The sequence below is a fragment of the Peromyscus leucopus genome, chromosome 19 (assembly GCF_004664715.2).
Source record: "Peromyscus leucopus breed LL Stock chromosome 19, UCI_PerLeu_2.1, whole genome shotgun sequence".
In the NCBI taxonomy this organism is placed as follows: domain Eukaryota; kingdom Metazoa; phylum Chordata; class Mammalia; order Rodentia; family Cricetidae; genus Peromyscus; species Peromyscus leucopus.
The window spans coordinates 10,527,385-10,599,473 of NC_051079.1; the positions used below are offsets into that span (position 1 = coordinate 10,527,385).

At 44.7% G+C, this 72,089-nt stretch overlaps 1 protein-coding gene across 1 annotated transcript; it reads left to right on the plus strand.

Moving 5' to 3' along the window:
• Positions 1–1,657: 1,657 nt before the first annotated feature.
• On the plus strand, positions 1,658–48,510 carry Dsg2 (desmoglein 2). Its single transcript, XM_028886544.2, has 15 exons — positions 1,658–1,931; positions 18,790–18,825; positions 20,536–20,670; positions 24,763–24,924; positions 25,054–25,198; positions 26,339–26,505; positions 28,675–28,812; positions 28,905–29,090; positions 31,789–32,054; positions 35,228–35,370; positions 35,656–35,883; positions 38,020–38,247; positions 40,538–40,659; positions 43,022–43,366; positions 45,827–48,510. Exons 1-15 carry the CDS (start codon positions 1,884–1,886, stop codon positions 46,847–46,849), a joined length of 3,372 nt encoding a protein of 1,123 aa, XP_028742377.1. The 5' UTR covers positions 1,658–1,883; the 3' UTR covers positions 46,850–48,510.
• The last annotated feature ends 23,579 nt before the right edge of the window (positions 48,511–72,089 follow it).

A 72,089-nucleotide genomic window follows, 5' to 3' on the forward strand; every position in this document is an offset into this window, starting at 1 on the left:
AGCTGAAGATGTAGATATGATTATCCGATTCTCAGAAAGTCCCTTCAGCTGAGCCCCACGCTTAGAATTTGCAAAGTGATGACATCATGTGGTGCAAGTAAGGACTGACACTTCTCCAGTCCTAGGATGGACGTCTTATGGAGGGAATGCTGCCCGCAGCTTACTTTGACAGCCCCCAAAGACTGTTGAATAATTCAGCAGAAATAAACTCTGTATTAGCTAGTTCTTACCCTGGAAGCTACAATTATCTTCATTAGGAAACAGCTCCTGCAGGCTTGCTAATGAAGCGTAAAAGAAACGCATCTACAGGGCTCAGAGGCAAGAGCCCTCTTAAGCAGAGCTGAGAGAAAGCTTCCTGGGAAGGTTTGCAAGCCCATTTTGGAAAGTCCTGCTGCCTTCAATTAGGAGTTCCAGCACTGTGAAGAATGGGAATTACCGAGGGTTCTGCTGGCACCCACACCCACTTCAAGAGGAAGGAGCAGAAACTAAAAGTCCATCTTCTCTACATTTGAAATTGAAGGACAAAGAGCAAGGGATTCTCAGAGAAAAGAGGGAGCCACTTGTGACTGCAGAAGTAACTCCGCTAGTTGAGCTAATTTTAGTGACAAACTGGCCTTGCCAGTTTCCTATCAGCCCTCCATGCATAAAGGGTCTTCCACTACTGTCCTATCAACCAGAAATAAACAGAGATGTCCATAAGCCGTGAAAAGTAAAACTTGCAAAGCCCCCCCTTAGCTAATGATTACGGCAAACACCTTTCTTTAAATGCTATACTGTGTTAATTCAAAATATATTTGTGCAGGTAAATAATGTAAATATATTCAAATACACTAAAATTTACCTGAATGTTTTCCATAATACTTTACTTCTTACGTGCAACAGGGGATTTTTCCAACCTGTGCTGACTCCAATGTCTGGATGCCCATATTCAGTTTTCTGTTTGCAAGAGTTCACTTAGCCAGGCCTGGTAGCACAGCTCTAATCACAGAGCTAGACAGCCAGGGTGAGGCAGGAGGATCTCAAGTCTGAGGTTAGCCTGGGTTGCTAAGTGAGACCGAGTCTAAAAATAATGGTAATTATAATAACAACAGAATACAATTTAACGTTTTACTCACTCTTGCAATAATACCGTTTTGATTTTTCACAGCTATCAGAGTCCTTAAGCGCTGGCCACTGCAGAAAGATTATTCATAAAGATTTTCTGATTTTATTCCTACAGCAGCCCAGCCCAATGTATTGGACGTTACCGACCGAGTTCAGCAGGGCAAAGGCCTGTCTGTCTCTTTTGCCCTGCTGTGTGAGCCTTCCACTGTCTCCACGCAGAGCCAGAAAAGTTGCAAACCTGCCGGCAAGGGCGGCAGAGAAGAGGTGAGAGGCCTTTACTGGGACACTACCTAAGCCTGGCTCCCAACAGCAGGCCCCATACCGCGTGGCCCGCGTGGCCCCTGGTCGCCACCCGCGCTCATTCCCGCATCGCCAGCCCTTTTCCACAGCAGCCCTGCGATCCTGGGTTCCCCGAGTCCCGCTCCTTAGATCCTCTGTCCTGGGGTCTGGACGGGCTGGTAACTAGGTTCTCTACTCTGATCCGGGAGGAGGAGGGGATCGGGAAGGAGACACGACGGGGCGGGGCCAGCCACCCAAGGTCCCCAGGAGGGGACGTCACGGCCCCAGGTGCGGAGGGCGGGAACTGGCTCGCACCTCCCCGCGGAGCGCATTCCCCACCTCCAGGCTGCGGGCGGGCCCCCGGCTACCCTTTCTGACCCGGCCACACCTGGAACCGCACCCGGGGCAGGGCTGAGGCGCAGAGGGGCGGCCACAGGAGGGACCTGGCCAGGAGGATCCGCCGGCGAGGCCCGGAGGCGAGGGCGCGGCGGAGCGAGGCGATGGCGCGGAGCCCGGCCGGCCGGTGCGCCCTGCTGCTGCTGGCGGTGGTAAGTGCAGTGACCCCCCGCGCCCCAGCCGGGAACACCCCCGGTGTCCCCCGCGGTGGGACAGCGCTGGGCCCGACCTGCGACGAGCCAGGTGGCCAGAATTCACGCTCGATCACTCTCCCTTTGGCCGTCACACTCAGGCCCCAGTGACCTTTCCTAACTGTGATCTGTGGGTACGGTGAGCCCAGGGACATGGAAATCCCTTCTTGGGGGCACCCGACTTTGTTTGGAGCCTTCTGGACTAGGAAACATGGAGGCGGTGGGAAGTCCCACGCGCACCCTTTTGCAAGTTCGCTAAAGTTCCCGCAGTTTCCCAGTTCTCGCCGCTCCTGCTGATAACGTCAGTGAACCGGGAAACCAGGAAAGACCTGAGTTCCTAGAGTGAAAAATAGCAACTAAAAATGCCTTCTTTAAAAGTGTTGTTTACAGAGCTTAAAGTTTTATTGTTACAGGTGCTTTGGTCACTGGCCTGAACAGTTAGTACTTTCCCGGGATTAAACATATCTAATAGTTTTTGTAATTTAGAGGAAAATTGAAGCCACCATCATCAAATTGGGTTTTCAGAAATGGCCTTTTTAAAGACAAGGGCTCTCCGCCCTAGAGGCAAGGTTCAGACCCAAGGTGTATGGTTATGTTTGGTTTCTATGCTCAACTTGGATTTTAAATGGCTGTGGTCGTTCGTTCGTTTGTTAGCTAACAAAATTGCATATCATTTAGGAATGTCTGTGACTTTCAGAGATTTGCCAACTGGGTTTTAATCAAGTGTGGGATCATATCGAGGAGACTTCACAGATAGGTTGAGAGAGATTAGGTATACAAAATCATACCTCGTTTTCTTACATCATTTTTGTAATTTTAAGAGCAAGTATTTTCATCCTGTTGGAAATTCTTGCCTCTGAACAATGAATTTAGAGTAGTGGTGGAGGGAAGGGAGGAAGGGGGTTGTAGTAGTTAGTTAGTTAGTTAGTTAGTTAGTTAGTTAGTTAGTTAGAGACAGAGAGACAGAGAGAGAGAGATCCTGGAATGATGATAAGGGTGCAGAAAACAATAGTTTGGTTTGTTTGTCTTTTAAGGCAGACCAGAGAAAAGATGAGTAAATTCAATCCAAAGATTTCGATGAACTAACTTTCCATAGACAGCTTGGTAACGAGAAACTGCAGGCTGTAGGTACAGTCTGTTTTCATGCTGTTTGGTTTTGCTTTGCCTATGTTGTTGAGGTCATTTTTCATCAAATTTTTCTATGACATAATGTTGGGCTTTGTTTTTGGCCCAAGGAGTGACTTTATCCCTCACCTTGCTGCTTCCTAGCTAAGGGGAATTCCAAGCCAGCAGTTCCGGGCTCACCTGGAATGTTCAGTACAAATTCTCTCCCTATAAAGAAAAGAAAGTCTATGCAATGTCCACATGGTATAGCAAACAACCAGTTCATAGGCTTGCAAAGGAACGGGTAAGCTTAGACTTTCCATTTTAGCATTCTACATATTTTTACTTTATTAGACAGTGATGGGCTACTCCTTTGGAAAGAACAGAATTTTCCGACTAGTCTGTGTATTTCTAGAGTCGTTTTGTGCTATGAATCTGAAGGGTTGTGGTGACCTATGAAGAACAGTAGACAAACAAACAAAAAAGAACAGAAGGCATTTCGGCATTCTGTTCTCAGTTTATGTGAGGTTGTGGGAAGCAGAAGCTGTGGATCCTTCAAAGGAAGGAACGTAAGTTGTAGCCAGTTTGGTCAGTTCAGCTGCACACAACAGCATTTACTCTGGCCTGTTCCAGAAAAAAAAAAAAAAAAAAAGGACTAGAGAGAGCTCAGCTGGTGAAATGTTTACCCTTCAAGTAGGAGGTCCTGAGTTCAGTTCCCACAACCCATGTAAGAAATGCCTAGTGCAGAGGTGTACCCTTATAATCCCAGGCCTGAGGAGGCAGAGACAGGCAGACTCCCTGAGGCTTGATGGCTGGCTGGCCTAGCCTGCTTGGCAAGTTCCAGGTTTAGTGAAAGACCCTGTCTCCAAAGACAAAGTGGATGGCTCCTAAGGAATGACCCATGAGGTTAACCCCACACCTACACAAGTATATACATACACACACACACACACACACACACACACACACACACACACACACACACAACACATGTACGCACACGCACAGGCACCCACATAAAAAGGGATTTATTTCAGAACATTATAGTTTGAGTCCACCTGGGAAAAAGGATTGAAGAAACCTGCATTCATTTGAGCTGTTGGAATTTCAAAGTCACAGACCCAGCCACTAGTGAGCTGCTGCCTCACCTGTGAGCAGGGGCCAGAGCCACAGGGTCACTTCCACAGTCTAGAGAACACTGTGAGTGGAATGCGTAAGGAGATATTTGTCTGTGTCTTGCCTCCGGCCACCCGTGGATCTAGAGACTAGACAGCAAAGGATGAATAAGACTGCCACAAAACCCCACCTCATCCACACGTGTGCACCAGGGAAGCAGCAGACATGCAGCCTCCCTCAAGAGTACAGGTGGAGCGTCCTCGCCTAAAGTGCTCCGAGACCCTAGGCTTTCTGAGCATGGTGGAGCGCAAAAGGTTTGGGATTTCAGAGCATTTCAGACTGGGTTTTTGTATTGGAGATGCTTTGTCAAAAAAGTCTGCACATATATTGGCTTTGTTAAAAAAAAAAAAACTGAAATCTGATACATCTCTGGTCCCAAGCATTTCAGTCAGGCCCAGCTCAGAGTGGCTGAACCCACATGTTGAGCACTGAGCCTACCGAGGAGCCTTTAGTAGGCTTTGGCTTGCTCCTTCAGTAGCACACCACAAAGTAACTGTTGATTGTCACCCACATTTAGACCAACTCTGTCAAAATGACAGAGAGTTTCCTGAATAAAACCCAAGAGGCTTCCTCTTCAAGTGTTCGTCTGGGATCCCTCCATCATAAAGTTCTCCACAGATGGAATTCAGGTGGTGTCTAGAAATTGGGAACTTATTATGTACATATTCCCAAATTCGGGGACTTATGTACAAATGTACTCTTAAATGTGGGGACCCATGTACACCTGTATTCCCAAATGCAGGGACTTATGTGCACGTGTATTCCCACTATTCTCTAGCTGAGATTTCTCATTTGTCTAAGTTGTGACGAGGTGACCACATTAGCAGAACTCGTGGCGTTTTCACAGTATGGTTCCACATTTTAATGTATTAGTTATTTCAAAATACCATTTATTTTAAATATCACTAATAAACCCTAGCAGACTCTTTAAACTCATGTTTCAGTACCAAAGTATGTAAAATTACTATCACTTTTTTAAGTTTATAAATTCTAAATTAATTTTAATATACTTGGGCTTATAATGCAATATGTTGTACACATTTTAAAGCCATTCTAAAAGGGCAGACAGCTGTGGTTTCAGTAGGTGCCTCAGTTTTGCCTTAAGTGAGTTTGTGTTTTAAAAGTCAAACTCCATGTTATAGGTTCAAACCCAGCCTGTGTTCTGTGAGCTGATGTATTTAATAGCGTATTTGTTCACCAGGCATATAAGAAAGTACTGAAGCCGGGCGGTGGTGGCGCACGCCTTTAATCCCAGCACTTGGGAGGCAGAGGCAGGCAGATCTCTGTGAGTTTGAGGCCAGCCTGGGCTACCAAGTGAGTTCCAGGAGAGGCGCAAAGCTACACAGAGAAACCCTGTCTCAAAAAACCAAAAAAAAAAAAAAAGAAAGAAAGTACTGAAACTGGGTGGCCTAAAACAACAGGTGTTTACTGTGTCCCAGTTCTGGAGCTGGGAGACCCAGGATCAAGGTCGGCAGGGCCCTGTTCCCTGCGTCCCATCATGCCTCTTTCCAGCACTTGACAGCTGGCAGCCTGTCTTTGACACTCCATCACTCTGGTCCACCCATCCTCTCGTGGCAGTTTCTCTTTGTCACCTCTTGCTGTCTGAGGTCCCCCTCTGTGTGTCTGTGTCCAGGTTTTGAGAGAACACCAGTTGTCTTGAGTGAGGTCCAGCCTCAGGGGCTCAGCTCGGGGAAATCTGCATAGACCCTTGTTTCGAAATCGTTAGCATTTCAACATCTTCTTTTAGGGGATACAGTTTAACAAGTGGGCTCCACAAATTGCCAGCAATTAGATAATTATGCTTACACTATGCAACTAAATTGCACAGATTTGAGAATAAAGTACAAACTGCATAATGAACGTTGACTCTCACAAGGATGATCAGATACTCGTGAATTTCGAAAAGCACATCTCATGTGTTTCGGTTTCTAAAAATTAGTAAATGGGGAAACGCCAACAGTTTTTTTTTTTTTAATTATAAATTTAAGTCAAAATACTTTACCTGAAAAATGAGGCTATACCCGTCTAAATTCTCCCTTATGGTGAGGGATTCTTAAGCTGAACTCAAGTCTCTAAGGCTGGGGTCCAGAAAGATGTATTTACAGAAACCCCAGCTGATCCTAGTGTAAGAGAGAATTACTGTCTACATTACCAGTGCCCACACGGGGAACTGTTACACATTCGAGCCGGGTATGGTGGTACACATCCATAATCCCAGCACTTAAGAGGCCAAGGCAATAGAGTCATGAGTTCCAGGCTACCCTGGGCTACATTTTAAGTTCCAAACCATCCTAAACCAGTTCCAAACTACACAACTAAACTAGACCCTGTCTTAAAAAAAAAAGTCAGATGTAGATTGATTTTTTTCTTCAAAAATAGGTGTGTGTGTGTGTGTGTGTGTGTGTGTGCGTGTGTGAAAATGTATACCACACTGGAAGTCAGAGGACATCTTCAAGCCTTCTCTCCTTCTGCCATGTGTGGCGGGATCAAACTCAGAACCTTGGGCTTGTGTCAAACACCTGCTCCACCGCTGGACCATCATACTGGCCCCTGAGTTGACATTTTTTTTAAAAGGTCAAATTCTGTTAAAGATTAGCCCTTAGATATTTATTTATTTTGTGTGTGAGTGCTGTGTCTTCATGTATGTAAGCACACTACATGCTTACAGTGCTCACAGAGGCCAGAGCAGGGCTTCTCGTCCTCTGGGTCTGGAATTACAGACAGTTGTGAGGTACCACACTGTGCGCTGAGAGCCAAATCCGGGTCTTCCTTCCGCAAGAGCAGCAAGTGTTCTTAGCCACGGAGCCATTTCTCCAGCCCCCCCCCCGCCCCCAAATTAGAAGCCTCAGTTGAAAGCACAAATGAGCTATAGATGTAGGTAAGCCTCCTGTTAACCCAGCTTTTTCTCCACGGGTGCCACAAAGCTCAGCTGCTTTGGAGCACGTTTTAACCATATGTCTATGATGAGAGGCGTCTTCCCTGATCAGTTCATCCTAACATTTCCAAAGTATAGTTTGTACAACATTAAAACTATTTACTTCAAAACCCATTGGGCTTTTTTTATAGGTAAAGTTTGATAATTAGTATACAACTTGGGGTGCCAGGATGTATATCCCACTGTAATGGTAAGATGAGAAATGCCTGTAAGAAAAGCTATGTATAACCACTTGGTGCTAGGCAATGTGCTAGACACAAGAAGTCTATAGCAAACACAGGTCCTGCCCACATGATGCTCACAGTCTCATAAACGGCACAGTGAAATGACTTAATTTCCCACTGGATACAGATAAGAACATAGATTAACACAGGACAGAAGGAGCAACCAGCCCAGCCCTGGCTGTCCCAACCTAGATAGGAGAATAGTTATAAATTGATGAGATGGCAGAAAAAGGGAGAACATTGTAGGTTAAGAGGACTATGCACAGGCTCAAAGGCCTGTTCTGTGGAGGAGCTAGAAGAGTCCATGTTGCCTTAACATAGACTGTGAGGCTGAAGGATGTATAGGATATACGTAGGGTGGCCCCCAAGCTAACAGAAGAGATCGGAAAGACTCCTTGCTAATAGGTATTCTGGGGAGGCATGTTACTTAGCTTTATAGTACTGTGAGCACATGCCAACAGAGGCAACCTAAAGAAGGAATGATTTATTGTGGCTCTTCGCTCCAGAAAGTTCTGTCCATAACCACATCTTTCTGAGCAAACAGGATGACAGGACGGTCAGTGGGTGCCTCACGGGAAGACATCATGTGGGGCTAGAAGCTGGGGAGGGAGTAGCAGCAGCTGAGTGGATACAGCCCCGGGATCATACGAGAAAGAAGGTTGGGAAGCCAGCTGTGGCCAGGCTGGATATCACTGACCTGGACACCCCACTGCTGTTCCCTAATCAGTTTCCTCAGCATCAGCACCGTAGCTTAACATGGCCCCAATGTGTCTGAAAATCTAAGCCTTCCAGACACTCACCCTTAAGCCTTACTCCTCCTCTGCCTCCTTCCCATGCTGTCCCCATGCCAAGGGCATCCCCAAGGATGAGCCTCCACCCACCTGTCTCATTTCCATTATCCTAGGCTGCCCCTCTTTCCGTTTCTCCTGGGCTTATTCCTTGCATCTTCAAACTGTCTCCTGCCTGTGTGTTATACTTTAGAACAGAACCTTCAGAAGCACAGCAGCAAACTCCTCATTCGAAGCTGGAGGTGACTCATTCCTCACCATCAGCAAAGGTCCTTCACACTTTGTCTGATTTTCAGCCTGCCAGCGTCATATGGTGGGTGCTAGATGCCAGACACAGTGCTTACTGTGCACGAGTTCGAATCTCTGTCCTTGGATCTGTCTTCTGTCTACACAGACCCATTCTGCACCCTCTCCAAAGCCACGTCCGTTGCCACCTCCTCCCTCCCAGCAGGAAGTACCTTCTGCCTCTGTAGGTCCCACAGAACCCTGTTTGCAGATGGTTTTCACACAGTTAAGACTGTCTCCCTCTGTGGTGTGCACTTTCCCCCAGCTTTTAGTTCCAGTTAGCCATGGTCTATCATGCTAGAAAACTTTTAGATGAAGAGTTCAAGGTATAAACAATGTGTAAAATTGAAATACCTTTCATTGTTGTACATCATTGTGATCATTATTATAGCTGCTGTTCATCTCTTACTGTGCCTAACCTATAACTTTCTGACCATATGATTATGTCAGAAATAATCTCATAGCCACAGAGGTCAGGATTACCTGGGGTCTCAGGCATCCATGGCGCCTGTGACCTGTCCCTCTTGGGAGGAACAATGACTTCCTTTTTTCTCTCCTAACTAAACTGAGAGTCATTAGAGTGGCATCCTTGTTGCGTATGCCTAGAAACTCAGTAAATTCCTTGGACACAGAAATGGTCCTTCAAAATGAGTTCATTTCTTCCTGTGCTTGAGAAGCTAGCAAAGCAATCGGAATTTCCCTAAAGAATTTTCAAATAAAATTGGAGATTATTATGTTAAGCAAAATAGGCCAACTTCAGACGAAATTGCATGTTTCCTCTCACACATGGAATTGCTATTTAAATGATATTTATGTGGAACAATAAAAGTTTTCTGGGTTTATTTTTGGTGCTGTTTGTTTTTAAAAGAAAGCTAGCTGGGCGATGGTGGCTCACGCCTTTAATCCCAGCACTCAGGAGGCAGAGGCAGGTGGATATCTGTGAGTCCGAGGCCAGCCTGGGCTACAGAGTGAGTTCCAGGAAAGGCACAAAGCTACACAGAGAAACCCTGTCTTGAAAAAACCAAAAGCCAAAAACAACAACAACAAAAAGAGGGCTAGAAGAGGGAACGAAGAGGCATAAGCAAAGCAGGAAGGGAATCAAGAGAGTTTTGGGGTATGTGTCCTAGAGCAGACTCTAGGGCTGTTTGGAGGGAAGAGGAGGACAAACAAGGGGCCGGGACCATGGGGGGAGAAGGTAGACCAGAGTACAGTCATGTACATATTATAAAATGCCACCTGAGACCCATTACTCTGCATAATAACAGGGGAAGGGAGGCATAAATACTGAGTGCCCAGATAGATTGAATAGGAAATGCTGGACACCCACACACTTCACACTCATGAATTGTGCAGGTGCAAAACAGTCTTCTGGGTGCACTCACACTCTCCCGTGATCGCGAAGCTTACGGTGGGGAAGAGGAGTGTGGACAAGAGAGTGTGATAGTTGTACAGCTGTGTAGCATTCCCCATGTGCCAGGGCACGGAATTGCAAGATAATGTAAAGGAAAATTTACCTAATTGCATGGCTAGAATCTTGCAAACATGTTTGTGCAGCTCTCCAAGCCCTTCCATATCGCCAGTCCGCTGTTCTGGAGACCATTGTTGGGTCAGTTTCCAGGGGCTCCTGGAGTCGACCTTCCTGGCAGACCAGTGCCATCTAGTGGTGGGAAGAAGGCTGCAGTCTTAAACCTCGGTGATGAGGAAGATCCGTTTCCCTCGTTTTATTTTTATTTTAGTGTGTAGCTGTACATTTTCTCTGGTCCACCCAGCTCCCACAGCCGCTCGGACCAAAATAAACACATACTGGCTTATATTATTTTTAAACTATGGCCATGGCAGGCTTCTTGCTAGCTAGCTTTTATATCTTAAATTAACCCATTTCTATAAATCTATACTTTGCCACGTGGCTCGTGGCTGACTGGTATCTTTACATCTTGCTTCTCCTGGCGGCAGCTAGCAGCATCTCCTCTGCTCTCTTTTCTTCTCCTGTCTCTACAGGTGGAAAGTACCACCTAATCTTATTCTGCCTCACCATTGGCCAAACAGCTTTATCTATCAACCAATCAGAGCAATACATTTTCACAGCATACAGAATAACATCACCCATTATTAGTGTCATTTTCAGAAATAACTGTACTGCAACTTAAAAAAGAAGAAGAAAATAGAAACAGCCCAGAGTTTTCACTTGTCCAATAAAGCGGAGCACACTACACACTTTACCTTCTGTTTTGTCTGATTCCAAAGGCATTTGCGGCTGTTAGAGAAACGTGACAATAAAAATGATAATTTGTTTTTAATGATAAATGTCCAGGATTGGTGAAACTTGCTAATGTGAAAGAGAGATAGAAACCAGAGGGAAAATACCTTTTAAATCAGCCTTGGGAATGGAGAGATGGCTCAGCAGTTGAGAGTGTAGACTGCTCTTGAATGGGATCCTGTTAGGTCCTCACCACCACAGGACAGCTCACAACTGTCTATGACTCCAGCTTGAGTGGATCTGACACCTTCTGGTCTCCAGGGGCACCAGCACACCACACACACACACACAAACACACACACACACACACACACACACACACACACACACTTCTAAAGCTATGGCACATGATTAGCACTTAAAAGGTGAAGTCTTGTATAATTCACAGTGCTTGAATTTCATCATTTAGAAATCATGCCTGCACACAGCTCTCTTCATCAAAGGGTTCATTATCTGGTTTATAAATTGCCCAGGCTCAGGCTTTTGCTCTTTCCCTGGCTAGCCTGTGATTTTTAAGCAGTGGTTTTGGAAACTGGCCTTCAAGGCAGTGAAGCACCAGTGTTACCTGGAAAGTGAATAGAAATGCACGTTCCTGGGCCACACCCAGACCTATTGAACAGGAAGTCTAGGGTGGGGCCAGGCAGTCTTCATTGTAATTCTGATGCCACCCAAGTGTGAAAAACACTGTTCACACAGCTGTGTGGTGAAAAGTGAGAGTAGAAAGATTAAACATTATAAAAGCCTAACTTTGTTAGCCACTGTGATGTGTCTTAGAGAATAACCTAAGGATGCTAGTACAATCCCACAATGAATGAAAATGTATTTTTGACTTTTTTGAGGTTTCTGTTGGTTTGTCTAGGAACTGGCCATTGATGACACAGAACTTAACTGCATATAAAAATTCCTTACAGGATAGGATAGGGCAGGTTGGGTGTAGCGCAGTATGGCTCAATTCATGTTTCAAAATTCTGAGTCAGTAAAATGGCACCAAGCAGATGCCTTCCTGTTGGAGCCAACTTCAATGGGTGAGTCACAGTCGTTACATTGAGATAGCCTCGTATCTGAAGAGCAGGCAGGAGATTGTGACAATCATACACTTTGCTAGTCACCTGTTAAATATTCATCAGGTCCGAATGCAGAGCTCATAAATTAGAAAGTAGAGTTCAGAGTCCTCCTTCCTTTGCTATTGAGGATTTTTCAAAATTAGCAACTGAGAAGACCACAGTGTACACTTAAACTGACTATTGAGGGCCATGTACGTGTCTGGGTCATTTACAAGTTGACGTTTTAAATTGGATTATTTATTCATTTACTTAATTCATTTATTTACTGACTGACTTACTGAGATAGGGTCTTGCTGTATATCCTTGGCTAGCCTGAAACTCACTGTATATACTAGGCTAGCCTCAGACTCACAGAGATCTATCCACCTGCCTTAGCTTCCAGAGTGCTGGAGTGAAAGGCGTGTGTCTCTGTGCCTAATGGGATTTTTATTTATTTATTATGATTATTATTACCAGGAGCACACATGCAATAGCACACATGTGGAAATCAATACAACTTTATGGGATGAGTTCTCTCCTTCTACCTTTCCATGGGTTCCAGATATCGAATCTATATCAGCTGGCTTGCACAGCAAATGCCTTTACCCACTGAGCCATCAAAGTTGAGATTCTTTTAACTAGGTTGTAATATTTACCTATAAAGTAAGAACTACAAAGACTAACCCCATTCCATAAAAAAATTACTTAAGAACAAAAGATGGCAGCCAGGCAGTGGTAGCGCACGCCTTTAATCCCAGAACTCAGGAGTCAGAGGCAGGCCAATCTCTGTGAGTTCAAGGCCAACCTGGTCTACAGAGCAAGACCCAGGAAAGGCACCAAAACTACATAGAGAAACCCTGTCTTGAAAAACAAACAAACAAACAAAAGAACAAAGGATGGCATGTTAAATTCCATTATAAATCTGGTCCACATCAGACTTATCAGAGAAGTGCTTCAAAATCATGACACCATGATGACATCAAGTCCCAACCTCTGCCAGCCATGTAAGAGCCTATGGCCACACAAGCCCTGCCAAAACCTTCTTCAGAGCTATCCAAGGGTCACATCTCCAGCTCTGCTAATACAAACATGAAATCAGGACATGTGACCAGAAGAAATAAACAAGTGGCATCCAGTGCCTTCATTTTATCTCATCCTCTTTACTTGTTTCATCCAAAGTTGAACTCATTTTATGAACGGATTTGAGCAGAGCCAAGGATCCTCAGTCTAATGCCTTCTATATAGCCCAAGGGAGAAACAAAGAATTTTGGAACATTCTTCATGGTTAGACAGGTGGGTGAGAATGTTCTAAAATGGTCTTGGAAGTTAATAGGAGTTACTTTTCTCATTGTTATGACAAAATACACACACACACACACACACACACACACACACACACACACACTGTGTAGAAGGATGGAAGGGTTTACTCTAACTCACAGTTGGAGATCACAGCCCATCACAGTGGGGAAGTCCTGCTGGCAGGAATAGAGTGTGAGTCCTCTGGTGTCCGGAGCGTGAGTCCACTGGCCACATTGCAGGCAGAGGGGTGAATGCTGATGCTCACTTCCATTCTCCTGCTATTCAGTCTGGGACCCCAGCATATGAAATGCAGCCATTCAAAGGAAAGTAGATTATCCCATCCTAATTACCCAGTCTAGAAACTCAGACATTCCCAGAGGATCATCTTTAGATCCTGTCAAGCTGATGACATTAACCAATGCAGAGAGGGTCTGGAATTAAAGAACAATCAGCCATGCTGGGCCAACCCTGTGTAGAACCCAAAACTCTGCCACTGAGCACCGTTTGCCTTCTAAAGCATCTCTGCTAGCATGGAAATAACACACCACCACTGGGTCTTAAAATTGAAACATTTGCCTGCAAACCGTATGATGTCATTGTTTTTCTCTGTTGAGTAGTATTCCATTGTGTATATGTGCCACAATTTATTTATCCATTCTTCAGTTGAAGGGCATCTAGGTTGTTTCCAGGTTTTGGCTATTACAAACAATGCTGATATGAACATAGCTGAGCAAGTGCTCTTGTGGTATGATTGAGCATTTCTTGGGTATATGCCCAGGAGTGGTATAGCTGGATCTTGGGGGAGATTGACTCCCAATTTTCTAAGAAAGTGCCATATTGATTTCCAAAGTGGTTGTACAAGCTTGCATTCCCACCAGCTGTGGAGGAGAGTTCCCCTAGTTCCACATCCTCTCCAGCATAAAGTGTCTTCAGTGTTTTTGATCTTAGCCACTCTGACAGGCGTAAGGTGGTATCTCAGAGTTGTTTTGATTTGCATTTCCCTGATGATTAGGGATGTTGAGCAATTCCTTAAATGTCTTTCAGCCATTTGAGTTTCCTCTGTTGAAAATTCTCTGTTTAGTTCTAAAGCCCATTTCTCAATTGGACTGTTGGTCGTTTTGACGTCTAATTTCTTGAGTTCCTTATATATTCTGGATATCAGTCCTCTGTCAGATGTGGGGTTGGTGAAGATCTTTTCCCATTCTGTAGGCTGTCGCTTTGCCTTGTTGACTGTATCCTTTGCTCTACAAAAGCTTCTCAGTTTCAAGAGGTCCCATTGATTGATTGTTTGTCTCAGTGTCTGCGAAAGATACCCCCCCACACACTGCAAAAGACTGCTGGCAATGGTCGAGAGACGGCAGGAACTGACCTACTCTGGTGATGGGATGGCCAGACACCCTGATAGTTGTACCATAAACCCCATCCAAGGACTGAGGAATCTGGATGCAGACATCCACGGCTGGGCCCCTGGTGGAGCACTGGGAGTCTAATTAGTGAGAAAGAAGAGGGTTTATATGAGCGAGAATTGTTGAAGCCAAGGTTGGATAAAGCACAGGGACAAATAACCAAATGAATGGAAGCACAGGATCTTGAACCAAAGGCTGAGGGGCCCCCAACTGGATCAGGCCCCTGAATGGGTGAGACAGTCATTTGGCTTGATCTGTTTGGGAGGCAGCTGTGTGTTGGTGCTGGGTCCTGGGCTCGCTGCATGAGTTGGCTGTTTGAATCCTGGACTTATGCAGGGACGCTTGGCTCGGTCTGGGAGGGGGGGACTGGACCTGCCTGGACTGAGTCTACCAGGTCGATCCCGGTCCTCGGGGGAGACCTTGATCTGGAGGAGGTGGGAATGGGGGTGGGCTGGGGGGGGGAGGGGGCGAGGGGGAGAGCAGGGGAATCTGTGGCTATTATGTTGAACTGAATGGTGTTGTAAAATAAAATTTAAAAAAAATTGAAACAGAATTTGAAATGACTTCCTGTAGCTCTGTATTCAGTAGAAGATACTAGTTTGAGATATTGAAGTTCGATGGTCACCTCACCGTAGAATTGTAGGCCCACAGGAGGAGGTTCAAGGTCACCTGGTGTAGAGCAAAATTTCAGAGAACTTGTCGGCCAGGAGGATCTGTCAGCCAGCCACACCCAGTCCTCCGGAGTGCCCTGATGGCATTCATCAAAATAACCTCAGAGCAGGAAGCTTTTTCTAAAGTTGCTGGCCTTGAGAACAAAACGTACACTGGCAACATTTTTCAGGGCTCTTTGGCCTTCCTCACTACTGAAGTTTTTGTTTGGGCTGGTTGGTTTTGGTTATTGCCTGTTGTCAGGAAGGCCAAGTTTTACGTGAGGCACAAGATCCAACAGTAGAAACATTTAAACTTTTATGGAGTGAGGAAGCTTTTGAAGGATTTTTCTGGTTCATCTAAAAACATTAGTTGGCTGAGTACATAGAAGCCTACTTTTCCCATCCAGGCATTGCATGTGACATTTCTCTGTCATCAAGTTCCTCATAAGAAAAAAAAGTGAGTCATGGCGGCCCTCCCCTGAGATGCCTGTTCCCATACTTGAGTAAGTCTTCTGTTGCCTGCTAATCTGTATTTCTAAGCAAACACCTAGGAAACAGGTTTCAATAAGTCACTAAAGATACTCATGAGATGCATTTACTTTTTACTAGAGGGTAATAAATCACTTCCTTTTAACAAAGTAAAATATATGCTATTTGGTTAGAATAATAATATGAAAGTAAAACATAATTACACCTTTTTGCTGGAGCCAATAAGATTTTAGACAAGACAGAGAATGGGAAACTGAGGAGATGAGTACTTGTTGCTCTTGCAGAGAACCTGAGTTCAGTTTCCAGCACTACCTGTAACTCCTACTCCGAGGGACTCGAACACTTTCTTCTGGCCTCCAGGCACCACACACACACACACACACACACACACACACACACACACACACACACACACACACACCAAATAAATAAATAAATATATAAACAAACAAATAAATACCTGAACATTTTTAAGAATGAAAATGGTAATTAGTCCATGCAGCCATCAAAGAGAAAGCAGATAATTGGCTGAGGCTGCTGTATTAGTTACTTTTCTATGCAAAGACATCAAGACCAAGGCAACTTAGAGAAAAAAATTCTCCTGGGACTCATAGGCTAGAATCCATGATGGCAGAGTGGAGGCAGGTGTCGGGTGACTATAACAACAGCTCATAGCTTATATCTCAAACCTCAGAGAGCTAACTCAAATTGGCACGTGCCTTTTGGAACCCCAAAGCCTGTCCCCCAGCAACATACTTCCCCCACCAAAGCCACACCTCCTAATCTACCCCAACAGCCACCAACCAGAGACCAAGGGCTCGAATGCCGGACACTTACGGCAGACATCTCACCATAGTTCCTACCTGCCCAGAGGCTCACCTTAGAGCTGCACGTCAGTCTGAATTTCTTATAGATGGGGCAAGAGGGCAAAAAGAGGGTTAAGTGTCCCCTCAAAGAGCAGACGCCCCGGGAAGCCTTGACGGGAATATGAAGGCCGTCGAGAGCATACATTTTCAGAGAAAGCCTTGACTCCCACTTTGTGTGGATTCCATGGATCTGTGTTTGCACAGGGAAAGGCAAACATGTCTGCGGAAATTCAAGCTGAAGACGCGTTACAGTAACTCACACATAAAAGGGAAGTGGAGAAGTAAAGCCGATTGATGCAGACTATTTCCAGTTTAGAGTTAGAAGGATTCAAAGCAGAAGAGTTCAGTGTTAGCAGAAGCAAACTAAGAAAGACCCAGATAAGTTTGGCTAGAAAGTGCAAACAGAATGAACATGTTTAATCAGCCTTAGAAAATGGTGGACGGTCAGCCAGATGACCAAGATTCTTGAGACAATGAATGGAAAAGCTAGAGTTGAAACCAAAGTGTACACTTGGTGGTTAAATGTGGCAAGTCCTCAGGACATCTCTCACCTGGGGCAAGAGGAGGGGACGGTTTATTATGAAGATATAATCTCAGGTAACACGTGACCTCACTGTGTAGCAGTGAGTCTGTCCGGAAGTCAGTGTGACTCGCGGGTTTTGGGGTTTGAGATGCCGGTCAATGGTGGGGATACGGTGAGGGAGGACAAAGCCACATGGCTGTCATAGGTGGTCTGACTGGAGCACACTTTTGCGGGTGGAAACAATGCTGATGGATGGGCTTCCTAACAGCAGGTGTCAGGCTGAGCCACCCTGAGCAAATGAAAGTGAGATCACTTCCGTGGAGAAACGAAGGATTGGCCGTTAAAGGTCTGTGCCGGCATAAGCTCCTCTCGCTGTGTGGCCAGCGCAGAGAGAGAAGCCAGAACCGTAACAATGGGTGACCAGAGTTGGAGAGAATGTGAGGCATGAATAACAGAGGACTGAGGAAACAAGTCTCCCTGGCTGTCATTGGTGACATCGTGGGGACGGCTGGCAATGGCCAGCAGGTCTCCAGTGATAAAAATGTTTTCATTCTGTACTGTCTGAACAGTAAGTAGCTACTGTGGCTATTGTGACCACCGAGCAACTAAATCTCTGACTCCAAACGTTTTCATCCTTATGTAAATGTGAGAGGCAGTGCTAGTCTAGATAAAGCTCAGGAGAAAATATGAGACCCGAAGAAGACTGACGGACTGCAAAGGAATTGCACCAAAAATCAGAAGTACGAAGGGGTTAGGGAGCAGGTTGAGACTAAGCCTGGCTGGACTTAAAACAGTTCTGTGTTGTGGTGACATCCAGATGGTAACAGTGCCTGTGAGTGAAGGGAGCTGAAGGTGAGCTAGAGGTCAGATTGCAGGGGGCAGTGTGTGTGAGTGCATGTGCAGCCGGGGGATGATGGGGATTCCCCGGGAGACTCACCACTTACCCACAGCCCTGAAGAAAGGTACCCAGGCCCCAGCATGAGATAAAAGCTACCGGGTGAGGAGAAAACAGTCAGAAGGTCTGAGGCTTCAGGAAGCGAATAATTTTGTTTGTAATTTGTGTTTATTTGTTTATTGTGCATGTGAGTATAGAGGACAACTTTTGGGAGTGAGCTCTCACCTCGCTGAGGGGGTTTCTCTTACTGTTTCTACCGTGACAGACTGGCACCCAGCTTCTGGTGATCCTCCTGCCTCTGTAGGGTGCTGGCCTTACAGGTGTGCACCACTGCAGACTTGGCCGTCAGGCTTGCACAGCTCATGCCTTTACCCCTGAGCCACATCCCCAGACCTGTTTTGTTCATTAAAATACTAGTTATTCTCAGGACCAGCAAGAGGGTCCAACAGGTAAAGGCACTTGCTGCCAAGCCTGAGGACTGAGATCAATCCCCAGAACCTACGTGTGGAAAGACAGAGCTTCTTAGGTTGTTCTCTGATCTCAACATACACCCTGTGACACATGCATGCCTTCCCATATATACATATATGTATATAAATAATACATATGTACATACACATACTATATATATAGTATATGTGTGTATTTATAATATATGTGGTATATATATATATATATATATACTATATAGTGTATACATGCATGTGTGTGCACGCGTGTTCTCTGAAGCAGACTTTGTGGACCAAGGAAAGGTAGATTCAACCCTCTGAATCTGGTTTTTGGCAGAAAAGGGGGAACACTATAATTTGTTTCTTTTCCCAGAGGATGACAATGATAATTACTCTTATTTTTAATAGCTATAATTTTATTTTACAGGTCTGCTTGGACTTTGGAAATGGACTTCACTTAGAGGTAAGGAACTAAGGGGAATTAATCCCATTTTGGGGACCCAGGGCCTTAGTTTTCTGGCAAGCAGTTTGGCTCTGCTTTTCTAGATTGGAAATCTACACTGCCTTAGACTTGGACCTTCTCATTCAAACAAGCACAGAGGAACCCACATCAAAGAATGCTCAGTTCCACATTTTATTAAAAAAAAAAAAAAAAAAAAAAAAAAAAAAGACCTCTCCAGGCATGGAAGAACATTGCCAGGCATGGAAGAGCACATGTCTTTGGTCCTAGCACTCATGAGGCAGAGGCAGGTGGGAGGCAGGTGGGTCTCTGTTGGTGACCAGCCTGCTCTACATAGTGAGATGAAAACCCTTTACCCATGGCTGTGAACTGTGAGGCCATGGAGATCATGGGAGGTTTTCCTTGAGACATTAATAAGGAATGAGTAAAGATTAGGATTTCTGCAGTTTTATGTTGTAAGTTTTAATGTTCTCATCTGTTTCTTTAGACAGAGAGAAAGTGAGCATGAAGTTGTGTGAGAAGGATATGGGAGGAGGGGAGGGAAACATGACCGAAATATAATTGCATGAGAATTTTTTATTGAAAAATGTTTTAAGTCATAATTCACATTTTATTAAAAATTTTATAATAAAAATAAAGAAAAATGAGAGGCAGTGTAAACATTTTAAAATAAAACACATGATTATTTAGAGCAACAAAATGGGTAGAACGAAGAGATAAACCTGGTGCGGAATTATTCTGTACTAAGTCAACTACACTGAAATTTTCCTTGGATAAAAAATCCCTACAGGCCAACAAGATGGCCCAGCAGGTAAACTCACCTGCTGTCAAGCCTGAGGACCTGAGTTCGATCCCCAAGAACATGGAGGAAGGAGAGAACTGACTCCTGCAAGTTGTCCTCTGACCTCCACGAGGCACACATGTGCGCGCACACACACACACACACACACACACACACACGCACGCACGCACGCACGCACGCACGCACGCACACACACACACACACACACACTTACACACTAAATAAGTAAATACTTAGAACTATATAAAATCTCCCTATAAAACCTAACTGAAAATATGTAAAATAATTTTCCCATGTCGAGTTTTAAAACACAAGAAAAGGGCAAACTTAATGACTCACCAGTTGGTAGGGGTGGGAAGCCGGAGCTAAACCAGAGCCTAGGCTAGCCTCAGATTTAGAACCCCGCCTCTGCTTCTCAAGTGCTGGATTACAGCATGTCTGACCTTGCCTGCTGGGGTCAAATTTCTATCAACCATTTCTGAAGAGAAAGTCCTAAAACACAAAGTCATGTATTTTCAACCCAAAAGTCATCACAGAAAGTGGAACTCAGTTGTCAGCCAGAAAGAAAGGAAGCCCTTGGCATAGTATCACTTCTAATCGTAAGGGGCCAGCTCGTTTGTTGGTCTTTTGTGGAGCTCGCTTTGGAAACCTTCTCTTACTATGGAAAGCAGACCCTGCCACTTTACCAGCTGGGAGGCCTCTCTCCTGTGCCTACAGAGTTTGCTAGAATTTTCTCTATGGAAGTGAAGCTTGTTAAAAAAATACAAGACGTATCTTAAGTTTTGCACGATTTTGTTTTTAATCGATTAGGATTACTTTAATGAATACATTAAACTATGCACTGTTTTTAAGTTTAGTGAATTGCAGAATGTCCGTGGGGATGTAGTGATTGAAGGTAACCTTGTTAACAGGTTTTCAGCGCAAGAAGAGGAGACAAACTGCTCCCTAAGCACACCCACTTGGTGCGGCAAAAGCGTGCCTGGATCACCGCCCCTGTGGCTCTGCGCGAGGGAGAGGACCTTTCCAGAAAGAACCCAATTGCCAAGGTACCAGCTACAGAGCAATATGTAGCTGTGTGTGTGTGTGTGTGTGTGTGTGTGTGTGTGTGTGCTGGTGGTGGTGTGTGTGTGTGTGCTGGTGGTGTGTGTGTGTGTGTATGGTGGTGGTGGTGTGTGTGTGTGTGTGTGTGTGTGTGTGTATGGTGGTGGTGGTGTGTGTGTGTGTGTGTGTGTGTGCTGGTGGTGTGTGTGTGTGTGTGCTGGTGGTGTGTGTGTGTGTGTGTGGTGGTGTGGTGATGGTGTGTGTGTGTGTGTGTGTGGTGGTGTGTGTGTGGTGGTGGTGGTGTGTGTGTGTGTGGTGGTGGTGTGTGTATGGTGGTGGTGGTGTGTGTATGTGTGTGTGTGTGTGTGGGTGGTGGTGTGTGTGTGTGTGTGTGTGTGTGTGTGTGTGTGTGTGCTGGTGGTGTGTGTGTGTGTGTGGTGGTGGTGTGTGTGTGTGCTGGTGGTGTGTGTGTGTGTGTGCTGGTGGTGTGTGTGTGTGTGTGTGGTGGTGGTGTGTGTGTGTGTGTGTGTGGTGGGGGTGGGGGGGGTGGTGGTGGTGGTGGTGATGGTGTGTGTGTGTGTGTGTGTGTGTGTGTATGTGTGTGTGTGTGGTGGTGATGGTGTGTGTGTGTGTATGTGTGTGTGTGTGGTGGTGGTGGTGGTGGTGATATGTGGGGCAGGGAGTTAAGGCTGTGGTGTATGAAAATTACTCTGTCCACTTTCCAATATAAGGAAAATTAGGTACTGTACTTACCGGGTATGTTTGAAAGTGACCAGAACTTGCCTTGCAGACAATGCAACATCAATAACACTCAAATACATAATCTGAGGATTTGATTCAGCCACAACTCAGGGAATCTGGCGTTGGGTCAGCCTTAGTCTAATACACAACCTCACAATATTCATAAAAGGATAATATCATGAAAAAACAGCAGCTGCCAGGAACTGAGGTCTGAGAGGGAGAATGACTGTGACATGTGTCCTTCTTGGCTTGGGACAGCCCTGCATGCCTGTTTTCTGCAGTGATTGACAGCTGCCCTTTTCCACAAAAGGAATCCAATTTTCAGATAAAGTTCATGGCAGTCCCAGCCTGGGGCACTCTAATCCCAAAGTTAAGTTAGCTGTACAAACCTGAACACGCAACCCCTCTGGCTAGTCTCCTTAAAGCTGTTCTTGTTCTGCCCACTTCTGAGACTGGCACTGTCACTCTAGTTCTTTTTTTTCCACTGTTTTTATTTACTACTTTACATTGGTTGTGTGGGGAAGCTCCACAGCCATCTAAGGTCAGAGGACGACTTCTGAGAGTCTGTCCTCTCCGCCTGCCGTGTGTTCCAGGCACTGAACGCAGGTCATCAGACTTGACAGCTGCGCCTTTACCCACAAGCCGTCTTGCTGAAGCTCCTCTGTATTTAATAGTTTTCCACATTTGGGAGTGTTTGTTATTTCACTCCCTGCTACCCTCCGGCTCCCCTTCCCTTCTCTTTCCTCCTACATTGTCCCCGGTGACCTATACCATTAGAAGATGACACCATCTTTTCCAGCAACCGTGAACAGCCCTGCCTCCTCAGGAGGGGTGGGACTCACGGGTCCCCGCTCCTAGCCGCGATGGGAAGTTGGAGGCCCCCTACCTAGGTTGCAGGTTGAAAATCTAGCTGTTACTATCAGTTTTGCCCCCACATTGCGACACAAACTTTTCTTCGGTCCCACCGCTAAAGTCCCTGTCACCTCCACCTCCCGCCTGGTCTCCCTGATTTCACTCTTGCCAGAGCCTCACCCACCTGACATCCACTCTCTGGAATTAGCAAGAGCAAACTTCTGAAGACAAACCCAAGCATGTCCACCCTATTACTGAGGCCCTGAAATCAGCTAAGGGAAGGGCAGAGAGGAAGAATGCCCCTACACGGTCAGTGGGAGCTCATGTGATTGTTGGCCTTGGCCTCTCTCCATCCTGGATTTCTATCCCCTCCTTCACTGCATCTACTGAACCTGCCACAGTTCACTCCAGCCTTCCACCCTCGGCCCTTGCTGGTGTCTCTTCCCGGAGTCTGTTCCCCACAGGGATTTTTGGCACATGACTTCATCACGTCCCTGTTGAAATGTCTCCTTCTCTCCACCTCACTCTTTTTCTCTGTCCTCAGATCCTGTCTGAGTCTGGCGTACAGCATATTTGTGCTAGACGTTGGTCAGGCGCTGCTTGCTTGTTACCCGCATCATTAGCACAGAGGCTCCATGCGAGCCTCAGTCCTTAGGGCTGTCAGTCCTGCCTGTGCTCTGGCCTGAGCAGTGGGTGTCCCATGAACATCGGCATAAATGTTATGCTCGCCTGCATCCAAGCTTGATCTTCAACTCTCCAATCTTATACGAAAAGGGCTTCCAAAAGAGGAGTTCAGTTATAGACTCAAAGACAATAGTTTCCTTTTTCTAGCATCCTGCTGTATTTATTTTTATTTATTTTTTAAACATTGCTTTTGACTTTTAATTTTATTGTGTACGTGTGTTTTCACATACACAGTATGTGTCAGATCCCCTGAAACTGGAGCTACAGACAGTTGTGAGCTATGACGTGGGTGCTGGGAACCCAACCCAGGTCCTCTGCAAGAGCAGCCAGAGTGCTGTTTACCATTGAACCATCTCTCCAGCCCCACCGCACTGGTTTATAAAAGCCTTCTAAAATCTAGACTTCCACTGTCTTTCACTGGCCTCACAAAGCGGCATGTGTACCACAGGCAACTGAGTGTTTTGTTTGGACTTTGCTCAGCTTTGGTTTTGTTTCTGATTTTTGTATCTCAGTCATTCATACTGTCTGTCAATAGGTTTCCATAACACTGACTCTTGAGTCCAACTGGTGTTCTCTGTTCTTATTCATTTTAATTATACAAGTTGCTAAAAGGAAAATTTTCACAAAAACCGAAGGGCTGGTTTCACATGCTGCTCTTGCCGAGGGCCTGAGTTTGGTTCCCAGCACCTCGTGAGGCTCACAAGCACCCATAACTACAGCTCCAGGAGATGTGGCGCCTCCCTCTGGCCTCTGCAGGCCTCGACCGTCACATGCACAAACTCTTCCATCCCCATCTCACTACATACATGTACATAATTAAAAATAAAATACATCTTTCAAAATACTTTACACAGAAGGCAAAATACCTCAGGAAATTATCCACACTTTCCAAACTCCCCACCTAAAATCAGTACTCACGACAGGCCCACTCCAGCATATGTTGGAAAACTGTGGGAAGAATGTGTCATTAATCCTAAGCTTTGAGTACAGAGAGCTGGTCGGGCAGGTAGAGATTTATGTCTTCAGTGATATGTGACGACAAACTACAGAAATTGAGAAGCCTGGGGGAGGGACACAGGGAAACACAGCTAATGAAAACATAGGTAGGAATAAGATCGCTTATGGAGAAAAACGAGGACAACCGCAGGGCACCCAGCAGGTTAGAAACAGTATTGATTTGCCAAAGTATTTATTCCAAGCAGAAAAAGTGCTTAAGTGTATTCACCCCTGTCTGGGAAGATGCTCTATTCATACCTTTCAGGCAAGTGGATGGATTTATGAAAGTAGTTTTTGATTCTGGAGTTCTTACTGTATGTAGCAAATTTAAAGCATCCTCCCCCTGAGTTGGGTATGGTGGCACATGCCTAGAATCTCAGTTCTTAGGAGATAAATGCAGGAGGATCAGGAGTTCAAGGTCATCTTCGGCTGCATATCAAGTTGGAGGCTAGCCTGGACTATCTCATTAAGCCTACTTCCGGTGAGTGTAGCTCAGTAAGAGCTCTCTGTAAGCATGCATAAGTCACTGGTTTCTACCCTAGTACACCAAAGAAAAAAGAAAAAAAATCTACTGCCCCTCCAAGATGTACCCCAGCTATAACTCAACTCCACAATAGTCACAAAAGGTGAGCACTGTCCTACTCTCCATTTCACAGAGAGAACTGAACCCAGGGAGGCCGAGCAAATGACCAGTGTCACTACGTGTCCCAGGCCACCTGCCTCCTGTCTATATCATGACACCTTGAAAAGGACATTGTCATTAAACTGTTTTATAAATTATAAAGGTTTTAACTTGAGACATTCCTCTTTTCTTTTTATGTTAGATACATTCTGACCTTGCGGAAGAACAGGGAATAAAAATCACCTATAAATACACTGGGAAGGGAATTACACAGCCACCCTTTGGTATATTCGTCTTTGATAAAAACACAGGAGACCTGAACATTACCAGCATTCTTGACCGGGAAGAAACGCCATATTTTCTGGTAAGAAGGAACAATTTTACCTTTATTTGTAGTTCTTCTTTGATTACAGTTATGACTTGTTTTGTGTTTATGCTATAGCAATTGATTTAGTTTAGCTTAAAATCTGTCATTGTTCCTGTCACAACTCAGCTGACTGGCTATGCACTGGACTCTAGAGGAAACAACCTGGAGAAACCCTTAGAACTACGCATTAAAGTTCTCGACATCAACGACAACGAACCAGTGTTCGCGCAGGATGTCTTTGCTGGGTCTGTTGAAGAATTGAGTGCTGCACGTAAGAACGTACTGCTTTTTTAATTCTACGTGTTTGCGTCTGTGTGCTTGTCTGTATGTGCACCACCTGTGGGCAGGAGTCTGTGGAGGCCAGGAGGGGGTGGGTGCCAGATCCCCTGGAACTGGAGTCAAGGCAGTTGTAAACTACCTGATGTGGATGCCAGGAACTGAACCTGAGTTCTCTCCAAGAGCAGCCAGTGCTGTTAACCACTAAGCCATCTCTCCAGGCCTAGACCCAAATATATTTCCTTTTTATTGTGGGGGGTGGGGGCGGGTATGTACAACCAAGGTCATTTGTCCTCCATATATAAAAACACAAAATTCTATCTTTTAATAAAACTTGAGTATTACTCATAGGAAGAATGATAATAAACCCCTCACTCCAGGTTCAGACCTCTTTTATTACTGTAAATTTAAAGGGCCTTAAGGATCTTGGTCTTTTAGAAAAAAATGATAGATTAGATTGACACAACAGATAAGGTCTCCATAGCAACTCTTCAAGCCTGCCCTGTAAGGGGAAGTTGGCTGCAGACACTGTGTAAATTGGACAGGGTTGTGTTCTAGTAAAATTTTATGAGCAAAAACAAGCAGCCACCTGACTTTGGGCTACTGTGGGGTGTCTGTCGTTGGTCTGTGGTTTGTATTATTTTCACTATAAGGTCTGCTGATGACATTGTTCAATGCACTGCTCTCCCTAAGACCCAAAGGAGAGATTTCTCTTTAATAGTTGTATTAATCCTAATCTATTTGCATCTGAATAAGCATCCAGGGTCACGAGTAGTTCTCAGTCTTGGCTATTAGATTAAGTGTGTGGCCCTCATGCAGCAATTTTTCAAAACTTTCCTAGTATTCTGTGTGTAGACATACATGCCTGTGCACAAGTTCCATGGCACATGTGTGGAGTGAGAGAACAGCCTGTGAGGGTCAGTTCTCTCCTTCCATCATGTGACCCCAAGGGTTGATCTCAGTTCGTCAGGCTTGGCAACAAATGCCTTCAGCCCTGAGACATCTCTCTGTCCCCATCCAATTAAATTTCCGATAGTGATATAGTGTAATTCTGATAAGAACCCAGATCCTTATAGGGAACGGCTGAAAGAATTTGCAAGTACCCTTACCTCAACACCTTTATTCCTAATGCCAGATACACTTGTGATGAAAATCGTCGCCACAGATGCAGATGAGCCCAATACCCTGAATTCTAAAATCTCCTACAGAATTGTCTCTCAGGAGCCTGCAAATAGTCCCATGTTCTACCTAAATAAAGACACAGGGGAGATTTATACAAGCAGTTTTACTTTGGACAGAGAGGTAAGTTAATGTTATATGCCACCTTCTTTTTTTTACACTCTCTCCTTTTTAGTTTCTCCACTCTGTTTGGTTTTCTAATTTTTATTTTTTCTGCATTCCTCACTCATGGAATAACTCTAAGAATTATCATGTAGGGATGTGCTGCCCAATATGGTAGTTAGTAGTCACGTGTGGCTGTTGAGCTCTTGGAATGTGACCAGTCCAGATTGAGGTGTGTGGTATTCATATTGAAATGGGTAAAATAAGCACCAGATCGGGAAAACTTAGCATGAAGGCTAAAAAATTTTACCATGTGACTCAGACATTGAGCACAGCTGCACTCCCAGCCCTCAGAAGAAAGAGGCAGAAAAGCTCCACAAGTTCAAAGCCAGCCTGTTCTACATAGGGAACTCCAAGTTATCCTGAGCCACATTGTGAAACTCAGATTCTCAGACAGTGCCTGGCATGATAGCACAGGCCTTTAATCCCAGCCCTCAGGAGGCAAAGGCTAGTGGATCTCGGTGAGTTTGAGGCCACCTGGTTTCCATAAGAGAATTCCAAGCCAGCCGGGGCTGCATAGTGAGACTTGGTGTCAAAACAAAAAGCGAAATTAAAAAGCTCATAATGGAGAAAATTCTTTCTTTGAATCTCAAAAGAAATTTTGAGAATTTGAGTAGTTTCCTGGAAAGATTATTCTCTCAAATATTTTTATTTTTTTTATTTCTAGTTCAAAAAAAGTTTTAGCTTTGTGTATATGAGTGTCTTGCTTGCATATGTATGTCTGTGCACCCCATGTATGCCTGGTGCCTGTGGAGTTCAGAAGAGGGCATCAGATCCCTGGAACAGGAGTTATGAGACAGCTGAGAGCCAGTACATGGATGCTGGGAACCAAATCTGGGTCCTCTGAGTAAGCTTCCAGTACTCTTAACCACTGAGCCATCTCTCCAACCCCTAATTCTAATTTTTCAATCAAAGAGGAGATAGATAATCTTTAAGTGCCACATGCACAAAGATTTTAGTAACATAGGAAAGTGTTAGCAGTCCCGAGGACACTGCAATGTTACCAGATGTAAATCTTAGGCAGATGTTTGAGAATCAACTACTCAAATGGGAAGGACCTTGGCCAGCATTCCTATTGAGATCTCTGAAATCAGAGAATGTGACCAATGACTCCTAACTTCTGCTGACGCACTTTCACATGAAACTGGAGTGAGGGAGTGTTCCTCCAAGTACACTGCTATCCCTGTAGTGTGGACATGGAGCTGATAATCACAGCTGCCACTTATCGGGCAGTTACCAGGTTACCTTGTGTAATCCACACTGAAACCCTGAGGCCAATCCAGCTCTTACACATAAGGAAACTGAGGCTCCAAAGGAGTAAGTGTGTGTCCAGCCAAGCAGGCAGCTAGCTTCAGAGACGCAGCTCTCTCTCCTCCGTCCACTGAGTGGTTCTGTCCCACACGGGACCCTCCCACACTGAAATGGCGGCTGAGCCCCTTGAGCCCCGACACGCTGGCTGGAGCCATAGACGCAAGACCGCATGTAAGGAAAGGGTTCACGTTCTCCATTGTTTTGTTTTGTGCTGTGCAGTAGTTTTTATGTTTTCTCTTGTAGCTGAGGATGGCCAGGAGCTTCTGGTCCTCCTGCTTTCACCTCCAGAAAAGGGTACACTGTTGTTTGGCTTTGGTTTGGGATTTTCTTTAGGTGCTTTGGCGTGACTTTTGACATCTCAGGGCATCTGTTGGACAGGTTTCCTAGGAGTCCTCCTCCCTGCAGGAATCTGGACCAAGCCTCTCAAGTTTTACCTCCCCTGGCCAAGTCTTCCTGACTTAGCATTTAACTTGGGATGAAAAAGTACAGGAGCAAAACAAAGTGCCCACTTCAGTCCCACGCCACCTCCAGGGCAGAACAGTCCACCTTTGTTTGGAAAAACCATCTCCTAAGACTGTTCCCAGTGACACAGTTAAGGATTATCAAAAACTCCTCTAGGGTTTTCTGCCCTTCTGTAAAAGCTCTGATTGCATGTAAACAGCACCTCCACACCAATAATAGCAGGCCACGGAGGTTACTTGTGAATGAAACAGGCCGTCGTCCATTTCCTAAGGGTGGAGTGAACCAAACCCAGAAAGGCAGCTTCTAGAGATATTAATTTCTACCTCAGATGGATCGTCTTCATTTTTTTTTCTGCAGGAGTACAGCAGCTATTCCTTGACGGTAGAAGCTAGAGATGCTGATGGGCAGATAACTGATAAACCGATACAGCAAGCTCAAGTGCAGATTCGGATCTTGGATGTCAATGACAACATACCTGTGGTGGAAAATAAAATGGTAACTTGTTTTTAGAGTAGGTGTACTATTTCTTGAGTCCCAACTGAAATGTTTTACTGCATTACTAAAAACTGTGTGTTTATGCTTTGCAGTATGAAGGGGTGGTGGAGGAAAACCAAGCCAACGTGGAAGTCATGCGTATCAAAGTCACCGATGCAGATGAAGTAGGCTCGGATAACTGGTTAGCAAATTTCACGTTTGCATCAGGAAATGAAGGAGGTTATTTCCACATTGAGACTGACACGCAGACTAATGAAGGGATCGTGACCCTCGTCAAGGTAAGCTGTGAGTGTTTGCCACCAGGGCAGGACTGTGGCTGTCGGAGAGACTAACATATTGTGAGCTCCATACTCTCACGACTGCTTTACCAGAACGTCAACTGGTACCAGCCTTGCTCAGAATCATGGCACACTTCCAGGAAGCTTGCTACCCAGTGTGAGCTTGATGGGCCAGTGCTCCGTAACTTGCCTCTTGAACCCAAATCTATAGTGATTTTACTTGTAAGTATTGTAAGAGCTGCATTTTGGAACACAGTGACCTGCTTTCCAGTGCCTCCTGTGAAGGAAAAAGTGAATTAAGTAGTCTTAGCGAGCTACTAAAGGTACAGCATGTGTGAGGTGCTAGGTTTAATCCCCAGTGCCAAACAAATTAAAACTTAATGGGATGTGGTGACTTGTACCTATAATCTCAGCACTTAGAGAGAGGACTGTTGAAAGTTCAAGACCAACCTAGACTTCATTGTAAGTTCTAGGCCAGCCTGAGTTGCAAAGCAAGACCCTGTCTTAAATAATAATAATAATAACAATAATAACCAAGGTGCAGTGGTGGAGCACATCTTTAATCCTAGCACTCAGGAGGCAGAGGCAGAGGCAGGCAGATCTCTGTAACTTCAAAGCCCGCCTGGTCTACATAGCACATCCCAGGACAGATGTAACACACAGCAAATGCACAGGGAAAGGAGCCAAGGTCATCCAGTCACTAGGGACGCGTCCACACCTGCAGCTGCTACACAAACACTGCCGGAGGGAAGAGCAATGAAAGGGGAGTCCAGGTGACCTCGGGAGGGTGGTCTTTTTTCTTTTCCTGATGATTGTATTATTTGTGTGTGTGTGTGTGTGTGTGTGTGTACACATATGTCAACACAGGAAAAAGAAATGGCTGCATAAGAATTCTCAGAACAAATCAATTTTATGTAAAAACTGTAAGTTGCTCAAAAGCTAGTAACAGAATGACTAAGTGAGTTAAGCACAGCTTAATCCCAATATTTGTCTTTAAAATGGAAAGTGCGAGCGCACGCTGTGTACATAGTGATCGCGCAAACTACACAATGGGTGTTGTAAACAGCACATTTGACAAAGAGCTTTTCGAAGGAAGGCTGATCTTCCTTGGACTCAGCAGCCAAGAGCTAAGATACTCACTGGCCTTCTGCTGCAAGGGGAGGGAGAGGGCTCTTATTTAAATGTACTCCCTGGGCTTTCTCTTTATACCAGGGAAGATCGGATTCCTTATCATGTTAAGGTGCAATGTAAATCCATCTCAGAATCCAGGCGGTGGTGGCGCATGCCTCTAACCCAGCACTCGGGAGGCAGAGGCAGGCAGATCTCTGTGAGTTTGAGGACAGCCTGGTCTACAGAGCGAGTTCCAGGACAGCCAGGGCTACACAGTAACCCTGTCTTGAAAAAGAAAAAGGAAAAAAACTAAACCTACCTTAGGAACAGAGTAGACAATACCACTGTCTTAGTTAGGGTCCTGATGAAACACCACAACCAAGAGCTAATTGGGGAGGCTGGAGGCAGGAGCTGATGCAGAAGCCATGGAGGGGTACTGCCTACTGTCCTGCTCAGCCTGCTTTCTTATAGAACCCAGGACCACCAGCCCAGGGATGTCCCAACCCACAGTGGGCTGAGCCCTCCCCCATAATCGCTAATTTTAAAAAGGCCCTAGAGGTTTGCCTACAGCCCCATCTTTTTGAGGCACTTTCTGAATTGAGACAACATCCTCTCAGATGACTTCCACTTGTGTCAAGTTGACATAAACTATCCAGCCCAGCCACCACATCCCCATTTATGAAAAACAGATCCATGGAACATATGTTACAGACCATTAATTTTTATTAAATGCCCATTAATTTCATTGCAAAGAACCACTTTTGCTATTTTTTTAAATAGAAATATATGTTTCTGAAAGTAATTATAACCGTTACAAAAACTTGCTATATTAGCCGTGGTGGATCAGGCCACTTAAGACAGCACCTAAGGAGGAGAGGCAGAAAGACAGGGACATGTTCAAGGCCAGCTTGGCCTGCAGAGTGAGTTCCAGGCCAAGGAAGAGCTATATTTTTTTTACCCCAAAATACTAATAATTGTAAGGGCCAGAGGTGGTAGATGACTTCAAAGAAAGTGTTTCTTTGCACATGTGACCTCACAGAGACCGTGGCAGCATATACAAGACCTGGACATGCTCAAGTCAGACAAATTCCCAGCACGGAGGGGAAAATGTCGGTACCAACCCTCACTGCGGAGCACGCGATGGCTGCTAGAAGGAGTCAGTTTTCTGTAACGGTGTGACGTCTGCTGTACTGACACACTCCAGGGCAGGCCTCATGCCCAAGAGCAACTGAACGGCACAAACCAGAGTCCATGGGGGTGGGGGAGAGAGAGAGAGAGAACAGAGTTCAGTGAGAAGGAAAGTGGACGTGGATCTGGGAGGGGTTGTGAGGTGGGCATGAAGCTGATCAAAATTCATTGCATAAAATTCTCAAAGAATAAAAAAAAGAAGAAGAACAGTAATAATGAAACCTCCTAAACACTCCACGTTTGTGGATTTCCAGATTAGCAGGATTTGCCGCTGGCTGCTGTGGTGTAGAATGGACCGCTCAGTGCGGCTCCCGTGGGTGTTGTTATTGGAGTCCAGGTGTCTCTGTGCGTGTGCTCCTGTGCTCTGGTTCCTCTGCAGTAACTGGCTTTGTCTCTCTAGGAAGTCGACTATGAGAAAATGAAGAGTCTCAACCTCAGCATCCTTGTCACTAATAAAGCAGCTTTCCACAAGTCTGTTAGGAACAAGTTCAAGGCTACGCCCATCCCCATCACTGTCAAGGTCAAGAACGTGGTTGAAGGCATTCATTTCAAGAGCAGTGTTGTCTCCGTCCGAGCTAGTGAGGCGATGGATAGATCCAGCCTCAGCCGGTCGATTGGAAAATTTCAGGTTTTTGATGAAGACACTGGACAAGCAGCTAAAGTAAAGTAAGATACGGTTATGGGTGTATTTCTAGGTTTTAATTACCTTACATGCCTGTTTTTTAAAAATGTCGGTATTCGAAACTCATTACGACGTCTAAGCAGCTCATTCCTTCATGCCCCAGAATTACAGTTTGCCAAAGGCCCGTGAAGTCAGTTCTCTCCAAACTGAGCCTGTAGTTAGAGGAAGGAGGGATTTCCATCCTTCCCTCAGCCTCTGTGTGGAGGTGGAGGCTGGCTAGTCACCTCCATGACAGCTCTACTAGAGAAGACTAAGAGAGCATGTCAGAAAATAACTCTAAAATTCTTTTATTTCCCAGCATACTAGTGGGTGAGGAAGTAGCCGATAAGATTAACCACATAATAAAGATGCCAGCACACGATTATAACCCAGTACTGTGAAGGCTGAGGCAGGGGGATTCTGAGATCCTGGCCAACCTGAGCTCCACAGGGAGACCCTGTCTCAAATGGGCGAATGATGAGAGAATCTTGCCACAAATTCTGCTTTACACACACATTTTTTAATAGTTCTACACATTCCTGGAAGAGGGGATTTAGCTCAGTGGTAGAGTGCTTGCCTAGCAAATGCAAGGCCCTGTGTTAGGTAGGTCTTCAGCTTGGGGGTTGGCGGGTTAGGGAATAGTTTCACACATTTCAATATGGGAGAAGTCATTTTATGTACAAATAAATTTTGAGAATTAATCTTTATTTAAGCCACTTTATTTAGTTCCAGGAGGTGTGAGCTTTTCTGTGTACCACATGAATGTGTATGTGTGCATGAGCCCACGGAGATCAGAGGAGCGTGCCGGATTCCCTGGACTTAGAGTTATAGGCAGTTGTGAGCCACTCTATGGGTGCTGGGAACGGAAGCCAGGTCCTCTCCAAGATGGCTAAGCACTCTTGACCACTGAGCCGTCTTCCCAGTGAACTTGGGTGTGTGTGGGTCCCAGTGGTCATTACTAAAACACATTTGTTAGGAACTGAGTGGATGTTGTCACTGTGCTAAAAGGACTTCATTGTGTCTAGTCTCTATAGTGTCAGTTTACACTGGCGCACTTTAGGGTTATCAACGCGCATCTCTCTCTTAGCTCGAGGGTCACTCCATGGGAAGACCCTTCTACAAAGCTGCTGTTCATGAAGTTATGTGGGTTGACTTTAAGCTGCTCAGACACACAGCTCTGGGGACCTTCTGCTCAATGCCAAAGATGCTCTGGTGCCCATCTGCCTTATGCCTGTGTTCCTGGGTGCTGACACCCCATAAAACATCTACAAATAGGGCCAGCTGTGGTAGGAAGGCTCCCCAACTGTCTGTTTATATTTCCTGAGTCTCCATTAATGGAATCTATCGGCCATAGAGTAGATAACTTCCTCAAATCAATACTAATAAGCACCTTCCACTAAATGTCTTTGTGACCATCTTTTATTTGCCCTTCTGCAGGAGTCTACTTTTAACCTCCATGACTCTATCTCCTGACAGGGCAACCCCGAACTGAGTCCCTAGAACAGGAAATCCTGTGCCATTTCTCTCTGCATTCGATGAGAACCTTGTGTGTTCTAATACCCACCTGTTGAAAATGGCTTCCTGACAATTTTTTTAAATTTTGCTAGTTTTATCAGGGCCTGTGACTATTACAAAAATGATGTGTGTTCTTTGAAGAATGATAAGATATGCTTCTGTCTCAAAAGAGTCTTACTTCCTTCTTTAGCATGTAATTATAGATCCTTAGAATGGGAGTGACCTTGACCATCAACTCACGTCCGTGAGTTTTCCTAAGTTCTGGGAGGCACAGCTAAGTTAAATCATTTAATCCATTAGTAGTTGCTGCTTTTGAAGTCTTCATAAGGATGGTAAGATCTGGAGAGGTGGCTCAGCTTTTAAATGTACCTGCAGCTTTTGTAGAGGACCCAGTTCGGTTCTGAGAAGCTCAGGTGGCTCACAGTCACCTGCAACTCCAGCTCTGGGTGTAACTGACACCCTCTTCTGGCCTCTGAGGACACCTGCATGCACATGCTCATAGCCACACGCAGATAAGCGCACTTAAACATCATTTAATATTAAATACAATTTAATAAGGACAGCAAAAGAATCACGTCTTTAATTTTTGTCATAGTGTGGTATTAAACTGATTATTCATTCAGTAAGTTATGGATATTTGAGATAACATGTGAGCTGCTATTCTGACCAAATGTTGAGCCCCACAATAGGTCAGTAGCAAAGCTCTTTAAATGACATCACATAACATATTCTCTTGTGACGTGTGGATTAGATTACCTTATTATGTAATGGCTATGAAAATGGAAAAATGGGGCAGGCAAATCAAGGCCTGCTTTAAAATTCCTGACAGGACATTCAGAAGTACTTGTGAAAGTCCAAATGTACTGCCATTTGCTTTTTACATTTTATTTTGTATAGTTTTATTTTTACAGTTTTAGGTGTTGTTTGTTAAGACAGGGTGTCATTAGCCCAGGCTGGCCTTGAACTCACTTTGTAGACAAGGATAACCTTGAACTCCTTGTCCTTCTGCCTCCACCTCCCAAGTTCTGGATCATACGTCCCTCTCTAGTCATTTACTAGTAACAATAATAAGGGGCATAAAAAACACAGTTCAAATATATAAGTGGATTGTTTCCAAATCGTGTACACAAATATTACTATAAATTAGCCATCCTTGTGTGCTTAAATAGCTACTTACTAGAAAACATTAATTTGATTGATTGAACCAAGAGACTCATATGTTTGGCTTGTGTTTGTATGTTTATGTGTTAAACTCAATAGTACTCACTGTATATAATTCCGAAAGCTTAATATGAGCACATTCTCTGTGCCTTCTCATAGTTGGCTTTTCACAGTGATTTCCCTCACTTCAGAGAAGAAACCCAGAAATGCATTGTTTTCACTTTTAGCCAATTCTACTGAACACCATCATTCCTAACAATATGCAGTGTCTCCAAATGTTTAGGTGCTTCCACTTAAGGCAACCACTGTTTTTTAAAGTTATTTTTAAATATTCACAGCATCTCAATATACTATATATCATAAGCCTATTCCACTACCTTGAGACATTCAAATCCAGTGTGTGTAACAAGTGTATCAATGGGATATAGTTAAGAAGGAGGTCCAGATGTTAGTCCCAATGTATCCAGAATTAACAATGAATTTGGTGTTTGTTTTGTAACAGATATGCAAAAGTGGAAGATATAGACAACTGGGTCTCTGTGGATTCTACCACTTCAGAAATTAAGCTTGTGAAGATTCCAGATTTTGAATCTAGATATGTCCAAAATGGCACCTACACTGTAAAGGTTGTGGCTATATCCAGTGGTAAGTTGGTAAACAGATGTTTTGTGTAACTAAATGCATTCAGATGTTATCTTCCAGCACCAGAAGTTTATGTTCTGTGTATAGTAGGCTCATCTCTTCAATTTAAACATTCATATTCTTGCTTACTTAGTGACTTAGAACTGATTCAAATCTGAGACCCAGCTGCGATGAGAGGTGTCCTCAGTGGTTAGCGCCCCCTCCTTTCCTGATTGGCTTCTGTATTGAAACTGTGTCCATGGTCAGTGATAGACTCGGAAGTCTGAACTCTCTCCTGTTTTTTTCAAGATCATCCTCAGAAAACCATCACTGGCACAGTCATTATCACTGTTGAAGACGTCAATGACAATTGTCCCACACTGGTGGAGCCAGTACAGAGGATCTGTGATGATGCACCATATGTGAATGTCACTGCAGAGGATCTGGATGGACCCCAGAACAGTGGGCCATTTCGTTTCTCCATCATTGACAAGCCCTCTGGAACAGCAGAGAAGTGGAAGATAATACATCAAGAACGTAAGTGAGTTATTGAACTACATCAAAATCTAAATTATAAGCATAATCGACAACTAAGATTTTTATAACGTTTGCTTCCAGTTTAATTCCCAGTCTACTTTCCTGCCAGGCATGGTGACACACACCTTCAGTCACAGTATTTGGGAGGTAGAACAAGTAGACGTCTGGGAGTTCAAGGCCAGCGAGTTCAACCCAGCCAGAGCTACACAGTGAGACCCTGTATCAAAAATAATAGTCACAATAATAATGTAGACCATATTTCTTCTCTCAAATTATACTTCCAATGTCATCTCCAATATAGTTTTCAAGAGGCTTATAAAATGAGTCTCTGAACCTACAGTAGTATCTCAGCTCCTCTTACAGACCCGTGGAAAGTACAAAAGATTCTCTAACGTGCCTTAAAGGAGGCTGAGTTTGCTCCAAATATCCCTTCAAGTACTTTTGTCTCATAAGCTGGGGAGACTGGAGCCTTCCCATGTACAGCAATCACACATTTGTAAAGTGCTCTCATAATGATTCTGTTTAAAATCGAGTTTATTGAGCATGTCCTGTGTTCCAGGCCCTCTGCATACACGATCTCATCTAATCTTTGTTGGTCACATTATTTCCTGATGGTGGGTGGAGAATTGTTGGCCTAACTGAGATGTAGATGTAACTTGGTGAACGGCACAAAACTAGGTTGTGATGGTCATGACCTGGCAAAGGGTCTCACACGCATGCTAACCCAGTGCTGGTGGGCACAGTCACCATATCTTGGCCATATTCTTCTCGTTGATGTGAACTTTTGAGTGTCCTTTTGACAGTCTCAAGTGCAGAAAATTCTACCCAGGAGACTATTTAGCAAGCTGTGTTTATTTCAGAAAGGTTTATAGCACAGTTATCAGCAACCATCTTATCAGTTGTTGTAGCTTACCTTAAAATAGTTCAGAGAAAGATTTTGTTGGCTCTTCCCACTACTTTTTAATGTTGGCTTTTTTAAATACACACCACAACCCTGGTACAGTGGTTCTTACAACCCTGGCACTTTGGAGGCAGAGGCAAGAGGACTGTTTTTTGAGATTAGCCGCAACTACACATCAAGTTCCAGACTAGCCTACATAGGTAGGCCCTGTCTCAAAGAAATAATGTCAGCAAGATAACTCAATGGGAAAAGGCACATGATACCAAGCCTAACTACAGAGTTCTACACCCAGGACCCACCTCTAATCTCCCAATGCTGACCATGGTCCTGGAACATACAGGCATAGCCACACCCACAGTAAATAAATAAATAAATAAATAAATAAATAAATAAATAAATAAATAAATAAATAAATAAAGTGAATGAATGTAACCTCCCCCTTCTCTCTTTCCCTCCCTCCCTCCCTCCCTCCTTCTCCCTTCTCTCTCTCTCTCTCTCTCTCTCTCTCTCTCTCTCTCTCTCTCTCTCTCGTTGTTTCTATTTGCTTGTTTTTTGAGACAAGGCCTTACTCTGTGGCCTGTGCTAGCCTCGATCTCTGCTGTTGTCCTGTCTCAGCAGCCGGGTGCTAACATCTTTTACTTTCTTTGTCTTTTTTTTATATGTGTCTCACTGTATTAAAATGCTTGTTTAAATAATGTGAAATGCCAGTACCAAACTTCTTAAGAAAAGAAACAAAATCGTGGCTATACAGAGAGAAGTATTGCCACCGAAGAGAAGAGCAAGATAAAAATAAGATGAGCCTGTGCTGAAAATTATCAAAACTGGGCTTGGCACGGTGCAGTTTCTGCTACACTTAAAAACTACTTTGGTAGCTTCTTTTTTAATAACGGGTAAGATAAACACCCTTGAGTGAAAATGTTATTCATATAAATGTCATCTCCTGCATCCCTGTGTTCCCACTGACTGGACAGTGTGGTGGCTGTTCCTGGAATTTAGTAGACCACACACATTAGTTAAAAATAATCATCAGGAAAGTTAGTCCAACCCTAATCCATTGCTAGTTCAACTTGGTCTGAAATCTGTGGACACATTTGAGGAGCACACAGAGCGAACTCCATGGGGAGCTGGTTGGGAATAAAGCTTAAACCTGGAGCTACACCAGACCCTTTCCCCGGGTTAGTTTCTCTCCCCTCAGCAGCCGCTCATTTTCATTCCCTGTGCCTCCCCTCTCACAGGGACCAGTGTGCTGCTGCAGCAGAGCGAGCAGAAGCCCGGGAGAAGTGAGATCCCCTTCCTCATTTCCGACAGCCAAGGCTTCAGCTGCCCCGAGAGGCAGGTCCTTCAGCTCACGGTGTGCGAGTGCCTGAGGGGCGGTGGCTGTGCAGAAGCCCAGTACGACAACTACGTTGGCCTGGCCCCCGCAGCAATCGCTCTCATGATTCTGGCCCTCCTGCTCTTGTTGCGTAAGTCTTCAGAGCCTGTCTTGAGTGTCTTGGGCCCAGGATGACTTCCTTACACTCCTGCTTTAACCTCATGAGAACACTTTGGAGGGTCAATGTTAAGATAAATGGAGAGCATTGCATGCTCTTCCACCTTTTGACATAACTCCTGTGGGTATCTCGATGAGCGGGGGGGGGGGGGGGGGGGGGGGGGGGGATGTCCTGTCACTCAGCTGTATTTCCACCTTTTGACATAACTCCTGTGGGTATCTCGATGAGCTGGGGGGGGGGGGGGGGCGGGTCCTGTCACTCAGCTGTATTTCCAATGCCAGGAGTCAGTAGTGTTCATATCTTCAGAAAAGACTTGCCACATGCATGTGCCATGTGGCTATAAGATTATTTTTGCAAAGGTAGTATGTTCCAATCCAACCATGCTTTGTATGTTCAAGTCACTGAGGCTTCCCTGCCTCCACCCCAGGCTGCTCTGCTTGCCTCTGGCCAGCACCAGCTGCAGCCAACCCTTTTCAAAGCACTTGGTGTGTCCTCACAATGACAAGCTGTGCCCAGCCCTCCAGTCTCCAAAGACCTGGAGTCACCTACAGTACCAGTCTACTTGAAATTGGGCAGAGCACCACCTCCAAGACAGCCTGGGATGTCTCCATGGAAAGAGGAAGGGCCCATTAAAGACACTTGTAGATATCTAGTTAAATACACAGAACTCAACAAGTTACAGTGGACCTCTAGCCCATCGGTTCTGTTTGTGGTGAGGGACTTGTTTTGATTTACCATGGAGTTGGGTAGGCATCTTTTACCCAGGATTCCATGTCCTGCCATCCCATCCCAGCGTCTCTGAAGCCTAGCCTGTCACTCAGCCCACGGCACTTGATTACTATTAATTTTTAAAAAAACAGTACTTAAGAGCTGGATGTGTAGCTCAGTGGTGGAGGGCTTACCTAGCATCCCTGGGCTCAATCTCTAAAATACATAAAACTAAACATGGGGGTATAACACACTTGTGACCCTAGAACTCAGGAAGAGGAAACAGAAGGGTCAGAACTTCAGGGTCTCTCTTAGTTACATATTGAGTTTAAGGACAGCATGGGTATATAATACCCTGTTTGAAAAATAAAAATAAAAACCAAAGAAAAGAAAACAGTACTTAGGTAATTGAAAGGTAAACTGAGGCATCAGGGAGTTAGGTCTTGTGCAAAGCCCCACTCTGAGGTAAAGTACAATAGCTTTGATGTTCTAGAATATGCTGATGTTTTAGTCTGTTGTTACCACCCCCCTCCCCCAGGTTGTGTGTGTGTTTGTTTTGGATGGGGCTTTAGAGACAAGGTTTCATTCTGTAGCCCAGCCTGGCCTTAAATTCACAGCAATCCTCCTGCTTCCGTCTCCCCAGCATCTAGGGACTGGGGGCATCACAGACATGTGCCGCCGTTCTTGGCTGCTTTTGGCCACTCTGATACATATCTTTTAGATAGTGGACTTAGAAAAAAAAAATCGGGGCAGTAGTTTTAAAAGCATTCCACCTTTGCCTTGGTCTTTCTGATTTACATATAATCTCATTCAATCACAATATTCTGCTCACTGGCCAGAGATGGGCTCTCTGTAGAGAGTAAGACCTTTGAGTCAGAGGCTTTGGTGTAAGTCAGCCAAAGCAAGGCTGCAAAGGTTGGACCACAAGGAAGAAACACAGAACAGAAAAATGAAGCTTTAAGTAAGTGAACTCTAAACAATGGGGCTTGGGTGGGAAGACGGACCTCTGGACTCTGCTTTGCTCTGTGAACTCGTCCAGTGTGAACTCTAAACGATGGGGTTTGGGTGGGAAGACGGACCTCTGGACTCTGCTTTGCTCTGTGAACTCGTCCAGTGTGAACTCTAAACGATGGGTTTGGGTGGGAAGACGGACCTCTGGACTCTGCTTTGCTCTGTGAACTCGTCCAGTGTGAACTCTAAACGATGGGGTTTGGGTGGGAAGACGGACCTCTGGACTCTGCTTTGCTCTGTAAACTCATCCAGTGTGAACTCTAAACGATGGGGCTTGGGTGGGAAGACGGACCTCTGGACTCTGCTTTGCTCTGTAAACTCATCCAGTGTGAACTCTAAACGATGGGGCTTGGGTGGGAAGACGGTCCTCTGGACTCCGCTTTGCTCTGTGAACTCGTCCAGTGTGAACTCTAAACGATGGGGCTTGGGTGGGAAGACGATCCTCTGGACTCCGCTTTGCTCTGTGAACTCGTCCAGTGTGAACTCTAAACGATGGGGCTTGGGTGGGAAGACGGTCCTCTGGACTCCGCTTTGCTCTCTACAGTTGTGCCGCTCTTGCTGCTGATATGCCACTGTGGAGAGGGCGCCAAAGGCTTCACCCCCATTCCTGGGACCATAGAGATGCTGCACCCTTGGAATAATGAAGGGGCGCCACCTGAGGACAAGGTCAGTTTATCGGTGATGCAACCTGCCTTCGGGTCTGATTTTGTTGGGGGATGTGGGGAGTGTGGACAGTCTCTCTCTGCAGCCCAGACTAGTCTTGAACTGAAAGCAATCCTCCTGCCTTGGACTCCCAAGTATGGGGATTACAGCTGTGAATCACCCATGCCCAGCCTTATTTTATGATTTTAAAGGTGTCTTTCTTGGAGGGTATTTACAATATTTTTGGTCGTGAGAGACTGGCACAGCTATTGAGTTGTGAAATATATACTTTAAGAGCTGGCATTCAGCTCTTAAAGGCCTTGGCACCTAGGAAGTAACAGTGTCTGGAAGACTGAGCCCTCCATCTTTGGGAGCTGACAGTGTCATAGGGGAACTGATTAGAGGGACCAGCTGATGTCCACTGCAAAACTGCCTGCCTGCTTGCTGGTGAGGGAAAGCCCAATGCCTTTCAAGGTCATGGGAGCCTGTGTTGGTGTTCTAGTGTGACAGTGAAAACAGAAAAGTAGTCCCTAAATCCTATGCATGTGTTTATTCAGCTGCGGTCATTAGATCTCACACATACCCTTTGTCAAAGAATAGGTTCAAGTGATAGCACGTTCTCCCTTGCTTGCCAGAGCAGACTGGAGAGGTTCTTGACTGTACTATGGAATATCCTGGGCTAACAAGAATGCAGACCAGAAGCCAGCAGGTGATCCAACTATGTAGAGCAAGGGACAGGGGGAGCAGGAACATGTGGGAATTTAGACTAGGAATTTCTGCCCTGCTATTAAATGGTCCTTTCAATACCAAGTTCTGATCCATTTCCATTCTCAGTACAGTCAGTTGACAGAGGTAAACCCCAACCCCCAAGATGCTTATGAAGTGTGCCCAAACCCTTTCTTATTGCTTAACAGCCGGCTCCCTGTCCTTCCAATGTGTCTTCACCCTGGCTCTCCCTCTTCATCTGCCACAAGTACCATTTCCTGTAGGACATATGTTTCAACAGTAAGTGCCAGGAAGCTGAGTGCTGGCAAAGAAGAACATGGTGTTTCTTCATGTTGATTACTGTCTTTGTTAGGGTTTCTAATGCTGTGAAGAGACACCATGACCGTGGCAACTATTAGAAAGGAAAACATTTAGGGCTGGCTTACAGTTCAGAGGTTTAGTCCATATTGGGACGTGGCAGTGTGCAAGCAGACATGGTGCTGGAGAAGGAGCTGAGATTCCTACATCTTGACCCATGGGCAACAGGAAGTAGTCTTGGACACTGGGTGTGGCTTGAATATAGATGAGATCTCAAAGCCCACCTCCACAGTAACTCACTTCCTCCAATAAGGCCAAACCCACTCCAACAAAGCCACACCTCCTAATAGGGCTACTCCCTTTGGGGGCCATTTTCTTTCAAACCACCACAATTATTTTCCTTGTTACTGCTGCAGCAATACCTGACAAGGCAAATTAAGGAAGTAACGGCTTATTTGGCTTACAGTTTGAGAGACACAGTCCAGCATGGCAAAGAAGGCTTGGTAGCATAAGTGTGAAGAGGCGGGTCTTACTGCATCTGTAGTCAGGAAGCAGAGAGCAGACAGGAAGTGGTCCACCCCCAGTGATCCACTTCCTTTAGTGAAGTTCCACCTCCTAATGGTTCTACAATATTCCAGAGCATCCCACCAGCTAAGGACCAAGTAGTCAAACACATGAGCTTGTAATTCCAGTGCTTGGGAGGATAATGGAAGAGGGTCAGAAGTTCAAGACCAGTCTACACTACATAGTGAGATTTTTGTCTCAAACAAATAAGAATAAGTAAGTGAATGTGGGCAGTCCTGGATCAGTCAACATGGAGATCCTTCAACACATGCCCCCACCCCACCTCCTTCCGGATGCCCCACAGATGGGTTCCATTCCAGAAACTAGTTCTTGTCCTCACACTGGAGCAAGCAGCTAGACATGAAGAACTGCTCTGTAGGCACATTTGCTTTTACAAGCTACATATACCATTTCTCCTTGGTTCTCTTTAATTTAGGAAAGAGATTCTAGCAATGGAAGATTAGAAATAGAGTCTTTATGTCTAGCTGAAATTTCAGAGTTCTGTAACTGTCACAGAAGACCTCAAAGGAGAGGTAGATGTCATTGGTTCTGGTAAACAGAATGAACCAAGACCACATAAGGAATCTGAGCTTTGTGTCCTCCATGGATTGTAGTCAGCTCTGAAGCAGGGAGAAGAAATCCTTCACAGGACTCAAGTAGACGTGTCCCACCCTAAGTGGTCTCCTAATTTGCCTAGAAGGAAATAGCTTATCCCTCCTTACATCCCTTAGCTTATCTCTTTATGCCAAGTCCACTGTCCCTTTGTCCTTCGGATTCATATCTGAGTTGTTTACCCTAGGTGGTGCCGTCCCTTCTGGTGGCGGATCATGCCGAGAATTCAGCAGTGAGAAACGGAGCGGGCGGTGCAGGAGGCTCGATGCTCAAGGAAAGCTTGGTGAAAGGCAGCAGCTCGGCGTCCTTTACCAAAGGACAGCATGAGCTGTCCGAAGTGGACGCAAGATGGGAAGAACACAGAAGCCTCCTCACGGGCGGAGCCACTCACCTTGTAGGGACGGCAGGAGCCATCGCAGCCAATGAAACACTGAGGATGGCAAGAGCCACAGGGGCTTCCAGAGACATGAGTGGGGCTCGGGGAGCTGCTGTTGCCATGAATGAGGAATTCTTAAGGAGTTACTACACAGAGGTAAGCACTGGTGTTTGTGGATGGTGAGGGGGGAGAAGGAAACGTTTATATCAAAACGTGAGATTCTAGATTACTAAGTGGGCTTTTGTAGAGACAATGAGTGGGAAAGTTTTATGGGGTTTTGTGTGTGGGTGGGTGTGTGGGTGTTTATAGGCAATAGGAAAGAGAGGTGGGACCCATTGAAATAGACAGTGTTAGTCAAGTTACGCTGTGATAACAAATGGCCCCGTAATCTGCTTAGTTTTTACAAAGGCCTTTTTCTTCATGCTTTTACCTGTTGACTTGTTCTTGCTCTGCTCCATGTCATCTTCATTCTAAGATGCAGACTGAGCCCAGGGAAGCTGCCATCCTGTGGAACAAGGAAGACCACAGTGGCAGAACCAGACCTCGGCTCTCGTGGCTACTTATCTCACGGCTATCATAAAACAGCTGACAAACACAGCTGGAGGGAGAGTTTAGATGAATTCATGGTTTGAGAAGTTAGTTCCAGACCATCCTGGGGAGGCATAACAATGGCCTCATGAGATGACTAGTCAGATTATGTCCACAGTCAAGAAGCAGAGAGAGGTGCATGCTGGGGCTCAGCTCACTTTCTCCTTTTTTCAATTTCATTTGGTTCAGGAATGTGTAGGGTGGGTGAGTCTTCCATCCTCATTCAAACCTCTTAGAAAACTGCCTCACAGACATATCTAGAGGTGTGTTGCCATGGTGATTCTCAACCCAGTCAAGTCAATAATGATGATCAATCTTCACAGGTTCTTTCAGACTCTCCCTTTTCACACTTGCATTTCTTTGGTCAAAATAAGTCATGTGACTATGACACATGGCCCTGGGTCAGAAATAGAACCCTTCTACCGAAGCGGGCTTTGGGGGGTAAACAGAGGAAGGAGGACAGAGAACATGGCCTGAAACTCTCAGGCTAGTAAACCCACTTACATTTTTGGTTGGTTGGTCGGGCGGTTGGTTGGATTTTGTTTGTTTTAATTTTATTTATTGATTTTATGTGTATGGATGTTTTGCCTGCATGTGTGTCTAAGGACCACAGGCAGACAATGTCTGGTAGAGACCCGACCAGAAAAGGGCATCAGATCCCTGGAACTGGAGGAACATATGGTGGTGAGCTGTCATGTGGGTGGTGGGAATCAAACCTGGAAGAGCAGCAAATGCGCTTATGCACTGAGCCATCTCTTGAGCTCCACATTTTGGCTACTTATATGATAAAACTTGTCGTTCTGGAGGGAATTCACAAAGAAACAATGGAGGGAGTGGCCCAAAAGATGGTCAGGTATCGTGGCCTGAGGTTAACAACTGAAAACAGGACTGTAAATAAGTGTTCCATCTAGACAAAATTCATCTCAGGATACATTTCATTACTAGAACCCAAACTATTCACTTCAAAATGGAAACTAGTCAGTTCATGCAGAAGCCTGATGCTCCTGAGTAGGTCATTGCCTTACAACAGGGATCAAAAGCCTTGAAGTCAAAACTGCTGGAGAGGTAGACAAACCCACCATTACAGTTGGAGGGTGGAGCCTGTTCTGTCAGAGCAGGGAGGAAGTTGGCCAGGGTGCAGGAAACATAGTGGCGTGGTCAGCTGACTGGATCTAACCGCCACGGTGCAACGCTGGGTATCACAAAACTTTAAATAGGCCTGGCAGCATGGCAGGGGTTAGGAATTCAGCTCAGTGGAAGAGTGTAAAGCTCTGGGTTCCAACTCCAGCCTTCCCCCTAAAAGACGAAAGGGAACTAGAATTTCAGAGCTTTCATAAAACGTCAGAGGAATCAACGGCTGCATGTGGAGACACACATCTCTAACCGTAGCATACAGGAGGCAGAGGCAGGAGGACCCAGGAGTTCAAGGTTATCCTCAGCCACATACTGAGTTTGAGGCCAGCTTGGGATACCTAAAATCATGTCTCAAAGATAGTAGAAATTTCCAAGCGTATACGTTGCTTACATGGATTGTAGCCAATTACATTTTCCATTATCTTCTATCTGTTTTTCCATTCTGTCTCACACTTACACAAAAACATATGCATGCCTCCAAATTCGGCCACGTGTCCCCTATTAGCACAGTGCAGCTAACAAATTAGGAAACTTAAAATTGATACAATTTACATTTCAGGTTAGTCACTGATAAACTCCATGATAATGGCAATTGTCTTCTAAAGCAATTAACTTCTGTACTCGGTGTCTAACTGAGTTACCATGGCACTATTCATATCTAATCTGACATTGTTCTCCCAACCGTTTTTCATCTTTCATGATATTAATGTTTTGTGACAAGACAGGTCAACATATCCTATGATATAGGATGTCTCAATTACGTTTCTCTTCTGTTTTCTTGTAATTAGACTCGATTTTTTCTCAGCTTCTGCATTATAAACAGGAACATCAAGCCTCGTTTTTAAATGAATTTGTGTTGGTAATGATCTGGCTCCATTCTTATTTCTGTGACAGAAAGCGGCCTCCTATGCTGAGGAAGACGACCTTCACATGGCCAAAGACTGCCTTCTCGTTTACTCCCAGGAAGAGACAGACTCCCTCCGAGGCTCCATTGGCTGCTGCAGCTTTATCGAGGGAGAGCTTGATGACCTGTTCTTAGATGACCTGGGGCTTAAATTCAAGACACTAGCCGAAGTGTGCCTGGGTCGAAAGATCAATTTGGATGTGGAGGGTGAACAGAGGCAAAAGCCTGTCGGAGAAGCAAATGTGAACCCAGCTGCGGGCTCGCTCTATGAGCAAACGATGGTCAACTCAGAGAGCACATTCTCCTCTGGCCGTGGCTTCCAAGTCCCCAAACCTCTGCATGAAGCACACGCAGAGAGAGTCACCCAGGAAATTGTCACTGAAAGCTCTGTGTCTTCCAGGCAGAGCCAAAAGGTAGTGCCACCACCTCCTGATCCCGTGGCTTCCGGTAATATCATAGTGACAGAAACTTCCTATGCCACGGGCTCCACAGTGCCGCCCAGCACTGTGATCCTGGGTCCTAGACAGCCACAGAGCCTTATTGTGACAGAGAGGGTGTACGCTCCAGCATCCACCCTGGTGGATCAGCACTATGCCAATGAAGAAAATGTCCTTGTTACTGAACGAGTGATCCAGCCTAACGGGGGTGTCCCTAAGCCACTCGAGGTCACCCAGCATCTGAAAGATTCGCAGTATGTTATGGTGAGGGAAAGGGAGAGCATCCTTGCTCCCGGCTCCGGTGTGCAACCCACTCTGGTAATGCCCAGTGTGGCAGCAGGACAGAATGTCACAGTCACAGAGAGAGTTCTGGCTCCTGCTTCCTCTCTGCAGTCCAGTTACCAGATCCCCAGCGAAACCTCTCTCAAGGCTAGGAAGACTGTGCTTTCCAGTGTAGGAGGCCTGGGCCCTGGGCCCAGTTTAGGTTTAGAGGAATCTGGCCATCCCAATTCTACTGTAACCACATCTTCCACCAGGGTCACCAAGCACAGCACCGTGCAACATGCTTACTCGTAAACGGAAGCCGGCTGCCGACTGACCCGGGGCCTAACTGGCTTTGCTGGATGTGTGTTTCCATGCCCCTAACCCATACAAAGACTTATGCAGTGAAAGAAGTCACGGCTGTGCCGAGGGCCACAGTGTCTCTGGTAGGGCTGTATTTCAGAAATGCTCTGAGATATCCCGGGGATGGATTGAAGACGCTGTTTCCCAAGTGCCTTTAGCACACTGTGCAAGCAGTACTCACAGACTAGACAAGTAAAACTGGCCTCTAGGAACCTGCCAAATTAAAGCGTGGTTTCTAGTTCATCTGGTCCAGAAGGACGGGTCTCTGCACAATGCATCGACACCCGGTAGGGACAGCTGCACCCTTTGTATTACAGAACCTCACAGGTTATAGGTACCAAATAGCTCATCTAACCCAGAGGAGCATCTCCTCTCTGGGCCTCCACTTGTGTTGCTGGTTCTCTTTAACACTGGAACCCGGAGTATCACAGGAGGCCAGCAGCAAGAAAGAGAAAAAACCTTGGACCCCCTTTAATTGTGTAAATTGTTGGAATTTTAGATCACTGACATGATAAGAGTACATAGTGGGTATTTCTCTGCACATGACATGTATCCACACATGTCCTGTGTGCTTAAAAAGATGACTTCATATTCCTCCTTGTTTCTCAGAGGTCATGAAGACACTAAGGATTTTAAATTCAGTTAAATAATCCAGGATAGACAAGCCTTTAGTCTCAGCACTTAGGAGGCAGGAGATCTCTGAGTTTGAGGCCAGTCTGGTCTATGTAAAGAGTTCCAGGACATCCAGAGCTACATAGAGAGACCCTGTCTCAATATTAATAGTAATAATAATAATAACCCAAGATAAAATTCATACTTAATTTTCTGTAATGTGATAATAGTCTATAAAAAAAAACCCTCAGCATATATTTGTTTCTTAGCTACAATTTAGTGCATTCAGGGGCTGGACAGATGGCTCCGGGGTTAAGAGCACGTTACTGCTTTTGCAGAGAACCCCACTTTAGTTTCTCAAGTCCATGTCCTGTGGCTCACAACCACGGTTAATTCCAACTCAGGGGGTCTGATGCTCTCTACTGGACATCGGTGGTACTGCACCCACACAATTCCGTGTGGTTAAGTGGCCAGCCATTCACCTGTCATCCTGAGTGCCTCACGTAGGGGCCAAGCCAGTATCTATGGGTCAAGCTGACTTCCACAAACCACTCTTTTATTACAATTATTCAAATATCAAAAAGACTCTTTTCATAATTCTGAATTATTATTTCTACCACTGATGTCTAAACACAGTTGACTGGTTATGACTTGATATACATGAACTAAATATTTTACCATAAAAACCTTGAATAATTGGATCAGTTTCACTGAACTTCCCTGCCCTTGTTTCTTTAAGGAAGTTGTTGGGATTGTGCAGCTCATCAGTGGAAAATGTTATATAAATAAAAAATTGTTTATAAAAAAGTGTTTCAAAACCAACCAATGTGTGTATCAGTAACAATTTATGCTTTACCAAAAAAAACTATTGAAAACAATCAAATTCCTCAATATTTTGCTAGGAAAATGGAAATTCTTCACTTACGCTTTTTTTGTTGTTGTTTTGAGACAGGGTTTTCCTGTGTAGTTTTGGTGCCTGTCCTGGCTCTCGCTCTGTAGACCAGACTGACCTCGAACTCACAGAGATCCGCCTGGCTCTGCCTCCCGAGTGCTGGGATTAAAGGCGTGGGCCACCACCGCCCGGCTCACTTACACTTTTGTAGACATTTTTAAAATGATGTTTACATGCATCACATTGTGAAAACATTTATACCGTGCACCCCACTATCTGATGTGTGAAGTATTTTTACAAATGGTCTGCTGTGTGGGGTGGAGGCCAACTTATTTCTACTATCTAGAGTGGTTTACTTTGTGCATAGCAAGCTTTGTGGGGTTTTTGTTTTGTTTTGTTTTGTTCGTTGTAATTGATGTTTCACCAGGTGTGCAGCAGGAATCACACTACTGTGTGAGGCTACAAATACGGCCCATGTGCTCAAAACACTAAAACTCTGTGGGTAGGTTTGGGGCCCCGCTCCTCGTTTGCACAGGGCATAGTCACTTGTATGATCTTCCTAAAAGGGTGATTTGTGTCGGTTTTTACATTTGTTCCTGGGAGGATTGTGTTTGTGTGTCTATCCATGTAAAATATTTCAATAAAAAGACTGCCTTCCTTCAGAGCGGCCTTTCTCCCTGTCTCCCTACCGATCAGTCGTATTTTACAAAGGATGCTGCTGAATGGGGCAGAGAGCTGCTTTGGCAGATGTTTCCTGGGCTTCCTTATTTAATATGATCTGCTTTGCTGGCCCAAGCAGCCTCTGTGAAGAGCATTGCTAATCTTCCTAAGAAGGGTGGTTAAGTTGAAATTTCAGGTCAACATTGAATATTCTCTTACTGTACATCAGCAGTCTAAAAATAATGCAGCTGCTCTTGACTTGGGATGGAACTGTACCCCAGTAAACCCAGCATTAATTGAAAATACAGGAAACTAGGCACGCAGTTAATATCCCAGCCTGCCTCACACTGTAATCCCGTTCCTAGCAAACACATGCCACTTTGGCACCACCCTGCAGCTGAACCATCACAGGTCGGTGACTGTCTATATTATTTTTCTGAAATTAAGTTTTAACCAAGTACCATGATTGCTTGGTTAGTCCAGCAACTTTACTCTTGAGGAACTGATTGTCACTCTACCAAGAAATTTCTACAGGAGTCTCTTACATTTAGCCATTTAGCTCTCCATCTGACCCAAAGAGAGGACATTTTTTTTTTTTACCACATTTAGAGAGGCTGTTTCAGTTGCTTGTTACATTTTACAAAGGGAACGATAAAAGTCACTACAGTAGAGGAAGAAGTTGAAAATTATTCTATGCTGAGACTCTGAGGAAATACAGATTAATGAAAGGAAAAATATAAAGAGGGTCATTAGCATGTATAATACACAGAAAAACTTTAGAATTAAGCAAGTTGAAAAAAATATTTAGAATTTGGGTTTCCGTTTTTCAGAGCAAAACTTTAGAATTTAACAAATCACTTGTGCAAAGAATAACTCATGGCATGGGAAGGGGCTAGCCTTGAACCAGGAGAGGTTTAGAGAATCCAGGCAACATGGGCAAGCAGGATTTACAGTCAGTATCTTGGTCACAGACCAGCAACAGGAGGTATCCTGTGATTGGATGAGGTAATAAATAACAAACAAACAAACAAACTGAGTCTTTGTGATTGCCTAGTAAAGCAGATGGCAGTTCACTATGTAAAGACTCAACTTACAGATGCCACCTTGGGCCAAAGTTAGTTCAACTGTGTAATTACTTGGGCTGGCACAGAAGAAGAGCCACGTGGGTTTTTGGACAGTGAAGATAAGCCAGGAGAAGACCACTAGGGCAACACCCTTTCATGATAAAAGTCCTGGAGAGATTAGAGATAAAAGGGACACATCTAAACATAATAAAGACAATTTACAGCAAGCCTACAGCCATCAAACTAAATGGAGAGAAACTCAAAGTAATTCCACTACAATCAGGAACAAGAGAAGGCTGTCTACTCTCTCTCCAAATCTATTCAATAGAATAATTGAAGTTCTGGCTGGAGCTATAAGACAATTGAAGGAGATCACATGATATAAATTGGAAAGGAAGGAGTCAAAGTATTGTTACTTGCAGGTGATATGGTAGTATACATAAGCAACCTTCAAAATTCTACCAAGGAAATCTACCAGCTGGTAAATACCTTTAACAAAGTGGCTGCATTCAAGAATAGTTCTAGAAAGAATCAGTAGCCCTCCTACATACAAACGATAAATGGACTGAGAAAGAAATCAGGGAAACAACACCTTCACAATAGGCACAAATAATGAAACAATGTAATATATCTTGAAGTAACTCAAAAACTTCAAGTCTTTGGAGAAAGAAATTGAAAAATATATCAGAGATGGAAAGATTCTCCCATGCTCATGGATTGATAGGGTTAACATAGGAAAAATGACCATCTTACCAAAAGCAATCTATAGATTCAACACAATTCCCATCAAAATTCCAACACAATTCTTTAAAGGCCTTGAAAGGATAATGCTCAATTTCATATGGAAAAACAAAAAAAACTCAGGATAGCTAAAATCCTGTATAGTAAAATAACATCAGAAGGTATCACCATCCCTGATTTCAAGCTCTACTACAGAGCTATAGTTATAAAAACCATGTGGTATTAGAATAAAAACAGACACATTGATCAATAGAATTGAATCAAAGATCCAGTCATAAAACCACACACCTATGGACACCTAATTTTTGATAAGTCAGAAATACACAATGAAGAAAAAGAAAGCATCTTCAACAAATGGTGCTGATATAACTGGATGTCAGCATGTAGAGAATGCAAATAGATGTTTATCTATCACCATGCACAAAAACTCAAGTCCAAGTGGATCAAAGACCTCAGCCAGTATAAAACCAGACACACTGAACCTGAGAGAAGAAAAAGTGGGGAATAGCCTTGAACACGTTGGCCCAGGAGAAGACTTTCTGAACAGAACGCTGATAGCACAGGCACTAAGATCAACAATCAATAAATTGGATCTCATGAAACTGTAAAGCTTCTGAAAGGAAAAGGACACCATCAACAGGACAACATGGCAGCCTACAAAATGGGAAAAGATTTTCACCAACTACACAACAGACAGAGGGTTGATATCCAAAGTATATAAAGAACTCAAGAAACTAGACATCAAAAATCAGATAATACGATTTTTAGAATGGGGTATAGATCTAAATAGAGAATTCTCAACAGAGGACTCTCAAGTGGCTGAGAAACACTTAAATGTTCAACATTCTCAGCCATCAGGAAATGCAAATCAAAACTACTTTGAGATTCCATCTTACACCTGTCAGAATGGTTAAGATGAAAAACACAAGTGACAACTCATGATGGAGAGGATGTGGAGCAAGGGAAAACATTCCTCCATTGCTGGTGGGAGTGCAAACTTGTACAGCCACTATGGAAGTCAATATGGTGGTTCCTCAGAAAACTGGGAACCTATCTACCTCAAGAGCAAACTATGCCATTCTTGGGCTATACCACTCAACTATAGCCAGAAAACAATCCATCCCACTACAAGGACACTTGCTTAATTATGCTCATAGCAGCTTTACTGATAATAGCCAGAAACTGGAAACAACCTAGATGTCCCTCAACTGAAGAATGGATAAAGAAAATGTGGTACATTTACACAATGGAGTATTTTATTACTCAGCCATTAAAACAACAACAACAAAAAAAATGGCATCACAAAATTTACAGGCAAATGGGTAGAACTAGAAAAAAATCATACTGAGTGAGATAGTCCACACCCAGAAAGACAAACATGGTATGTACTCACAAACCTAGAGAGGCTAAGCAACAGGAGGGCTCAAGGGGGGAATGATACATGGATCTCCCTGGGAAGGGGAAATAGAATAGATTCTGTGGATTGACTGGGGGTGGGTGGGAACAGGAACAGGAGGTTTCAGATGAAAAAGGTGGGAGGGATGGATGGAGAGATGACTGGGATTGGGGGGCATTTTGGGGGCAATGTAGAAGCCTATTGCATTGGAAAGTTCCTGGAATCTATGATGAGTGACCCTACCAAAGTCTTCTAGTAATGGGAGATACAGAGCCGAACCGGGCATCTTCCATAACCAGGCAAGGCTCCTAGAAGTGGAATTGGGACATCAACTGGGCCACAAAACCTTTGACTTACAATCTGTCCTGCCTACAAGATGTGCTGGGGCACTGATGGCACAGAACTTGTGTGAGTGGCCAACCAATAACTGGTTCAACTTGAGGCCCATACCACGAAAGGGATCCCACACCTGACACTGCCTGTGTGGCCGGGAACCAGAGGCTGGAGAGTCCAGAGACAAGAGACCTAGGATAGAACCAAACACAAGTGGCAAAAAAAAAGTCAATGAGATGATTCTCAATGATATTCTGCTATACTCATAGATCAGCCCCTAGCCCAATCATCATCAGAGAGGTGTCATCCAGCAATGATAGGAGCAGATACAGAGACCCACAGCCAAATACTAGGCAGAATTCAGTGAATCCCACAGAAGAAGGGGAAGAAGGATTATCAAGCCAGAGGAGTTGGGGACACTACAAGATCACAGCCCACAGAATCCACTAAGCAGGGCTTATAACAGCTCACAGAGACTGAAGCAACAATCACAGAGTCTGCATGGGTCTGCACCAGGTCCTTGTGTACATGCTGTGATTGTGTAGCATGGTGCTCTTGTGGGACTCTAACAATGGGAGTAGGGGTTGCCTTGGACTTTCTTGCTTGTTCTTGGGTCACTTTCCTCCTACTGGGTTGCCTTGTCCAGCCTTGATATGACTCCTTTTCCTGATTGTATCTTGTAACTGAATAAATAGTGAAGGTAATTCTGACTCATCAGGGATAAATTTTGCAGTCTCAATATGTAATACCACTCTTTCAGCATACTGAGAGTCAGTTACTATGTTGAGAGGTTCTGAAAAATCCATTAATACCAAGAGAATAGCATAAAATTCTGATTTTTGAACTGAATTATGAAGACTTCGAACCACTTTACTTAAATTTTCTGATTTGTAACCTGCCTTTCCTTGTTTGTTTGCATCTTTATAAAATGTATGAACTCCAGATATGGGGTTTTCCTGTACAATTTGAGGCAAAATCCAATCAGCTCTCTTTATAAGATCAATTCTATCGCTTTTGGGATATTTGCTGTTAAATTTTTCCCCAAAAAATTACTGCAAGCTCTTTGCCAAGGTTCACTTTCTGCCCATAATTTTTCAATGTCCTCTTTAGTTAAAGGTATGACAATTTCTGCTGGGTCTATTCCTGCTAATTGACGAAGTCTCAATTTTCCTTTCAAAATCAAGTCAGAGATTTTTTTTTCACCTAAGTTTTTAATTTTTTATTTGGTTTATTTGGTAAAAATACCCATTCCAATATAATATCTTCCTTCTGCATTAATATTCCTGTAGGAGAATGCCTAGAGCATAAAATAACCAAAATGCAATCGAGCTTTGGATCGATATGATCCATGTGTCCTTCATGTACTTTCTTTTCCACCAAGGCCAATTCTTTCTCAGCTTCAGGTGATAATTCTCTTGGACTATTTAAGTCCTTGTCACCTTCTAAGGTTTTGAACAAATTATTCAGTTTATCATATTTTACCCCAACAATAGTTCATAGATGAGAAATGTCTCCAAATAATCTTTGAAAGTCATTAAGAGTCTGCAATCGATCTCTCCTAATTTGCACCTTTTGGGGTCTAATTTTTTGTAGACCTATTTTATATCCTAAATAATTAATAGAATCTCCTCTTTGTATCTTTTCAGGAGCAATTTGTACCCCCCAGCAAGGCAAATTTTTTTTTTTTACTTCTTCAAACACTCTTTCTAAAGTATATGCATTTGAGTCAGCTAGTAACATATCATCCATATAATGATAAATTATAGATTTAGGAAATTTTTTACATATCACTTCCAATGGCTGTTGTACAAAATAATGGCACAGGGTTGGGCTATTCAACATTCCCTGTGGGAGGACCCTCCACTGATATCTCTTCACCAGGTTGAGAATTATTATAAGTGGGCACCGTGAAGGCAAATCTTTGTCTTTTTCTTGTAAGGTTATTGAAAAGAAACAGTTTTTTTAAATCAATAACTATAAGAGGCCATCCTTTTGGTAACAAAGTAGGCAAAGTAATTCCAGATTGTAGAGAGCCCATTGGCTGAATTACTTTGTTAATTGCTCTAAGGTCTGTTACCATTCTCCATTTACCAGATTTCTTTTTAATAACAAATACAGGAGAATTCCAAGGGCTGGTTGATTCTTCAATATGCTGAGCATTTAACTGCTCTTCTACCAGCTCTTCTAAAGCCTGGAGTTTCTCTGTTGTTAAAGGCCATTGATGAACCCATACAGGCTTGTCTGTTAACCATTTTAAAGGTAGAGCTGTTGGTATCTTTAGAAGATCATCAGTTGTTGTGCCCTGTTCTTGTACAGCCTGGATGGCTGGTGACCACTCATTAGAATAATACCTTCTAATATTTCTCTCAGAAGCATGTGCTAGTTTATGATTTGTTTCTGAGATTGGAGGGATGTTAATCTGAGTATTCCATTGTTGCAACAGGTCTCAAACCCACAAGTTCATAGCTATGTTAGCCACATATGGTTTTAATTTTCCTCTCTGTCCTTCTGGACCTATACATTTGAACCATCTTGCACACTGTTTCACTTGGGATAATGTCCCAATTCCTAACAGTTGAGCGTTTACCTCCTGAAGAGGCCAAGTCAGATGCCAAAATTCTGGTGCAATTATGGTCACATCAGCACCTATGTCTACCAGACCAGACAACAAAACACCATTTATTTTTATTGTTAATTTTGGTCTTTGTTCATTTATAGAGGTTTGCCAAAATTTGTTCTTTATGGTTCCTCCTTAATTTTCTTTTCTCTCTGTCTCAGCTGTTTCATCACCCCGAGCAGCCTGGTTTATTCCAATAGGCATTGATTATTTAATTGCTCTGAGTAGGGGTTTCCTCTGTGACTGAAGGAAAGGTCTGAACTGGATTTGCTGTGGCGGCCTGCCTGAGGCCCCTCTGGGAGTTTCCTGACCGAGGCAAAGTATTACCTTGTCTGTTCCTTGTTGATCTACATTCATTGGTCCAGTGTTTTCCCTTACCACACCTTCTGCATACTCCAGAAGAAAGGGGCAGTCTGTTGCCATTGTTCCTTGAAGAAACATTGTTTCTAGGAATGCCCTGTTTACAGTCCCTTTTCAAATGTCCTTGCTTTCCACATCCAAAACATCTGACATTCCTCAAACCTTTTGAAATCACTTCTCCTATTCACATATCATGGTCATGAGCCTCAGTATTAAATATGTCTCTAATCCAAGCTTCTAATGGGTGCAGATCTTGCCTTTAACAGCCTGATTATTCTCTTGCATGTTGCATTTGCATTCTCAAAAGCCAAAGATTCAATTATTATCTTGCTAGCTTCTGAATTCAGGACAACTCTTTACTGCTGAAGTCAGTCTTTGTAAGAAATCCATGAAGAATTCTTTTGGGCCCTGTATAACCTTTGTAAATGACTCAGTTTTCTTTCCTGGTTCCTCAACTCTGTCCCATGCATTCAAGGCTGCCATTCGACATAGTACTAGGGTTTGGTTATCATATAAACATTGTTTATATTATAGCATATTGGTCTTCTCCAACAAGCTGATCCTGGGAGATTTGTATACCTCTAGTCCTCCATTCTTTTTCTATGTTTTTAGCTTCCTCTTTGAACCACATTCACCACTGAAGCTGTGCCGGGGTTCCAGAACAGCATTTACCAGCTCTCGCCAATCCTGTGGTATAATCTTATTATAAGTTGACCAGGAGTTTAACATTTGCTTTACATATAGGGAATGCATGCCATAAGATACTATTGCCTCCTTAAACCTTCGTGAATCTAACATTTCAATTGGAGTCCAAATATTTTGTGCATTCACTTGACTAGGTAGCTGCTGTATGGCTACTGGATAAATTAAGGGTGATTGTGTGAAAACAAGCTTTCTTTCTGTAACCTTATAATCCAATCCTGAAATAATTTCACTGTTTTCTTCTGTCTGAATCTGAATTTCTCTATAATTCATTTTAACAGGTTTAACAGGTTTTTCTAAAGCTTTTATCCTGGCACTTAAATTGACTATCTTTTTAAATAGTAAAATGAGGATAAGGAAAGTAATAATGTGCATAATCCCATCAACATTAATCTTCTCATATAGTTGTTCCATTTTCAGACTGCCTAAAACTTTATCAAACAAAGCCCAATTTTCTTCCAGTGTACACATAATAACCATTTTTTAAAATGTGGGGAAAAATTTGTTCTCTTTTAAATATTTTTTTTTCCTTTAAAATATCTGATATCTTAATTGACTTACCGAGTCTGTGTAGAACCGTAGAAATCCGAGGGAATTTCAAAACAGTTACCTAGTGTCCGAGGTGTGAATCCAAAGAGAGAGAAAAAGGAAGGAAGGAAGGGAGGGAGGGAGGGAGGGAGGGGGAGAGAGAGAGAGAGAGAGAGAGAGAGAGAGAGAGAGAGAGAGAGAGAGAGAGAGAGAGAGAAAGAAAGAAAGAAAGAAAGAAAGAAAGAAAGAAAGAAAGAAAGAAAGAAAGAAAGGATGAAGGAAGGAAGGAAAGCATAGTCAAGAGTTCTGGCTAAAAGCTTAAACCCAGCCACGTGTTCCCACTGGAGCCAAGCCTTAAGCTCTGACCACATGCATTGGCATTTCAGGAGAAAGCAGCTCTATCTGCAGTGGCATGTAGCTGTTGCAATTACAGTCGAGTGCAGCCGACCGGTAGCACCGGATTTTTTTTTTTTAAGCCTTAGCTGCTTGAGTTGTCAGTCTGGCTGCAAGTAGCTCCAGCTGTGGGTAACCGCTTGTAGCTACGGTTGGTCAGGCCTGGGGTCTAGGGCCTAGGTCGAGCTGGCCAGAACTGGGGAGCTGGGTCCTCTGAGGAAGGAAACCAGGCTGGGCCACCAAGCCAAGCAGTTTTTAATGAATTCTTGCCAAATGGGCTCCAACTGTAGATGTAACAGTCTTATTAAATAAGAAACACAAAGCCAAATGCAGAGTTGAAAGCCCAAGAGGTCAGTGTAGTAGCTAAGAGCTAAGACTAAAAACCCTTCTTATCCTTTGCTGCCACTGCCGTCCTTCCCCTCAGAAAGAGGCCTACTTCCTGTGTATCTGTCTTTTTATTGACTTTCTGTTCTGCCTTCTCATTGGTTGTAAACCCAACCACATGACCTCCTCATCACTACCTGTCTATACAGACCTCCAGATCTCTATGGTTCGTATTGATATTAAAGGCATGTGTCTCCATGCTGGCTGTATCCTTGAACACACAGAGATCTGCCTGTCATGTGATCGGGATTAAGGGCGTGTGCTACCACTGCCAGACTTATGCTATGGCTTGCTATTAGCTCTGACCTCCAAGCAACTTTATTTATTAACATACAAATAGAATCACATTCCAGCACAAGTAAAATATCACCATAGAGAGATGGGGGAAATTATGGGGACCTGGGAAAAGACAGGAGCCCTCACTCCAGAGTCTGGTCAAAATCTCCTGTCAAATGAAAATAAAGAATTCCAGAAAAACATAACATTTGCTGTGAAGGAAGGTTGATGACATAGAGACAGTATTCCTTTTACATAAGGTATTTTCAAATGAGAATGTTAAAATAGCAATGAGCCATGCTTAACCATGAGCAGATGTGGCCTTCATTATGGCCATCTTCCTTCCCCAGACAATGTTTTGAAATTTCACAAACAAGACTGCTAAGTTTTATTCACCGTGCAAATACCTAAGGTTCCCCTGCGATTCTTAGGATCTAAGGTGTAACCGCACCAGCCCGAGTCCTGCAGAACACATGGCAGGAACCATCTGCCAGCTCCTTCAGATTCCTCAGCAGCCCTTGACAGATGACTTCAAAGTCCTGTATGTGACTACTGCAAAGGCCAGGACATGGGACTCTCTTGAGGAGCCCATACCCACACTTCAGTGTGTCTTACTCTTTCCCTGGACACCTCTCCTTCTACTGGCCTCTGTGCTTACATCTATGTTGAAAATCCATTTTAGGGGTTGGAAAGGTGGCTAAGTGGTTAAGAGCACTGGCTGCCCTTACAGAGGAGCCAGGTTCGGTTCCCAGCACCCACATGGTGGCTCACAACTGTCAGTAACTCTAGTTCCATGGGACCCAACACCCTCTTGTGGCCTCCACAGGCACCAGGCATGCACATGACACACAGAATACATGCAGGCAAAACAGCCATAGACATAAAAATAAGTAAATCTCTTTAATAAACTTTGACTCCTCTTCAAACCGGCTCATGCTGAATTCCTTTCTGCCGTGAAGCCAAGGATGCAGCTTTGCCTCTAAAAAGAATCCCTCAGGCTTCAGCTGGCGTTGCATCATGGAGAAGCATCCCTTTTTGCTGTCACACCTCTCTGACAGACATTAACAGTGTCCACACGGTGAAAAGTCATATACAGAGGTGGCAATTTTGATCTCCTACACTGGCAATACCACAACGACCATTAATGACAATTTCACCACACTGGTCTGTCAGGATACCCTGAAGCATGGAGACCACAGGGTCTCTACTCCAGGTGGCACACGGGAGTGACTGCCCCGCCTGTGAAGACCACATTCCCGTCATCACAACCTCCAGTTTACAGTGAGATGCAGTGGGTGCTAGGCGCTGCAAACAAAGGGCACCTCTTTAACGTATCTTGATGTAATTTAAATCTTATTTATCTTTTCTATTTTCTTCCTACTCTTTATGTGGCTGAAAGAAAACTATTAAAATATCCCACACCTTACAACTTCATTTATCATCACCTCTAATTCTTGACTTCCTATATTCTGAAGTTTTATATCTGTGTTGTTACCAGGCATAAACATTTAGAATTATCTAACTAATGCACCTTTAAAACTGGTTTCTTTAGCATTGTGCATTATCTCTTTGTATCTCTGGTTTTCTTGTTCTCCTTAAAATCCACTTTGCTAAAATCATTAAAATGACCAGCCAGCTTGATGGTGCTCAGTGTTTATGTAGTTTGCCTTTCTAATCCTTCTGCTTGCTGTCTGTCTGTCTGTCTGTACCTCCAGCACATGCCTTGTAAAGGGCATGCAGTTAGGCTTTGTAGCAATTGCTCATGTGAGTGAGTCTCATCCTTCTGTCTTGATATTGATTTTCTCTTCGCCTCATCAGCACTTTTATTCCTGCCTTCAGCATGCTCCATCTGTGACCCTTGCTGAAGCTCTCTGAGAGAGGACCTCTTCAGTGGCCCTGCTGCACAGAAAGGTGGGGGTTTCCTGTCTCCTTCACACAAACTTTGGGCTCAGTTTCCTAGTGCGGCTCTTAGATGTATGCTCTGCTGTATGTTGTTCTACACACAGCTTCGAGTATCACCCTAAATCTCCAGCTGGGGTGTGCATTTAGGTGTTAGGGCAGACTTCTGTGTCTGGGAACTTTGGCCAGGGTTTCTAGCCCTGCGGTGGCTGCCTCTCTATCAGCTGCCTCCGCCTCCAGTAAAGCCAGAATTCCCTGAACTCTACTGTGCCCTATTGAGTCTTTTGTAGCCATTCTGTGTGTGTGTGTGTGTATGTGTGTGTATGTGTGTGTGTTATAAAATATATATGTGTGTGTGTATGTATGTGTGTGTGTTATATATGTGTGTATATATATATATATACATATATATATATATATGAAAATAGGGTTACTAAGTTAAATTGAAGCCAACGAAACTGATATAACACAAAGTTATTTGATAAATTCTGACATCATGGAAAAACATAAAATATTTATGTATGATTCTGGCATATTGTGTTTACAATACCATCTCACAAACCTGTGACTATCTTACAATTTATATGAAGTCATAAAACAAAGTTTAGAATACATGTGGACTTAGCTATGAGACAAGTTAATCTATTTTTTCCAGGAATAAGGGACCTGTGCACCAGGCTGCCTCCATTCAGTTAGAGACAGATTTTTATTCTAGACCAGGCTAAGGAAAACAAGGTGTTAAAAATCTCATATTTAGATTTTTATTTTTAATTATGAGTGTATGCAGGGGGTACACATATGAGTACAGGTGGTCAGGGAGGTCAGAGGTATGGGATTCCTCTGGAACTAGAATTACAGGTAGCTGTAAGATACCCATCTGGGTGCTGGGAAATGAACTCAGGTCCTCTGCAAAAGCAGTATTTCCTCTTAACTGCTGAGCCATCTCTGCAGCCCAAGATCCCCATTTTTTAACAGAAGAGATTCCATTTGGGCTGGTGAGATGGCTCGGCAGATCAAAGAGCGTGATGCCAAGCCTGGCAGCCAGTGTTTGAGCCCCAGGGTCCACTTGGTAGAAGGGGAGAACCAACTTCCGCAAGCTGTCCTCAGACCTCCACACGTGTGGCCAGGCCACGCCCCTTCCTCCACACTGAGTGAATCGATGTCATCTAAAAAAAGAAATGTGTCCGGTGTGGTGGCTCTCACCTTGTATCCCAGCACTTGGGAGGCAGAGGCAGGTGGATCTCTGTGAGTCAGGGGGCAGCCTGGTCTACAGAGTGAGCTCCAGGACAGCCAGGGCTGTCATACAGAGAAACCCTGACTCAAAACAAAGAAAAGATAGATAGATAGATAGATAGATAGATAGATAGATAGATAGATAGATAGATAGATAGATATAGATACATACGTACGTACATACGTACATGCATACGTACATACATACATACATACATACATACATTTAAAGAAAAGATTGTCCTTGGGGTTGTAAGATGCTCGCCCACTCTGGGCTCAGTAGTGTTCTTTGTCCCTGGGTCCACTCCTCTGACAAGTGGATGGCGGAAGTTTTTTCTGCATTTTCTTTGGAAGTCAGGTTCAGCTGGACTCCTGCAGTCTCCTAGAGACACTAATCACACAAGGAACAGGGGTGATAGTGTGAGTGCTGAAGGGAGCCGTGGGCATTTCCCTTGAGAACGTCTGACTCTTCCACCAGGCCTTCAGCATAGAGCCATGGTTACACCGTGAACATTCTCCTTATGCCCACCCATACGCTAATCAAATGTAGCCTCCCATGCCTCGCAGCCCTTCACAGCTTCTAGCATGCAGCCCTGCTTGCCAAAATAAATTATTATTATGGTTCTGAAACAAACCCACAAGAGGGTGAGCATGAACTTGCACCATTCCCCAGATGACCAAACTCACTTGCCTGCCAGGAAAGTTGAGGAAATGAGATGAACCCGGGTACCTGTTCCAGATCTGCACGGGCATGATGACATGCATGCACATGTAGCAAGAATCTTAACAGTTCTTATTAATAAAATCAAACCCGGGGCCAGTTATTGGGGTGAAATGCTGGATGGTCAGAGAGACAGAACAAGCCACAGCTACCTCACCTCGTTGGATCCCCCAGCTGGTCTTGTTTCCTCAGACTGGAAGTCTCTGTGTCCTCATATTGGAATGGCTCTCAGCTGAACTGTGCTGCTAGAAGCCTGAAAGCTTAACCAGTCAAATGCTTAACCAGCCAAGTGCTTAACCAGGCCAAATGCTTAACCAGCCAAATGCTTCTAGTTTCTGGTCCTCACGCCTTATATACCTTTCTGCTTTCTACCATCACTCCCTAGGATTAAAGACTTGCTTCCTGGAATTAAAGGCGTGTGTCACCATGCCTGGCCAGTTTCCAATGTGACCTTGAACTCACAGAGATCCAGAGGGATTTCTGCCTCTAGAGTGCTAGGATTAAAGTGTGAGTGCCACCATTTTCTGGCCTCTATGTCTATCTAGTGGCTGTTCTGTCTCTGACCCCAGATAAGTTTATTAGGGTGCACAATATTTTGGGGAACACAATACCGCCACATGCACGTGCACCTGTTCCAGATCTGCCCAGGCATGATGACATGCATACACATGTACCTGTTCCAGATCTGCACAGGCATGATGACATGCATACACATGTACCTGTTCCAGATCTGCACATGCATGAACATGCAACCCCAGATACTCTGTAGTCATCACCAGAGCCTGGCACTGCGAGGTTGGAAAAGTAGCCAGGCAGGAGAATTGGGCAGAGTGAGGCTCTGAGAACCTTGTGTCATGGCCTCAAAATTAGCAGACAAAAAGTAAAGTGGTCGAGAGGAAGACTGGGAAATCCTGACCCCTTGCTAAAGTCCATGACATCCTGCCCTGGTGTCAGGATACTCTAGTGTCAGGCAATCTGTGGTTCATTATCGTATTAAACACACACCCCTGGGTAGAGACGTAAGATGCTATTCAGATATGTAATGTATGAAGTTCTATGTACGTTCTGTGATATAAAAGTCCCAATTCTTTTGCACAGCATGGCCATTAAGCTACTACACTCTTTGCTCGGGCTGCTTCCTCCTGTAGAAATAGCTTCTCTCCTGAACTGACCCTGCCTCTGCTGTGACTTCTGTCTCTGAACCTTTCTTTGCTCTGAGACAATGAGGTACCCACTGAACTGAATATCAGCAGAGATCAGTAGCAACGAGACCCCTGTCTCAAGGAACAAGGAGAAAAGCAGTTAGATGCAGGGGTGGTTGTCTGTGCTTTACCCCTGAAGCACCACCTCTAGCAGGCAGGAGGTAACTGCTAGGAATCTGCCCCACCCCCCGGGCATGGGCATCGCCGAGGACCCCTTCAGACCTGGAATGCATACATGCTCACTCTCTTGGCTACCTTGTGGTCTTGGATGCTGGATGCTGGTATTGCCAACCAAGGCAGAGTTCTCCAGAGAACTGCATTGGACCGCGCCTCGCCTCTCCTGGACCCCACAACCACCTCCCTTTTGCTTGTTGTAAGTTAAGCCAAAATAAAACTCCTTTGGTTATCAGATAAACTCGGTGGAATTGCCCCATTAATTGCCACTTTAATTAGCCATGGCCAAAGGATTTCAAGTGCGTTTCTTCTCAGGCCTCATCCTCTCTTGTGTAATATCTGAACATAGGATATCCCCCTGTGTTTCAATGCTTGATCTCCAGCTCACAGTTTTGGGGGCCTGTGAAACCTTTGGGAAGGTGAGTCTTGTGGAGCAAAGTCATTCACTGGGGGCTGGATCTTCGGGTGCATAACTGACCCGGTTTCCGGTCTCCATTTCCGGACCCTCTGATAAATGAACACCCAGCTCCTACCCCCGGAGCTAAGAGCTGCCCTCACTTCCATGCCCTCCCCACCATCGTGAGCTGTACCCCCAACCATGAGCCCCCCTAAGTTTCTTCTGCTCAAATATTTACTCTCAGCAACAGGAAAAGAAACTGATGCATACCGTAACACAAGAGTCTTTACTTTTACAAGCCCCCTGGAGTTGAACCCCTCCAACTGTCTTTCATTGTCTGAGTTTTCCATAGGATTAAAGAGACAGCACTAAGTAGATAGTCCTTGGGGTACTTCAATGAAAGAGATTGGGAAATGCACAAAACACAAAAATTATAAATGCTTCCAAATATATCTTGCTAGATAAGCCCCACCTGGAGTTGGCTTAGTAATAAGCTATAAGGATGTTTATTTCATATAGGAATAATTCCCATGAAAGAGCAAGGCAGTGGTGGAGACTCCGTGGCAGAGCCGTGTTCCATCACCAGCATGGGGGAAAAAAATTAACCAAAGCGGTTACCTGAGCTTCCATTGCAATAGCAAATATAGGTGCTATGTACGCTCTGGCCACAAGATGGCACTGTGCATGCAGGGAAAAGGCAAAGTCACATACTGTGTAATCTAGGAGCCAAAAAATGAAGCAATTTGCTAGGTTCATGAGCAACGCAAACTGGCAGAGGTGGGTGCTTTCCTTCAGTATGGGCCTCCCAGACAATGTGAGGCACTTTAACATTGCCAGTGATGGGCCATGGCCCAAGGGAATGGGCCCCAGCCATGGACTCAAGGCACCAGATTGACAACCTGAATTCAAGCTTCCTTCCTCCGTGGAAGGAGATAACTGAGTACGAAAAGTTGTCCTTTGACCTCCACACAGGCAATGCCATGTGTGCTCCTGCACTCCCACACTTGATACACACACACACACACACACACACACACACACACACACACACACACACAAATTGCCTGTGAAATGAAACCCCAATTATGGAAGTCAAATATAAAACCTCTACCATTCTTGGTGCTGAAATACAAAAATGCTTCCTGAAGGTCAATTGTGGGCATTTGGTTGTCTTTTAAATGTTGCCATTGAAGAAAATGACAGTTGACAGACAAGTGACACACAGACTAGGTAGGGGGCGATTTTGAAAACAGATGTTGACTTTTTCAGCAAAACTGCCTTCAGTCAAGCAACATTGGCTGAAATCTCACTCTGTAGAGAGCACTCATTCATGTTTTAAAAAGTCAAGTCCAGCTCTTGCCCTCCTTGCTGGAGTAGAAGCAGGGGTCATAAAGACGTTCTTCTGAACATGGAGGCCTCTGATGAAGACGCCATCAAAGACAGCAAGACGGAGGCTGAAGGGGCCACTCAGCACCAGAGTGGCTGTCTAGTAGTCTAAGGCCCTGGGTTCAATAAGAGGCAGGGGGAGAGGAGGAAGAGGAGGAAGGAGAGGAGGAAGAAGGGAAGGGGAGGAGGAAGGAGGGGAGCAGAGGGAGGGGGACTTGAGAAGAGGGGACAGAGATAAAGCTTATCAGAGAGATTTATTTTTTTCTCTGTCGTTGCCTGCCCCTCAGACAAAGAAGATGCAGGAAGTCTTTTTAGAGAGGTGAGGTTTTAGTGGTAATTGGGAGGCAGCAAGGAGAGGGACCAGCCGGATCCGAGCTCACCTCACACGGGTCAGGTGTTGGTGGGGAGGCAGAGGACAGAGCAGAAGCTGTGAGTGAAGAAGCGGGCACAGAGATTCTGGGGGAGACTGGCCAGAGGCTGGGAGATGACGCTTGCAATCCCAAGCCCGGGTCTCAGGGCAGACAGCTCTTAGACAGAACTTTCCGGCTGCAGCAGAAGGTGGGCTGGAGGCGTCAGGCTCCAAAGGTGGTCAGGGGATTGAAGGCAACACTAACCACAAGGAGTGTTAAACATTAACATTTTTTTCTGCTCTGAATCTTATTGATTTTTCCACGTATTCCCGGGTGCCTCTTTTCCTTGCTCTAAAGTAAATATTAAATGTTATGTCAACAAAGTCATAAAACCAACAGAGGCAAAATATAGTTCTTGTAAACACTTATTTCCATAACTAAAATTGGAAGATACCTATGACCAAAGAATTTTCTTGATTTATGAACATATTTGTATATAAAGCAAACAAAATAGCATACAGTTGTACATTTAAGGAACCTCTCGTACTTACAGACGAAGCAGGTGGCTGTAGAAGTCTGTTCATGTGTTTGTGCTCAGGACAATCCAGTGTCGCTTGGGCCTGCTTTATGGAACCATGTGCACTTTGAGCCAAGAACTTCGTCTCTAGTCTCTACCCCCACACACTTTACACACGGCTTTTGTTCTTAGATGTCCTTAAACTATACAGAATAGGACCACAATTAGCTGAGAGCTTACGTGTGTCAGGAGACAGTTCCCCCAACAATCTTGAGAAAATTTTCATGCACATGGTAAATTTGAAAGAATTTTCGGTCAATACTCATATTCTCAAAAATTCCACGATTGACATTTTAGTTTAGGAGGTGGAGTTTACAGGCTTGCTGTGTTGTCCAAGGCTAGCCCCAGACTCCTGAGCTCAAGGGAGCTCCAAGCCTCAGCCTCTCAACTACCTAGGCCTATTGGCCTATGCCACGGTGCTTAGCCTGACAGTGTAAGACCCTTGCTTTGTTGAAGGCCTATGCAACTACCCAAAATTCTCTCCTTCCTTCTGTGCCCGCCTTTCCACCTTCCTTTCCTTTTTTGGCAGGAGGGTAGGCAGAGTGACGAGGTCTCACTACGTAGCCGAAGCTGACCTTCAATTTGTGGAGACTCCATATCCCTAGTTACTGGGATTATAGGCTGTGACACCACACCCAGCCTCCTTGTGCTTTTTGAATTAGCAGATGTTTTTCGTTGAGAAAGAATTACAGGAACAAGAAAAAAAAAGCCCAGAGCGAAAGCATTTTAGGACCACAGCAAACCATCTACTGCTTGTCCTGTCTTTGGATTTGTTAGGGTAAAGGGGGCTCTTTAACCATCAGAGGGCAGGAGAGGAAGCTCAGCACTTGAGAGCACCTGGGTACAGTTTTTGCAGAGGACATGGATACAGTTCCCAGCACCCACAGACCAAGTTCAGTTCCCAGAAACTACAGACCTGGGTTCAGCTTCCAGTGCCTGTTGTTACCAGTTGTTGTTGTTTTTATTATTATTATTATTATTATTATTATTATTATTATTACTATTATCTACAGTGACTGCCCCTTAAGCAACAGCTTTGGCCACAAGGGCCATGGATTTTGTTCCCTCAGACACCGACGCTTTCAAACCTACCAAGGGGACTTATCTAAACCCAAAGAATTCACCATTCAACAGTTTAGTTGGAATTCTGCTTGCTCAGAGAGGCTGAATAGCAAGTAGCTAACCTTCTCCCTTGGCTGGTGTCTTCCAAAAACCCAGTGTCCTTCTCTCAGCCCCCACCTAAAAACCCTGCTACACGTGGTTCCTCCTTACCACTTCCTGTCAGCTACTTGCTGCCTCAGCCTCCTGCTCGCAGTTAATTTTATTTAATCAAACACATCTTTGAATTGTTAACAAAAGCAGGAGGAAAAAATGCAACACACTTTAAAATAATGTTCCCCAACAAGTAACCCACATGCTAATATGCAATTGTCAATAGCTCCAGTTACAGGGGATCTAATGCCATCTTCTGGTCTCCTCGGGCACTAGCATGCACACTGGGCACACACACATGCACACTAAACAAACAAATAAATAAAATTAATCTAAAAAAAATAATCCAAGAGCCAAAGACATGTAAGAGGCTTTCCCCCCAAATACTCTCAATTATTTTTCATCTCTCTAAACAACAGTGCAAGGGAGAAATTTCCATTCACTATGACAAGCTAATCTTTACCGTCTCCTAGCAACCAGGTTACAGAGGAGGAGGTCACAGCTGGGCTGGGCAGCACTCCTTCTTAGCAGGGTGGTGGGGTTACGCCAAGGCAGAACCAACAGCTCTGAGGTCTACAGGGACGGCAGGGTCAGGCAACATTGCTGTTGGCTCGAGGGGTTTTCTTCCTATTTTCTTTTGGTGCAAAACAAGTTTTCTTTGTTCGTTCAGTTTGTGGAACTCCTGTGATCATTGAAGGGGAACTGTGTGGACTGCAGGAGAACCCACTTGCCCAGTCCTTGAATCTAACTCAGCTTTCTGCAACCCACTTGTTTTTCAACGATACAGAAAGCCACATCAGCCCCTAGATAAAGAAATGTCTGTGAAACACTCTGTAGTCCACGAGTTGGAGCAAGCTGAGCAGGCACGCCAGTCAGAGCCTGTCTTCAGCAGGCTCCTGTTAGAGGAGAAAGGCCTTGACAATGCACTCTTTAAGCTCGTAGCTTCTGAGAAGGCAGTTCTTCTTGAAGTCTCACTGGAAGTCATGAAGGAGTTACATCTTGGCATTTGCTTGTCTTTTACATACTTGGCATGTGTAATCAATTCACATTGACTTTATATCCTCTGGGTTCAGTACTTAAATCACCTTTTAGATGCGTATCTACTAAGCCTGGCATTAAGAGCCTGTCTTCTCATGATATGAGTCAGTATTTAAAGAGATAATGGCACCATGAGGTTCTATGACTACCATATTTCTTGACTTACACTAGTGTGGTAGGATGTGGGGTACATCAGTAGGGAAATGGGTGTGCCAACCAGAGGGACAGCAAGACCAGAAGAAACACCGAGTGGTGCCGTTCCTTCACACCCACCCACAGACAGATGAGGTACTTCCTGTGTCAACTCTGACACGCACTATGGTTTAACAAGAGGATGAAGAGGCCAAAACTGGGAGCTAGAACAATACCATGTGCACCATGGGACTTTAGAGACCCAAGGAAATGGGCCGTCTTCAGGCAATGCTGGGGCTGATTATTAACTGCTTTTCTTGCTGGCACTTAGTAACTAATGGTATCTGCCAAGTGCAGCTAATGATGACAATCACGTGCACCCGATCCCTGCTCATGACCTACACCCTTTTTTATACTCACTACATGGGGAAAATGAGGCTGAAGAAAGGATTGACGTTTGACCTCAGACCCAGGATTTGAACTCGTGAGGTTGACTTACAAGGTCCACAGTTGTTCTGCTCTTGAGCTTCCTCCATTTTTTGCCCCAAGCTCCTGGGTTTCCCTGTCCTCAAGGACCCCTAGTCATGCTAACACGGTGCACTGATACCTATATTCAGCATGTCCATACCCCCTGTTTTCCTTCTCCACTCTGGGGAGCACTGGGGGCCTCCCCACTCCTGGAATCGTTCTCCCACAGCATGGTGCCATTCCACCACTCTGGACTACAATGCCTGGTCGATCTGAAAACCTTTCCCACACTGTCTGTAGATTCCTTGGTAGATCTGGCATAGAATTCAGAAAGTTACAAGTGCCCCAGAGCATGCTCTGGAGATTCTGACAGGACATGGCAGCCATCAGAGATGGGGTTAAGAAACGAGGTAGAGAGGGCATGACCACCTCCCTAAAACAGGCAAATCTCAGGAGTCTTGAGAGCCAGCACCAGGTCCCAGCTTACTGACCCAGAGGGAGTTAGAAACCCCTCTAGTAAGGGAAGTGAAGGACACGCAGGACAGGTGGACCAGGAGAGGCCTGCCTACCTGGGGTTGGGGTGGACGTGTTGCCCCTGCATTCACAGGCATTTTAGGAGAGTGAGACGTGGGTGCACAGTAGATGACGCACCTGAAATGACTACTCAGAGCATGAGACGACATCTTTGCAAGTTTTCTGGGTAAATGTAGTAGTCTCTCATTTCATCTCTGCCTTGGGTGGGAAGCAGACCAATAGGCCTACTTTGCCTACAGGGGAACAGCAGCATAGGTTGTTTGGGTTTCACTCAGCGCAGACATAAGTTCCCAGAAAAATCTAAAGCCACGCCTGTGTTGAAGGTTCCACAGTGCTAAGTAACTAACTAGGGTTTCCTGCCTGTGGACAATTAGAAATGCTGCAGGGCAGACCCATATTGTCTTGCATTGTTTTTAGGACCTTAACATTCATTCGTTGCCTGATCCTGTGTCTGACACAGCACCCTCGTGACTGTCTGGTAGACATTTAAAAAATATATTCTTTTGTAGAGATCTATCTTACTTTCAGAATTACGTGTACGTGAGTGTATTTGGGTGTGGGTATGTGAAGATAATGAGGGTTTGTGGGTGGGAAACACCAGGCATTTCATGTTCCCAGCCAAGTGCTGGCCCACATTCTGGACCAACAATTAGAAAGAAGAGATGGGCAGTGAAAAGAAGGGAGCAAGGCCAGCCTGGGACACCCAGAGGCACCCCTCCCTCATCTGCGCAAAGAGCCACCCCCCCACCCCCGTGGGGGAGCGGAGAAGAGCTATCACCTCCCTTCAGCACCTCTAACTTCTTGTGACACTAGCCAGAAGTGGATTCTGGGAAGTGTAGTTTCTAGGGTGGCCAAAACTGGAGTGAACATCAAAAGGTGGACTTCAAGAATGGACTCGGTACATTTTCTAGCTAAAAATGCACTGCACGGCCAGAACATTCAGCACATGTAGCTGTGACATATGGGCCACATCACATGGCATATGGTAGATACTCTGCTGAGCAGATTTAGTCCACAATGTAAACATGTTCTACGACCAATATCAACATTTCCCCCAAAACTTCCCGAACAAAAGTCTTGCTCCATAGCAGAGAGTTCTCAATCTGGTCCCAGCAGCTCCAATTACTTCACAGACAGAGACAGGAAACAGGAAATAATGGGAAACTGGGGAAGAAAAAACCAAAACCAAAACCAAACAAACAAACTTCAGGTTTGTCTCCCAGTTAGGATTCCCAACAATAGTTGTGGCAAGATGAAGACATTTGTTCTCTCCACCAAGATGGACGCAACTGCTTCTGTGCAAAACCTTACTGTGGTTGGACTTACGATTTCCCAGTCAAGACCTTGGTGCCCAGAGCATGAAAATGCAGAGGCCTGTGCTGTAATCTGCTCTCACAGATGCCAGTGACTTGGACTTCCTTCCTTTCTCACTGATGAAAGTAGAAAATGTCACACACTGACTTTCCTATCCCAGTCAGGACCCGTCTTGAAGCTCATCCTACTCAGAATAGATTATGAAAGAGTGGAGAGTTAGCCGTGTAATTAGCATGCGTGCAATCATTTCCCACGGCTCTTGATGTGGATACAATGTGACCAGTTCTCTCTCTGTGGAATAGGGGAGAGTTAGTTGAGTAATTAGCATGAGGGCAATCATTTCCCCCTGCTCTTGACTGTGGATACAATGTGCCCAGCTCTCTCAAGTTCCTGCATCTGTGGCTTCCCCAGAGTGACCAACTGTTACCAGAAATGGTGAGCAGAATGAACCCTTACTCTACAAGTCACTTTTTGTTGGGCATGTTGTCCTAGCAACAGAAATGAAACTAAAGCATCTCTATTTGCCAAAAGGGAAGAGGTTTGAAAAGCAGATGTCATTGTGGAGAAGAAACTAACACCTAGAGCAGAGCAATGTCAAGTTTACCGGCATCCTAGGAATGCCATCTTCAATGTCAGCCCTAGCTCTATCTTTTACTGGTAGGTCATCTTCAGTTAGTACAGCGGTGTTCATACCTGTCCATAGATAATGCACCTGCTAATTAGTTTTTTAGCAAACTGCATTCTTCCACGTCCTCTGCTTCAGTTCCTACCTGCAGCCTCCTGCCTGGAGTTCCTGCCCTGACTTCCCTCAGTGATGACTGTGACCTGGCGGTTGTAAGGTGAGGTAAAACTTTTCCTCACCTACCTTGGGTCTGGTCAGTGTTTATCACAACAGCAGAGAAGGCTAGCTAGGCTATGGGACAATGGGGTTGAAAGTCATTAAGAAACTTCCTGGTGGCCAAAGCACCATCAATGGCTGACAGTGTTCCAGAGACCTCCCTGTGGGCTGAGGCCTCATGTCAGCTGATCATTCTGCGGTGATGAGCCCCCTTAAGGGCTAATGGAGTCTGAGAAGTATAGTGCTATCCTGTAAATGTACCACAAAGAGGTTTCCCAAGTGTCTTAGTTAGGGTTTCTATTGCTGTGACAAAACACCATGACCAAAAAGCAAGTTTGAGGAGGAAAGAGTTGACTTGGCCTACACTTCAGCATTGCTGTCCATCACTGAAGGAAATCAGGATAGAAACTCAAATAGGGCAGGATCCCAGAGACAGGAGCTGATGCAGAGGCCATGGAGGAGTGCTGCTTACTGGCTTACTTACCATGGCCTGCTCAGCCCACCTTCTTATAGAACCCAGGACCAGCATCCCAGGGATGGCACCACCTACCATGGGCTTAGCCCTCCTCCATTGATCATTAAATGAGAAAATGGATTACTGCTGGATCTCAAGGAGGCATTTCCTCAGCCGAGGCTCCTTCATCTGATGACTCCAGCTTGTGTCAAGTTGACATACAAAACCACCCAGAACACCAAGCCCAAAGTTCTGCAGTTCATACAATACAGAATGTTCCTTTGTAAATGAGGAAGAGCATCTCA

Excerpts from the sequence above, each read along its gene's own strand:
- Dsg2 (XM_028886544.2), top strand. The coding sequence starts at position 1,884 with ATGGCGCGGAGCCCGGCCGGCCGGTGCGCCCTGCTGCTGCTGGCGGTG. Across the intron at positions 24,925-25,053 it reads AAGAAACGCCATATTTTCTG|CTGACTGGCTATGCACTGGA; the intron begins GTAAGAAGGAAC and ends GTCACAACTCAG. Across the intron at positions 40,660-43,021 it reads GGGCGCCACCTGAGGACAAG|GTGGTGCCGTCCCTTCTGGT; the intron begins GTCAGTTTATCG and ends TGTTTACCCTAG.